This window comes from Elaeis guineensis, chromosome 3 (assembly GCF_000442705.2).
Source record: "Elaeis guineensis isolate ETL-2024a chromosome 3, EG11, whole genome shotgun sequence".
NCBI lineage: Eukaryota > Viridiplantae > Streptophyta > Magnoliopsida > Arecales > Arecaceae > Elaeis > Elaeis guineensis.
Window position 1 is genome coordinate 124613808 of NC_025995.2, and position 72089 is coordinate 124685896.

Genomic DNA, 72089 nt, shown 5'->3' on the forward strand with positions numbered 1-72089 from the left:
GCGGTCTGAAAGTCGACATCATTCGAGGACTTCTGTCCGCCCACCTGCAGCTGGGCGAGCCGACGGTCGATTTTTTCGAACCTGCGTTCGTAGTCGTCGGCTCGTCGGTGCTGAGAGACCCCGGGGGTGGAGTCTCCCGATGAATCCGAGAGGGAGTCGGACGGTGCTCACGGTCGCTTCTCCTTCCTTGCTCGTTTTAGCTGGGAGGGAGACGGCCGTCGAGACCGATGGGTATCAAGCCGCGGCCGCCTCTCCTCCTCTCGGTGGGAGTGCTGTGACAGTTGCTCCTGAGGAGGAGACGGAGACCGACGCAGGCGCCGGCGGCTGCTCCTGGAGGGCATTGGGTGTGCCGTCGGTTGTTCCACCGGCGAGTGCGGCAACCGAGTTGGTTGTTGTTGAAGGCTCTTGACCGCGTCCGTCAGCACGGTCATCTGCCGCACGATCGCCGCGATATGCACCTCCGTGGTCACCATGGGATGCGAAGAGCTAGGTTCCGCCATGGAGGGTGGGGGAGAGGCCTCTTCCCGACAGGAAGACCGTCTCGCCGATCCGGTGGCCCTCGACCGCTGAGCCCTGATTTTTGTCATCTCGAAAGGATGTTTCGAGTTCTGCGGAGGTCGTAATCCCTGTCTCCCCCTATCTGGCGTGCCAAAATCTGTTGCGGCCAATCCTCTCGTCGCCTGGTCGCCGAGAGCGAGCGCCTGCAAAAGAAGTCCGCACTAATCGGAGGTGACTCCGGCGGAGACCCTCCGACGGTCAAGTCAGGGAGGAGACTAGGCAACAGTAGAAAAGAATCAAAGAGCTCAGCGAGAGAGAAAGAGCTAGAGAGGAGGAGATCGGGGGTTGCGAAAAGAACCTCTCCCAGTACTGTTGCCTTCTCCGTTTTATAGTAGGGCGCGGCATGGCGCCGTCATTAATGGCGCAGACAATAGGAGAATTGTCAAATTGTCGAAGACTGTCAAAGTCGCCGTGGGGCTGTCGTATCACCGTGGGGCTGTTAAATCACTAGGGTTGATCCATGCCTTAGGTGGGATAATGCCCCAGGACGGCTATGCCGCACGCCGCTGTCAGGACGGACAGTCTCCAGCAGTCGTACGGCATTTTAAGGAGTCGACCGACTGTATGTCGGTGCTTGGTTGAGGAATGTCGGGCGAAAACCCAGGAACCCTCCGACGGATAGTCGGGAGTGTTGCGAGAGTCGGATATCGGGCTCCACAGTTTGATCAGTCGGGAGGGGAGAGGGTCTGCTCGACCGACATATATTCGGTCAGGCAGCATCAGTAGTCGTCGATCGGCAGAGTCGGATGCCGGTCAGGCAAGCTCGATGGTGAGTCGGTGTGAGAGGGATCGATCGGTGCATCCCAACACATATGACTTTAATAAGGGACGTGCCTATTCTTAGCCATTCATCCTCAAAATCAAAATATTGTGCGGAATTGGGCGTTCCCAGCTAGGTGCTCTTCAGGCCTGGCCAGACCAACCGACCACATATATTTTATATTTGACTTATGAAACTATAAAAGATAATATTGAATTCTAACATGTCAACGGAAACAAGCTCGTGGGATTTTTACGCCACCATGGGTACAAGGCCTGGCTTTGGAGGAAGCAACCTCTCCCAACGCATGGGAAGACACGTGTATCATAAAATGATAAAACCTGCGACAACGCTATCGCATGTGGCGTCTGTTAAAGAGGATGTGAGTGCCGAGTAGCTTCCAAGGCGTAGCATTGGATACTTATCGCGAGGCAGAGTCTGCCGGCTAACGGGGTTAAACAGAGCTCGTGAGGGAAAAATAATAATAATAATTAGCTTATAACCCATACGATATATGAAATATCAAAATCAACTGCTTCTCATTAGCCAGAGTCAGTATTTTTTTTATTGAATCAGCCAAACATATTATCAAATATTTGCATTATATTACAATAATATAAAATTTTCTTAACTGATTTAGACACATATTATTAAACACTTGCACTACAACAATATAAATCAGTCCCGATCGTGCTCTTCATCTCGTTCGCACCATCCTCCACAGCACCTCTTCCTCTTCCCCATCTTTGACCATTTTTGATGGATACTATCTAAGGTTGGCAGCAATGATGGAGACGATACGGGTTGGGAAGCTATGGATAGAATGAAGAAATAATGGAAGGCAAAGACTGGAAGATTCGAAAAAAAAAATGTAAAGAAAAGAAAAAAATACTGTCTTGTAGACACATGACAGACAATGTCTTGAAAAAAAATAAACATATGATGGACAGAGGCTGATGCCTCCATTTTAATATATATGATATAGATATCGATAATTCAAAATTTCAAAACTTTCGATTTGATTGTAAAATGTGAATAAAATAATTAAAATACATGACTAACCATTGTTACCCATTTTTTGATCTAAATTTTGTCTAATTTTTTTAATTTCATTGAATAATGAGGTGATATTTTATCGGATGATTCAAAATTTATGTAGTATAATATTTTCAATCAATAATTTTTCTAATAGATGACTGTGTAAGTGCTAAAAAATATTTACAATATGGCATCATCTTCAAATATGATATGTCTCGAGTTATGCACATAAGTAGAAATGGTAAAATATGATCCAACCCATCAATTCGATCCATGTTCAACCCATCTTAAGCATGTTTGGGTTTGGGCTAAACATGTTCGTGTCGGAAACTAGTCGACCTGTTTAATACGTTATTATAAGGATCATATTTAGTTTCTAATCTTCTAACTTATTTAACTCATTTATTATATAGATTTGGTAGGATCAAATATCCATTAGCATCTGTGCTATTTAAACCGAAGCACTCTGCCCACTGCCTATTTAAAATTTAAAAATCAAAAGTTAAGAGCCATCACCCACGATCCATTAGAATCCCAATCTGCATGTATTCTTTCATATGGCCTTACCTACCATGCATGTCCTCTCCTCTCCTATTCACTATCCCTCTCTCTAAAACCCCAACTCCCACCTCTTTACCATGTCCTCCACCTTTACCACAACCTCCACCCCGACGGCTAATGCCCTTGCTGCCAAGCTCGCCATATTCCTTGATTTGGGTCTCTTCTCATCTCTTATATGTTGGCTCCTCTCTAAAATCCTAGCTCTTGCCTCCTAACCATGTCCTCCACCTCTATTGTGACCTTCACCTCGACAACTGATGCCCTTGTCACCAAGCTCGCCACCCTCCTCCACTTTTTGTCTCCTCCCCCCACCTCGAGATCTGTGCCATGTCTGCCATCCTCCTCACCTGCGGCTCCACCCCTCCTTACCCCTCACAATTTCTCCTTGTTGTCTTATCTTTGGCCTCATCTCTTCCTAATCTCCCAAGTGATTCTTCTTTCCCCTATTTCTCCTGTGTCCTCTCCTCCATTTTTAGGGTTTCATGGTCGATCATTTTTCTCCATCAAATCTATGGTGAGGAAGTGGAGATCGAATGCAATGTGCCTCGACGAGGTGGATTCGACACCTTCTGTAGCATAAGCAACTCGCTTTCCTAGCTGTATACCCATGTCATGATCCAACAAAAAGTCTCCTTTGAGGCTAGCGATGGTTTGCCTCTCCCCACTGCTTCCCACAGATCGATTAATCATTTTTTTTTAGGTTCTTCCTTTGATGGATTGATAACTTTTTTTTCCTCTAATCGATTTGATTGAAGGGTTGGTAGATAAAACTTATGCCGGCTCTCCTTGAATGGAATCATTATCAAGTTTCTTCTTTCTTAATTTGTTTTAAATATTTTTTATTTGCTTCAATCACTTGTTCATGATTTGTCTTTGACAGGGTGCAATTTTTTTAATAATAATTATTATATTATAATAATTTATTATTATAATAATTATTATTATTATTGTTTAATATTTATTTATTAAATTGGTTAAAAAGTCGAATTGGATTATCTATTTATTAAATAGGATAGATTAAGATTTCAAATCTAACCTATTTAATAAATAAGTCAAGTTTAGATTGAAAAATTTTTAATCTGATCCGATTCGATCCGATCCAATTGCCACCCTTTGGACATATCGACAAAAATATTGGATCCCTGCTTGTAATGGCTCAAGCCCTTTTGGAGTTGATGGTTTGTGCCTGGTGGTTCCAGCTATGATTGGACCTCAAGAGAAAAGGCTGTGTGGTATGGTCGCACCTTGCAATCGAGCAAGTGAAGTCAGCAGTATTCAGAGAAAAATGTGTCCATAAGATCATTAGAGGAATTGGCCCTTTAGGTGAAGGATATCATGAATTTGAATTAAAGTGCTCATGGCCTAAGCATCTTAAACGATTTTGAAGATACCGTAGTTCTTAAAATTATAAAGTAAGCACATAAAATTATCATATGATTAATTAACATTGTGTGATTTACTCGTTAATCTCTTTAAACCGGCACTCATGAAACTTGCCACTTTTTGATATAATGATGAAAGATAAGGTGCAGCACAATGTATGAAGCTTCCATCACTAGTGGGTCTGAAAAGATCAGATGTATATAATTTTAAATGTAGCTAATTTTATAAATATCAATATTTTATTTAAAAAAAATTGTAAGAATTTTATATGATAGCTAAAGCATTTCTCAATCGGTGAATTAATCGGTAGTCTAACAATCTCGGCAAGCTTGGTTTCAGAAGTTTGTTTGATTGCGAAAACTTATGTCTTCAATAGGCAAGGCCGACAGGTACAGCATTTATGGCCCAGGTGACCTAACGAAGACGGTTCCTCCCAACTTTTTTCTAGCGCTTTCCGTTCTTTGAATTTCGGCAACCGTTTAATTTAGAATTCCTACTAAACAAAACTCGCTTTAGTTCCCAAATCAAATTTTCCTGTAGAGTCGTAAAGTGATGTATACAAAATGCATTACCATCCACGCATCGCTTTCCGTTCGACGTACACCAGGCATCCTTAAAGTGATACGTCTCTAAATTGTCATAATCCCACTTGACCGCTCCTATGTTGAATAAATGATCATTGGACTTGATAGATGGTTGCGTTCCGATAGTTATCTTCTCAGGCTTAGAAGATTAAATGCTTTGCTTTTTCAATATTATCAACGCACCTAGTTAAAGAAGAAACGTAGTGCTACTACCCTAGCAACAAATCCAACTACCCCCCCCCCCCCCCCCAAAAAAAAAAACTTGTTTGAGATTGTAGTAAACAAAGAAGACATTCAAACATGGCTGTCCAAATGTATCGATCCCGAACCATTTGAATCATCTTATACTTTGTGTTTATAGCCCCTCCAGGACTAGGTGACCTTAGTTATGTGTGCCATCCTCTTGTCGGACGAACCCAGCCCCTCTCCTTAGCTATCGAAACCGGCTGCTGACTTGCAAAGCAAGGATAATTTTTCTTCCACTCAAACCTACAGGCAACGGTGGAGTCTAAGAGGAACCAGAGGGGGCACTGCCTCTAAAAAATTTTAAAATATTTATTATCTATATATATATATATATATATATATATATATATATATATATATATATGATGATCCTTTCAATATTTTAATCTTACACACATTACAAAGTTATTAATTTAAAAAAAATTATATAATTAATTTATATATTAATTTTTATTAAAAATAATAATTTTTTTAAAAAAATAGTTATTTATTTATTTTTTAATCCTTTATTTATTCTTCAATCTTTAATATGGAAGAGATTATTAAAATTTTACACAATCAAAATCATTTTGCAGATGACATAAGCTAATATTTTTTACTTATTTTTATTTATACATAAATTTAATATTTATTGATATTTTATAATATTTTAATTTTATATATATTTTTATTATTTATTATAAATATTTTATTTAAAAAATTATTAATAAATTATTATTTTATCCTCTCAATATTTGATGTTAGGCTCCGCCACTGCCTACAAGACCATTAAACAATACAAAAACTAAAACATGGATAAATCGAGATGGACCAGCAAGCAACAGATCGGGGTGATAATTTATGATTCAATTTGTCAATTTAATGTCGCTTTAAGCATGTTTGGATTTAGCATAGATAAATTTTGATCATAAATGGATCAATTTATTTAGATTTGCTTATTAAATAAGTAGGATTTAGATTTAACGCTTTGATCTATTTAATCTATTTTGATATTTTTAATAATTAGATCGAATCATAATCTGATCTATTTAATTTGTTTAAGATCTGTTTAATCTATTTCAAATATGTTTAACATATTTCTATTTTATTTAATTTGACTTACATAATATATTTAATTAATTTAATTATATTTAATTCATTAAAACTCTATTTAATATATTAGTTCATGATAAATAAATTATCAAATTATTTATTTATTAAAAATATTAAAATTAAATTTTTAATATATTTAATAAATAAAATAAATTTTAATCGATAAATTTTTGATCTGTTTAGAGATCAATCCGTGCCAAATCCGAACTCAACCCTCCACGATTGCCATCCTTAGTGCAAAGTTATTAAACTCGGCCCGACCCGGCCTATCGGATTGAAAATCCGGTGATCCGACCATGGGATCGGGTCGATTATATCATTGAATCGGCTGTGTTTAAAACCCACTTAAATTCGTGCGAATCGGCCGGTTGGACTACCACCTGCTGGATCCGGCAAAACCAATTGAGGCAGAACCCGTTGAAATTTACTGTTCATCTTCTGATCTTCGTCCCTTGGGCTTTGACTTCTCAAGTTCAAGCCCCATCGACATCTTCCCCATCCTTGGTGACCAAGTCAGTAGCAGCGGTAGCGAAGGACGAGGACCGAGAAAATGGTAGTGGCGGCCTGATGGGGACTGGGCACAAACCGACGAGGACGATCAGAGCCTCCGACGAGTAACAGCGGCGCTAACTCTCTCTTTTTTTTTTTAAATCTCTGGTGAATAGGCTTAAGATCGGCTCCTCCGCTTCCTCCTCTTCCATCCACGACCTCCTCCCTCCGCTTCCTTTTCTCCACTCAACCCCCTCCCCCTCCGCCTCCTTCTCTGCTGTCCGGGATCTCCCTCTGCTTCCTCCTCCGCTCAGCCCCCCTCCTGCGCCTCCTCCTCCTCCTCCACCATTCGAGACATCCTCCCTCCGTCTCTTCCTCCTCCACTAGACCCCTTTTGCCTCTTTCTTCGCCGTTCGAGATATCCTCTCTCTGCTTCCTCCTCCGCTCGACTCCCTCCCCTGTCCGCCTCCTCCTCCTCCATATGGGATGCCCTCCTTCTATCTCTTCCATCTCTGCTCGGCCCCCTCCCCTCTCCGTCTCCTCCTTCATCGAGGCATTGGGATTGGATGTTGAAACTTGGAAGCCATTAATGGCATAGATTTTGATCCGTCGGTTTAACCGTTGATCCAATAGTTGGATCGTTGATTCACTGATCTGATATTTTATCTGGATCAAAATTCAGATCGGATTTAATAATTTTGCCTTAGTGGCAGATCTGCAGCCTACACTAATGGCGAAAATTCACCTCCGAAATGGTTGGATTCCTCTCATCACAAGCCTTCCCAATGTCCGCTTTGGTATCTATAAGCCTTTGTCGGTACAAAGTGGAAAAGGGTTTTCAGCCATCGAACATGATTGGAAACCACCAGCAACAGTGGATAATTTTGCAGATAGAAAACAAGCTCCATGTGTGCGAGATTGGTTTTATTTGATTTCAACTTTTGGCCTTTAATATTATGCCTCTTTTTCATCGCAGTCTTGTCGTTCCTTTGCCATGATTAAGTTGTACCGTCCACCTTTTCTCCATTACTTATCCTGTGGCCTATGGAAACCCGGCCTTCTCTGCATCTCGCTTCCCTTTTGCAACGTATGATTTCGAAAGCTTTTGGCCCATGATATCCCTTAGTAGAGAACACTCATTAATATATTATAATCCTTACTCCTTTTCTACGGGAAAAAATTTAGTCATGCAAATTCATATTATAAATAAACTAATAAATGCTTGAATCCTTCGAAGGAAGCTACCTTAGTATGCTAGTTGGTATATCTCCAAATGTGTGGATTACCTGACAACAATATTGAATGCATTCCCGATTATTAGGGTACATCCATAATTTGTTACAACTTGCTATACTACTATCAAGTCCTCAACCCTTCAATGGATGCTCATTAACTGTTAACAACCCATAATTCTTGATAGCTTCCTTTGATCTCTTCTACAATTGTTCTAATTGTCTTATCATTTTTATTTTTCTCTCCATACACCACATTTCTTCATGTTCAAATGAAATTTAAAAATAAATCAGGTGCCATTAAAGAGCAAAAAAAAAAAAATTATAATAATTTGCCAAAACATGGGATGAATGAATAGAGCCAAAGCTAAATTATGAGTTCACATGCAGAAATTTATAAGAACATACCAATCAAAGAAATAATGCTTCCTGTATAGTAAATATAAATTACTCCAATCTACAGCTAATATTACTTTAACAGTGACACATCAATCATCCCATATATCTCTCATATTTGATCTTGCCTATCACCAAGCAAATTTATAACAATGTTGGAGATATATCTTTGACAAAATTTACATGTTGATTGAGATCATAGATTGCACTTTATCAGATACCTCTAATATACTATATATAAAAATTCTATCACTACTAGTATGGTCAATATAAATATTTTTTAAAATATATAATTTTTATTATTATTGAAAAATAATATTGAAAAATAATTTAAATATATAATTTACCATATCTGCCGAGATTTTGATATGTGCATCAGAAATGCCAGCAGATATCTCAAAAATCTCGACCTTTTCAATTTTTTTCACTTGCCGCATCAACCAGATTTTGATTCATCCCAATCCCGGCAACTCACAGAGATACATCCAGTCTATTCATTAATTACAATGCCGTCTTATCGAAAAAAGAAAAGAGAAAATATGCATCTCAATAGCGTATCCTAACTTAATATTATTTTTTTTCCAAAAAAAGACAAGAAGGTTATCGCCGTCATTTCTTGACGCCATTCCCTTATCCCCGAGCAAAGAGAAGACCCCAGGGCCCTCTCCCTTCTTTATAAGAGGACCCTCAACCCCTCCATTCCAGAGAAAGAAAAGAAAGTAGAAAAGAGAAAGGAAGCCAACCCAAATCCTTCTCTTCCATCCTCCACTATCCTCTATAGTCTCTTCTTGTTCTGCCAAGCACCTCGAGTTTCCGTGAGAATTGACGGAAAATTTAGGACCCATCACTCAATTCTTGGCAGCCTCCGTCAACTCCTCTCTTCCTGAAGGAGATATTTATATAGAGAGTGAGATGGGTATGAATGGCCGGTGCCCCTTGATCTCTTCTCATAACGGCTCCGTTATGATGATCACCAGCTTCTTCCGACACAAGTACTAGATTACAGGCGGCGAAGATTTCTCGGGGTGGAGGAATCATGCCCGTCCGATTGCATCAAGAACACAGGGGAAGAGGTGGTGTTGTGTAAGCTTTCTTGAAGGTTGTAAGGAAAAAAGGCTTCTCCTTTTTCTTCGGGTAAAAGAAAAGAGCGGGAGAAGAGGGAGAGAGGAAAAGGTGGGAGATGGCGGGAAGGTCTTATGAGAGTTCGAAGATGTCGGTTTTGCTCCCGAACAATTGGATTTCCTCCGAGGCTATTGAGGCCCTGCTCTCTTCGGGACCTTCTCATGGAGAATTCCCCGGTAACATCTCTCTCTCTCTCACCGTCCCTCTTATACCCTGTTTTTAATGTTAGAAGGTTTCTTTCGCTTTCTTTGATTTTTGGGTCCAAGTTTGTGGTCGTAAAAATTGTTGATCCAATAGAGAAAACAGACTCGAAGGCCTGAATTTGTTGATCTGCCTCTTCCAGTTCCAATGCTGCTTAGCATATTCCAACAATTATTAATCTTCAATTATTCACTACAACTGAGATATAATTCTTGATATAATTGAAAGTTTGTCATGTTGATCTAAATTCGGTTGGTGATTGAAGCACTACAATAGATTGGTTCTCTGGCACAACTTTTTCGGTGATTAGTCTCTTTTTCGCGTGGCTGTCTCTGCTCCCTTTTATTCAAAAAGAATTCCATTTATTGTTTTTTCCTCCCTCATTATGTTATGATTTCAAAGTCTGAACAGTGATCTAATTTAGCACCATTTCCTTATACCATTTATCCTACTGATGCTTATGGACACCTAATATTCTCCTTTTCCTTTTCTTTCCGAGTTTTTTCCCTTCTAAATTTGACTTACTTTACCTCTGCCTTTGCCCTGCTTTCACATCTTTGCACACTACCTTTTCCAGAAAGTTCAGTACATGCTGGTGAAAGATTTTGGGATCATATTGTTGCCATAGAATTAACATTTTTCTTGGAGAAGAAAGGAAAAAAAAAAAATCATTTAACAAGATCATTATCAGTTCGAACAAAAGTTCCTTGTATATGGTGAAAGAAGTTGCGAGTAACCAAGCTATTTGCTTTATAAAATTTAACATCCGAAAGTTATGATATGTTGCATCGATATAAGCCTCTTGTTTTTTTTTTTTTTTTTTGCCCTCAGAAATCTGATATCGTATAAAAATCTTTCGCCATTCAGTTCATTACATCTATATATTTTTTGATGATGCTATATGTATAGTTGGATAGTTATTGTCATTCTTATTTATAGTGACACTTTGATATGCAATGAATTCTAAAACATTTCTCCCTCAGGTTCAGGGTCTGTGATGAATTTTGAAGATGTCCATGGGCAGAGGCCTGAATGGCCCTTTTGCAGACCATTTGAGTTGGAAGAAACTGGTGATGAGGACTTGGACGAGGGTGTTCACCGTCCAGAAAAGAAAAGGAGGCTTACAGCCGATCAAGTTCAGTTCCTTGAGAGGAGTTTTGAGCTTGAAAACAAGCTTGAGCCAGAGAGGAAAGTTCAGCTTGCCAGGGACCTCGGGCTGCAGCCCCGACAGGTTGCAATATGGTTTCAAAATCGCCGTGCTCGGTGGAAGACAAAGCAACTGGAGAAGGACTACGAGGCCCTGAGATCTAGTTATGATGCACTCAAGACTGATTATGATAACCTGCTCGACGAGAAGGAGAAACTTCAAGCCGAGGTAATCCATTCAGAACTTTCACAAAGAATTTGGTTCTTTAAACACTGCTTCTGGTCTGCCAACCACACCTATTCCTTAATTACTTCTTCAAACTTTGAATATATTGCATTTGTTTCTTTAAGTTATCTGCTGCTGTTGAAGCACTAAAAATATAAGAGGTCAGATGAAATATAGTGTAGGAGTATAACATGGGACTATTGACTATCTTATTTTCATCTATCACTTTCATTCTGATCTATAATAGTTCCTGATCTGTTTATATATGGACAGGTTGGTTAACATTTTGCAACTGTCTCGGATGGCATATTGCATATCTTGGATGTTTCAACAAACTAATCTAATTCTGTCTTGCAGTCATTCTACGCATTACTTGTGATGCCTGCATAATGTTTTAGGTCTAGAAAGGTGTAAATCCTGACGCTTCTAGCTAAATCACTAGTTTTTTTTTTCCTCTTGTTTTTTTCTCTCGTCATATTGCGGATTGCTACTAACGAAAGCAGTAGATGGACATGTCATGTATACTATATGTTCATTGCTACTGAAAGGAAAGTTTGACACAGCATCCTGCCTCATTTCATCTGTTCAATGGGCTGATTTTTTTTTGTGAATTTAGTATTCTAAATTATGGAACCATTGCCCTCATCAACTGGAGCTTCATCTTGACAGGTTCTTTCTCTCACAAACAAGGTCTTCCTCAAAGACAAGGATATCGGCAGCTCGGAGCCATTTGAATGCACCAAATTTCCTCACCAACCGCAGAATATGGTCTCGGATCCTATGGGTGAGATGAAAAGAGTAGATGGCCAGGTCACAGTATGCAAGCAAGAGGACCTCAGCTCGGTCAACAGCACCGTGTTAGACTCCGGGAGCCCTCCCTACATTGATGAAGTAGATCATCGCTCCACACTGATGGAGCCTGTGGATTCTTCCAATGCTTTTGAACCTGATCACTCCGATCTCTCACATACCGAAGAGGTTGATGAGGTCCAAGGTTGTGGCTTCCTGAGGCTTGAAGACAATTTGAATAATTACAGGTTCCCTGCGGAGGACCAGTCCTATTGGCTCTGGCCTTGACTTATACGATGTTCGATGTGCACCTATTTTATTGTGTTTTCTCTGTCTTGCGTGATATTAATTTGGTGGTGAATAATTAGGAATAAAGCCATTTTAGTGGCAACCAACGTCTAGAAGGTTTGTGAAGCCTTTCGTCTTTGTATTGAGTTTGTTCTTATATAATAAAGTTGTATAGTTTTCGTGTAAAATTCGTGGCAATGGAAAGGTACTTGGTCAATGTCTTGGGAATAGATAGGTGGCCCTCTCTTTGGAGATGGTTGTCTGAATGCTCGAGTGGTTTTTGTCCATTTGCGTGACTCGGATGCACTACACTGATGACTGAGAAATTTCAAGGCTTATTACGGAAGAAATTATATCCAGCTCAGCGGTATATCATGCTAGTAAAATACCGCTCCATCTACGTGAAGCCGGTGGGATTTTAGATCTCATGGATTTGTATCAGATCGGCCTCATAAAAAGGATCTCCTCCATCGATCGGATAAACATGATCAGCTCTCTCAAAATACTTAATCTCAAAAGTGATCTTATTAGATCGGTGATCTCGGAGAAATCTAGTGGGAGGCTGAGATCCTCCAATGCCCGAACAAGATTGAGAAATTTGATACCGGTCCGACCATAAGAGACGGTGACAAAGGCGGTGACATCAACAAAAAAGCAGGGCGGGGGTGGTTGTATGCTAGCCTATTCCACGATGAGGTAGATGTAGGCCAGAAGACTAGCCATGAAGTGGGGACAAGGGTTATGCTCCTCCTCATGCTTCACCAACGGTTCCATTCATGGACAATGAGGTTTGTGCTCCTCCTCTCGATCATACATGACATTTAGGTCAGTCCACTCAATCTCCTCTCTAATTAGGACCTTGTATTATCTGCCAGAAAGCCTAGATCCTTCATCACCATTCGTGTAAAATCTAACAACTATTTTCCCTCTCCATCGGCTCGTGTTAAGGTGCAGCAATTTTTCAATCTCCACTGAGACGGGATGGCGCATTCTGCTAAATTCACTCGAAGGGATAAGATGGTTCAAATCGAGATAAAAGAGTGGCACCAAGGAAATCGAGGTAGAGACGGGAGAAATTATTGATTAAAAGTATTCTGTTACATGGATTTTAGACCATCCAATAAAATGTGGCCATATCGTTCAGTGATTCAAAACTTAAAACTTTTTTATTTAATTAAAAAAATATGAATAATAAATAAAATATGATTTTTGCTGATTTTTTTAATCTTATCGAATGATGTGGTCATATTTTATTAGAATAATTCTAGCCTATAAAATCCTCAACAACGGTCCGCTTCTCTTGCTCTTTTTTTTTTCTCTCTCTCTAATACTGATTACTGAGGTGGCTAGAATGTCCGTCTAATGGAATATTATTTGCACAGTATACTGCTGAGCTGGTATCACTGAGCTGGAGTGTTCTTTTGTCCATTTGAAGAACTTTCATGATGAACCAAGAGTTTCGAGGCCTGTTACAGGGACAGATGGGGGAGAAAGCACGGTCCTTTCCCATGCTACCCTGAGGATGCGTTTTTTTGCATCGACGTGATATGGCAGAGGCCTTTCAGTGAGAACGAGAGACTAGGACGTGGTGGGAGTACTCCTGAGAATGTAAGGCGGGTAATGTTTGCGCTGCCGAGCGGTCCATCTCAATTGAAATCTTGAGAGGGATGGATCATGAACTGCGCGTGATATATAATACCATGTTGTTTAATTTATCGGTGAGAGATGCTTGCGGAGTTCGTGCTCTGTCCCAACTTGCATCGTTCTATTGGACGATAACAATTGCGAGTTTTCATTAATTGTAAACTAGAATTTTGCTTATGCTATGCATGTTATACCTGGAAAAATTCAACGTTGAAGAGAATCAAAAATAATAATAATAATAATAATACATGATTTAATTTTTTAATTTATTAAAAATATTAAGATAATAAAATTAAAACTTCTTTATAGTACTGTTTATCCAAGTATGCGTGATGGTCGCTGTACGATGAAGCAGTCATCTTCTCATTCTTTTTTGTAGTATGAATATTATTTTTAATAATATGTTATGTATTTTAGACACCAAAAATATGATGGTGAAGTCCATAACTTCAATGCATACCATTGATGTGTTTCAACATTAGTGTATGCTGTGAATTGAAAAGACATGTGATGTACATCTATCTAAAAGCTAATTAATTTATAGTCTTCCATCTTGATTCGCATGTATGATTTTAAAAGATGTTGACTGGGTTATTGAATAACTCATGATGTGTTTATGAAAAATGTTATCCAACCATCAATCTTTAAAAAAAATAATTCTTAAAATATGCAGAACAATAATAATAATAAAAAATGCAAACTATGATCCATAAATTTTAGTTCATCTCTTGAAAAATGTGACCATTATTTTGCTATTGTCACGTTGATAAACTGTCCAATTTGAACACCACTCTTCAACCTGCACCAACTCCTGGTTGTGCCAACCATGAACTTACACAAGACGATTAGGAGGCGGCAGTTCTGTCAAAGACATGGCAGATGAGGCGTGTTTGACCCACAAGATAGCATTAACTAATAATAATAATAATAATAACCTTTAGATGAATTGAATTAAGTAGGGAATTTGGAACAGTTTTTGCTTGGCACCAGTCTAATGATTGGGTCCATGCTTCGCCGTATGCCACGTATTTTGTTGCCTACGTCTCGGTTCGAGAGGGGACGAGGAGTGACGCGTCCCCATGATGCGACCTGTCCGTGTACGCGTCGACTTCTGATGGTATATTTATAACCAAGCTCGCCACGCAAGCACCTCCAACACCGCCACGGAACCAACCACCAGGCGGGACCCACGTGGCTGCCAGCTCCGCGCAAGTGGCCTCGACACGTCCTCTCACTCGACGGCAAGGTGGGTCCCATACTTCTTGGCGTCTTCCGGGCCGTCCATTTCCGCGGCGGCAGCGGGATAAAGAAACGGGGGGTGGTCCCAAATTGGAGCCCAGATGGCACGGTTTCCGCACTTTCTAAGGGCGAACCCAACCCTGACCGACCCGGCCCGACCCTCCTTTGGACAGTTGGCATGGTTGGCGTATCAGCGTCCACGCAAGCACCTTTTATGTCACACGCGTCTATCTGTGATACGACAACATTCAGCACGTGAAACACCACGGATAGGTACTGTGGGTACGTCATCCACGATTTTGTTAACATCTTATATTACTTAAATATGTTCAATTAACTTAAACTAACAATAAGCGGGGAAAATGTGCATCCAATGAACGTCTTTGGAGCGTCGGCACAAACTGTGAAACGAACGAGGTTTTATTTATTTTTTTATATCTTGCGTATGACAAGCAGAGGGGTGGCGTGGTTGCTGATCTCATTCATGCGTTTTACCCCGGGGAGTAGATCCTCCGGTAAGCCGCAATGGTAGGTGGGGCGGACACCCAAGAGAAGACTATGGATCTTTGGTTGCATACCTTGCGTGCAACGTTAACGGTCTTCTCGGTATTTTTTTTTTTTTTTTTGATTGATTGAAAATATAATTTTATCCACAGAAACTTATGCGTACATGTCTGTCAGTATAAGTGAAAACAGAAAGCCAACAACAAGTTGTAACTTATACAAGCCTAAAAACTGTGGAGATATATATTGACAATATCCTATCCTGACAACACATACATTTTGTGAAGTATATAAAAGTGTACGATGAAAAAGAATGATTGAGTTATGTGCCCAAAAAATTGAGCAAAAATCAATTGAAGGTTTGCTACTTGTATTGTATTGTATCTTTCTATAGCTATGAATTAGCAACAAAGACGGCGAAGAAAATAACATCAGTAGGGTATAGGCACTATGAACAAAAGCCTGTTCTATAATGAGAGATAATGCCCAAGGCGGACATGAAGAAAGAAGGTCGCTGTCACTAACTGCATCCTCCTAGTAAAGAAATATTAGATATTTGAAATTATGAAACCAAAGATAGCTTGTAAAGCATTGCAAATTCTGGCCATTTGATGAATCCTGCATCCATATAGAAGATCCAATGTAAGAAAGAAATATTTATATTAGCAACTGGATGAACTTTCTGTTAATTCTGCAAGACAACAAAGAACCCATGTTAATAAAATATTTTTTTTTTCTTTTTTCTGATACTTTTTTGCTACTATTTTTTTTTTCTTTTTTTTTTTCTTTCCTTTTTGATTCTGCTTTTTTGATTCTTCATTTTCAATCTCGGACTCTTTTTTTCTTTTATTTTTCCAAGGATATGATATATATGGCCAATGTCTGAAACATTGAAAACAGTACACCCATACATAGACCAATTCAGACAATGGAAGAAGATGCCTAAAATGAATCATCATATTGTGAAATTCCATAGAAGTATAGAGTTCCGACGACCACGAACAGAAATACGAATTAATATATGCATTAAGTGAAGCAGCAGCAAGGCATGCACTCCAGGGAAGAGCCATTGTCATTTTGAACCAAAGATAGGTTCCAAAACCATGGAGACTCACCCTATGGGCCAATTTATGTATCTATGCCCAAAATACTTGTATGCTGGCAGCCGTATGTACAATATAAAATTTCACTACTATGTTCCATGCGCAAAGAAGGTGACCAAGTATTGAAGATTCTGACATATGTGCTGGAACATAGAGCATAAAGATGATTCAATTGAAGAAAAATATGACTACATTTATAAATGTAGTGATTTCCTCTTAATGCTGCAGAACAAAAGATATCTAATGTTAGTAAAATAAATTCTTTCCTCTTTTTTTGATTTTTTTCTGCTATTTTTTTTGTTTTTTGCTGTTTTTCCTTTCTTTTTGTTTTTGCTTTTTTGCCTTTTTATTTTCGATCTCTTTTCTTTTTTGTTTTGTTTTTTCAGTAATATGATACATTTGCCAGATGACTAGGATGCATGAAACAGTAGACTGACACAGTGAACCATTTCAGGCAAAACAAGAAAATGCCTTAATCGAAGCTATAAGTCATGGGAGCCAAAGGAAGTGTAGTATGCCTTCAACCACCAAGAGAGTCAGGAATTAAAATGTTTGATCAGTGAAGCACAATAGTAGGACCTCTGATGCCCTTTTGGAAAGATGACATTGATGAACCTTTCGCTGTTTAATGTAATGCTAACCACCGCAGTTGATCAGGTAATTTTAGAAACTGTGTCAAGATTTACAGAAGCAATTATATATGATAAATGCACTTCCGACAGCAGATAATCTCCCTTATGCAGCATTCAAAAACATTGGAGCCTAGTGAAAGTGATATGTGAGCACATGAGGCACATATCCTCTTCTTTCAATAGGCTGACCAAAGAATTCTTAACCACCATCAATAAGCAGTGATACAGATGCACAGCATTAGTATTTTTGCTTTTTTCTCTCTTTTTCTTCTAGTCCTTAGATATTTATTGAATATCATATAAAATTCCCTCTGAACGTTCAACTTTCACCACAACAATGCAATTGGTGATTTGAAGATGTGGCTCCCCAAGACTTTGGTGATATTCCTGCACAAATAAGATATTAGCATCAGAAAACTGTACAAACCGACCTTAAAAGCAATACAACACAAAGCAATGAGACTGATGTTCCCTAGAGGAAGTAATTTGTATAGGATTGTATGTATGGCCTCCATGTCCTTCGCTCTTTCATCCCCTTCGTTGATATAGAACTCCATATCTGTCTGCATTAAAAAGATATAAACAATATGAGTCAATCTCATTGAGACTATTTCATTGAAAATCATCCGATCTGGCCTTAGTAGCTGAATAATTTGCCACTTGATTTTCCTCCTTATATATGTGAGCCAGTTGAAACTCTTGCAATTGGAACCGCCAAATGAAAATACCCCATAAAAAAGAGAATTTTTTAGCCAATTGATTTTTCAATACTTCAATCCACTGAATAATAGTACATGAATCACCTTCTAAAATAATATGAGTTGCATTAAATTTAGTAACAACAATAGACATATCTAAACAAGCAACTATCATTTCAGCAAAAGGCACAGAAATATTAAATAATTTTTTTCACTAGTCTGCAAGATATAAGCTGCATAGTCTCTAAGAACATAAGCTAACGAAGCCTGTTTTTATACAAGAGAGCCAACAAAATTGATTTTAATAAACCCATAGGGAGGGGATAGCCAAGAGACTGATAGAGATGTATTGCTCTTGGCAGCAAAAAATTGAATGCTACCCCAGTGCCTATCCGGGTACAAACTAGGACCACTGATATAACTCATGGCTCTACGTAGAACTTGCATAAGCATAAAAATAGTATGACTAAAAATGCACTCATTTCTTACCTGCCATATTATCCAAGTAACACAAACCACAAAAGTTTTCTCCTCCTTACTAACATTGGCATTTTGCATAAAATCAAACAAGCTTGTCAAAGAAATGAACTCTGAAGGTATTAATTGCATATGAGAAATATACCTCCAACAGCGATATGCAATAGGACATGCGGTGAAAAAAGATTACAATCTTCAATAATATCCAAACAAATATCACAAAACTCATTATTAGAAGAAATTATTTTACAATGAGCAAGATACTGTTTAGTTGGTAGACGAACCTATAGTAATTACCACCAAAAGTACTTAACACGAGATGGGAGTGGCTTGAAAAGATGGCCATATTCATGCAAAGTCGGTTGCTAGTCCATAAAAGACATATCTTTAAGGGAAATATGAGGAAGCTTTGATAGTCCCCAAACTAAAATGTCCTCCTTTGTTGATATCGGAAGAGGTATTGCAAGCACCAGGTGCAAAAGATCATTAGATAGGAGCTGAGATAAATTTTTAGTTAACCACTGATGAGAGTTGTCAATATATTTAGAAAGATTTTTTTGATAAATATCAGAGTCCATATTAACAAATGTTGGCCACCATTGTAAAGGACAAATAGAAATCCAAGGATCAGTATAAATATTAATATTATGTCCAGATCCTATCATGTACTGAAAATAGAATTGCACATTAATCCCTTCCATACAAATTTTCTTCCAGATGGCTGAGCTAGATTTCGGTGGGGAGTATCTTATCCAGGAGCCAGAAAAATGATATTTACCTTTAATTAATCTTACCCATAATGAGTCAGAATGTAAGATAAGGAAAGCTGCCAACCTCCTAATGCATTGCTTTTTACGATAAATTAAAGATGTGACACTAAGACCTCCATTTACTTTTAGTAAACAAATTTTATCCCAAGTAATATGATGAAATCCTCTAGTATCCATTGAATGTCCCCATAAAAAAGCCCTAAATTTCTTTTTCATTTGATTTAAAATTATAAGCGGAAGATGCACAGCACTTAAAATATAAGTTGGAAAAACTAATAACACAAATCGAATAAGCGTAGCTCTACCAGCAAAGGATAACGTGCGCCATTTCCAAGCACCAATTTTTGATGAAATTTTATTTATAAAATATTTATACTGAGTAATTCTTAAGATGTTTGGAGACAAAGGGATGCCAAGATAAGTCCAAGATAGAGGATGAAAAGAAAAATGCAAAAGATATAAGATGGACTCTTTCACAGCAGAGGAAACAGAAGATGAGAAACAAATAGAAGATTTATTATGATTAACTCATTGACCAGAATATTGACAATAGGTATCAATGATAGAAGCAAGAACAATAGCATTTCTAGTCGTGGCCCAGGCATAGAGCAAGTAATCATCCGCATAAAAAATATGAGAAAAATAAGGTCCCCCTCTAGGACGATAAATATATAACAATTTATTCTAAACAACCGTGGTTAAAAGATTAAAAAAAATTTAAGCCACAAAGATGAAAAGATAAGGGGAAAGAGAGCAACCTTGTCTAATACCATGAATGTCGGTAAACCAGTGTGTAGGTGATCTATTAATGAGCAGAGCAAATTGAGAAAATTGAATGCAAACTTTGATCCAAGTAATAAAAATTTGATGAAAACTACACATGTGCATAATATGAAACAAAAAACTATAATTTACTCTATCATATGCCTTCTCCATATCAAGTTTCATCATCATTAGTCCATGTGATCTGGATGCCCTAGCTAAAGAATGCATTAACTCTTGAGCAATGAGAATATTGATGAAAATGTTTCTACCTGAAACAAAAGCACGTTGCTCCTCAGATATCAAGGAAGGAAGAACAGACTTAAGATGAGTGACCAAAATTTTTGCCAAGATTTTATATATAGTATTACATAAACTAATTGGCCTATAATCGTTAGGTGTTTGAGGAATAGATTTTTTTGACAAAAGAATAATGAAAGTTTGATTCCATGTAGATGACAACATACCTATGTCAAAGAAATGTTTGACTGTTAATATTATATTATTTTTAATTATTGATCACAAATGCTGGAAGAATAATGCAAGAAATTCATCTGATCCTAGAGCTTTATCAGATTGCATATTATGGATAGCATCTTCAATCTCTGTATCTGACACTCGTTTAGTTAGATCCATGTTTTACACAAAAGAAATTAAAAGAGTTAGCAATAGATAATCTAACTGCGATACATTTTCATCTTGTTGCCAATGGTGCATGAAATGATCAAGTAACAAACTATGAATGTTCTCTTGTTTAGTTAAACAATTAGCATGAGGATCCACTATTTTCATTATTCTGTTTTTCCTCCTTCACATAATAGTGGATATATGAAAATATCGAGTATTTGCATCATATTCTTGCAACCAGGTTTGCCTAGACTTTTGCCTCCAAAGAAGTTCTTGATGATTCAAATTTGCATTATACTCCACCAGCAACTTTAGCAATCGGTTATGAAGTAATGGAGAAAGCCCCCCCAAATTTACTTCTATTATTTGCAAATCATAAATTTATGAATACAGAAGCTTACCTTTTCGAAACAAGTTACCTAACCTAGTTTTCCAATTTTTAATGGCCATACGAACATTTTGGAGAAGTGTATTGAGGCGATCGTCCGAAGTGATGTTTTCATCATGCTGCCAAATTTGCTGTACAATGTTAGTCAGAGAATTATAAGATAACCAAAACTTTTCAAATCTAAATGGAATAGGGCTTCTCCAGATATGATTAGACACCACAATAGATAGAGGACAATGATCAGAAGCAAACCTAGCCAGATGGATAACAAGAGATTCAGTATACAAATTCAATCAGCTTGAAGAAACAAAAGCTCTATCTATCATCTCTCAGATCTTGGTTATACCCAGATGATTATTACACCAAGTAAACTTTGGACCCGTGAATGCTAAATCAATAAGGCCAGTTTGATGTAAACAAGCTCTAAATTTTCTAATTTCACGGTCAACCCTAAAATATCTACCTCCCCTGTTATCCTTCGGGTTTAGAATACAGTTAAATTCATCAGCCAATAAAAATGAAAATCCCATAGACACCACTAACTGGATCTGATTCCATAAGCTCCGACGCTCAATATAAGAAGTACTAGCATAAACTAACACTAATATCTTGTTGGGTTTATTGGGAACAAAAATGGCACCAAAAACAATCTGCCTTTCAACATGCATAAAAATTTTTTTTCCTAAAGACTTATGCCAAACTACCACAATGCCTCCTGACAAACTGACAGCTGGAATCACATAAACACCCCATTGGTGATTCAAAAATCTACTTATTCTATAAAAAGCATTACTCTATAATTGGGTTTCAAGAAAACAAATAATATCATATTTTTTCGTTCTTAAGAGCATTTTTGTATGATTTGTAAAGGATGACTTTGCAGCTCCTCTGCAATTTTACACAATCATCTTCATTGTTAAGGATTAGAAGGAGAGCCCTATTTAAACCCTCCAACCCTGTCCCCATAGAACCAGTAACATCCAAAATTTTCTTATCTTCTCTTGATGGAGATGCATCCCGATGGAGAAGAAGAGTGAGTTGAAGCTATTGAACCACCACCCCATGTGTGTGGTTATTCAACTCAGCTACCTGTTTATCAGATTTATGCTCAACCACATTAGTGTTAGCTATCACAGATTTGTTCAAATTAGTATCCATCGGTTTCCACACTTTGATAGTCTCAAATTTTTGTTTAGGATGAGAAATGGATGGAGTCCCTGTTTCGGAGTCCAGCGGAGATGTCGGAACTTTGATTAAGATTTTAGCTTACAATGGGGAGCTAGTACTAGGAAAAGATGGAGAGGACTTTGGCTTAATAAGAGATCACTTTTTTTTTATCTTTTTTATCACCGTCACCTATGGACGGAGCTACAAAAACCATATGCTACACATCCTTCATAGGTTGATGTGTACTAGTCTCTTCAAAACTTTGATTCATCAACGGAGCAAATTTGGATGGAGTTAAGGATATGTCATTAGTGTCTTCTTGGCATTTTAAGTACATTTAGTTTGCCATCAGAATCAAAATCCGAATTCAAATCAGGATCAAAATGAGTTAGATTAAAAATCACAATAAATTTACTAAAAATATTTGAAATGAACAACTTTTTTGTTCCTTTCATTTACGATCGAAATCAAAATTATAATATTATGAGTACTAGAAGAAAGTCTGAATTAGATCATTCCTACTATCTTTCATGAATGAAAATGAAATTCCTTCCATTCAAAAGATTGGAATGAGAATCAATTATTTCGATTTCTAAAATCCAACTTCTTCTAACCAAACATATCCTTAGATTCATTTTCTAAAATCCAAGGGTCTGCCGCGACACTGGGGCTGTTGCTTTTTATGCATATTCACGAAGGAAATAACTTAAGAACTATGAAAGAACTAGAGGGAGAAACTGGTAATCCCTTGTAACTTGTCACACCATAATGGAAACAGGAAAGGTCAGTTTCGCATTTGTTTCTCACAAAACAGAAAGCAGATTAATTCTATCATCTTGGACACTGTTCACTACATAACATTCACAGCTGATGTGCTAGATTTTCATTATCGGACTCAACCACATGTTGGCCAATTCTAATTGACTCATATGGGATTTTGCTATTACATGAATGCCTGTTGGCTCCACGATAAGCTTGAGTCGTACACTCAGTTATGACCCGTCACAGATGCAATACATTCCACTTCGACATTCATGTTTTTGCTATCAGGTTCATGATTTCTAATTGTACCAAGGCTGTTGTAGATTGCAAAAACCAATGGACAAAAGTCTTGATGCATTTTTGTGGCATCTGTGATTTGGAAAATTATATTACTTTTTCCAACCCCTCGATGGAGCCAACATGAATATTTCCTACGAAGCACATGAACTATTCAAACATCGGATCAGGAAGATATTTCCTCTATTTTATTTATTTATTTATTTTTGATAGAAAGAATATATGCCTTCTATGGAGGCTTAACTTCAGTTGCTCGCTATCAAATTCAGAACCCAGTTCAAGCGATCGATATTGCAAACTTTTTGGAAGGAGCATGACTTTGAAGCCAACATTAGATAAATTAGACTTTAAACTGCATGCAATATATCACCACCACTTATTTTTATGGACCCCATTCATCATCTATGTATCTCGATTTCTCGCCATAGAAATGAAAGACTGTGATTATTGATGTGTACAACATGACCTCACTTTGACTCACTCAAAAAGCAAGAAAGCTAAGGTCCGCCTGGGTACGTGATTGAATACTCAATACTGTTGCTGTCAAGATGTACACATGTACATCGAAAAACTTCACGACGTATGCAATCCATTCTTCTATCCAAAGTTGTTCTCAGCCATGAAGCAAAGTGGATGGCAATTGAACCTTTTTCAAGATAAAACTGCAACCTAGGACACGCACGCAGATGAAGTCAATGGCAAATTGCAATGAGAAGGGGATGAGATTTATCGGCGGCATTTACATGGCCACACCAAATGCTGATGATTTCAGCCTGGGAATGGATCGATCTGGTGAATTTATCATGAATTGAACCAGTCTCCTATGACATGTGAGAAGGGTATATTTTCATCATATATGATTTAAAGAAGATATAGAAGGTATAATTTAAATACTATCAAGGAAGCTTGCTAAGCCCCATGGGTAGAGTCCTTAAATAATTAGCTTAAGTTAAGCACATGAGTGGTTTGGAAGTCGAATCAAGCTTGATTCAGAGGTAAACAAATCAATCTCCAACTAGCAAGTTTGAATCGAGCTCATCGAACCGATCAATCAGGCTCGTACTCAGCCCGATTCAAAATTAAACTCGAAGTAATGATAAACAAATGGAGCTTCAACTCGAGGCTTGATTTTGAAACGAACTTGTTGATTGCATCCAAGCTACGCCAAGTTCCACCTGACTGTACCCGTAATCGTGGGCTTTGGTAGTTGGGCCCTCTCAGATGAGGACTCCCTATGCCAAGCCTAGTATGAAGAGTCGAAAACCGAAGAAATATTGCAATTTCTTCATTGCAGGAGTTATAACTATGCCATGGATTAGCCCGCTTCAGAAAAAAAGATGGTTGGAATCAAGAGTGACAATATGAAACGTTCTGGCACGGAAAGGTAGCAGAACCTGGAAAGAAATCATGTATTTAATTCAATAATGACTGCTGCTCGATAACAGTCTTAATTTATAGAACAAAGTGCTAAGAGGAAAGGAGCTTGTGGGGGCTGAAAGGAAAGAGCTTTATCTTGCCAGGGATAACGTCTGCGAGCATGCTTTAAGAAGGTTTACTTGCATATTTTTGCCGTATCTGTGGTGACAAGTGTACGTTAGATAAAGATAAAAACCCCGTCGGACACTTTTAAATAATCATACCATTTGCTGCAGAGTTAATGGGAGTCAACGGAAAATGGATTACATGGATAGGATTCCACAAAAACCCAATCTTCTAATCCAAGCCCAGTGGTAGTGGTCCAAATGGGGACCTTAATCTGAAAGACTGTCGTTCATGGAACCAAATCCAGGACTTTAAGTCCGTCCAAATATATTGCTCAACCAAAGGCTTTCACGAATTAGAAAAACTCTGCCCACAGCCTGGCCCATAGTGCCCTTTTAGGAGAAATGTGTATAACTAAGCAAGGGATTAGCTGAATCTAATAAAAACTATTAGAAATCAGCATCTCACTTCATGTTTATCGCCAACAAGTTAAAAGAGCCCCTGATGGCAGCCATGCGATGCAAGGGGTGTAGGCCTACATCTTTCATTGGCAAAGGGGAGAACGATGTTGAATCAAAACGAGCACTGTTATACACGGAGTATGTTCTAGTGTTCATGCCTACCATCTTGCACCATCCATATATGTCACGCCCCCAACTCGAGATTGTGAATCGATGGTCATGGCAACCGCCGCATACTCATAGAAAACTCTTCCCATAAGCATGCAAGGCATCTTATCATGTTATCTTAAAACAACAGCGGAATAATTAGTCAATAATTTAAATCCAAAATATAACGACCTAATTTTTTTCCTTTAATGTCTCAATAAATTCAATAATGATTCATAGGTCTTACATCAAATTCAATAAGACTTTCAATCTAAAATAAAAGTATAGGGATTCTACTTCTGATCACTCTTCCATTCATATCTTGTATCATCTTAATTCCTCAACATCTGTAAAAACAATAAAAATAGGAGGTAATGAGCTAGACAGCCCAGTAAGCAATAATCACTTTTCAATAGATTTCATCAGGCATTTAAGTAAATCATTATTTATAGAAAATAAGTATACAGAGTTCATCAATTTCAATTATGCAACATAATTCATACCAAATTCATTTCTTTTTCAAAAATTTAAGTTTCTTTCTAAATTTCAATTTCTTTCATTCTTAAATTCTTTTCGTCAACCATGAGCTATGACCACATTTTTTCTGTGGCAGGATCATAATACCGCATATCTACTTGCAGTGAGCTGCGAATTATCTGGCAGCAAAGTCCTTCGGAACCGCTGGTCTCTCTGGCGGTTTGTCGCTGGTCTCTCTGGCGACATGTCGCTGGTCTCGCTGGCGACATAAATCCTCAGGACAATCAATTGTCAACGTATATGCCCCCATTGGCAGGGTCCTTTACATAGTCAGGTTGTCAATTCATAGTGTTTCTTATATCATAATTCTTCATAAATCATATTTTATATTCTAATTTCGATAATAAAACATATAATCATGTAGTATCGAAATCAATCAATATAATGCATCATGAAATCAATATGTTCAATCATGCTTCATCATAATATTTCAAATAAGATATTTTCATAATAAAATACCATTCATCCAATTCATGCATCGTTTCACAAATCATGTCAGAAGAATACATTATAATTTGCCGATAAATCTAAAAAAAGTGAAACATTACTTACCTCGAACGCATTCCAATAAATCCACATAATTCTATAAATTTTCTTCCAAAAATTTTATTCGTAGATCATATCGCGATATCCCATGATCAAACATCCACAATCCTATACAGAATCAATTTCAATAATTAGAAAGAATACGAATACCATATTTCAACGGTTTAGATTGGGTCCAATCATCTAATTTCATCTAATCAAAATCTAATTAGGACCTAAACGATCCAAAGTTTGACTATCAGATCAAATCAGATTCGAAGTGATAGGACCGAGATTTCTTCATCGATTTCATAAAATCAAGTGGAGAGAGAAAATCAGAGGAGAGAGAATTCATGAGGTACAATTCAAATTGATCAGGTGACACAATCCAACATTACAATTGGTCCAATATCTCAATTGGTGAAATCAACATGATCAAATCAAATCATGGCTAGATCGGAATCATGGATGATCAAATCTAAAGATTCATGGTCTGATTAAGGTGGGTGCCAGTACGCTGTCTGACAATCATAGATCAGGGTTCTTCATTAAAATCAGATCAAACTTATTAAAAGAAATTTCTTCATTCACTAGCCTTTTTTTTTTTAGAAAGAGAATCAATCTAGAGAGAAAATATTTTAGAGAGAGAAAATTCTAGAGAGAGAAAACTCATCTTGAATTCTTCAGACAATATGATTCAACAAATTCTGATCGATCAGATCAAATCATGCTAAAATTATCATGTGGATAATTCAATAAGATCATGAAAAATAAAATCTAAAAATACCTGATCTGATCAAAGTGGATGTCGGTGTATCGTCCGACGATCACAGATCAAAAATCCATTACGAGAATCATTTAAATTCATCATCATTCTTCTCAAAATTCTAAAAATCTTAGGAGAGAGAAATAATCTAGAGAGAGGATTCTAGAGAGAGAAAGTCCAATTCTAGAGAGAGAAAATACTAGTTCAGACTGAAGAGAGAGAGGGAAGAGAGAGAAACTCTCTTTCTCATATTTTATTATTTATATCATTATTTATTAATTAATTTAATAATTTTTTTTCTTTTTTTTTCTCTCTCTCTTTTTTTTTTCTTTTTCTTCACGGAAGAGAGAGGAGAAAATCCTATTTATTATTATTATATCATTATCATTTTATTTTTCTTCTTTCTTTTTTTTTTTTTCTTTTTCTTTTCTTTTTCTTCTTTTTCTTTTCTTTTTCTTTTCTTTTCCTCCTCCTCCTTCTTCTTTTCTTCTTCTCCCGTGGGTTCCTTTGGGCCAAAACAGGGGACCCTGAGGTCCCTCCGTTGGTTGGCCGACCGGCGGCGCAGCCGGCGTGGGGTGGCCGTCGGCAAGAGGAGGGTGACTCGCCGATAAGAAGAGGGCCAAGATCGATAGTCGGCGGCGACCACCGGCATCGGAAATCAAAGAAAAACGAGCAAAATATAGAGGTTCTTCCGCAACAAAATCCGACGACTCCGGTCACCGGCGAGCGTGCACATCGGCACGGGAAGGAAGAGGGAGAAGAGAGGAAGGGGAGGAGGCTTACCTCCGTCGCCAGCGAAGCTTTTCCGGTGAGAAATTGGACGGCACAGGGACGGTCTTCCGCGGGATTTTTCCGGCGATTGCCGCCGTTTGAGTTTAGGATTTTCGATGGAAAGGAGAGAGGAGGGATCTCCTCCTTAAATAGGGCCGGAGAGAACTTGTTTCCGACTCCGATTAGGAGCCGGCGAGAGGAGGAAGAAGACTCCCTTCGGGAGTCTTCTCCCCTGTTTTTCTATTTATTTTTTTTTTTTTGTTAGTTTGGGCTTTGGCTGGGATATCACAGTATACCTCAGCTTTAAATATTACAAAAATATAAATTGAAGGAGTATATTTTGATCCATATCATCGGTTGCTATGAATGATTGAAGTCTTTTTTCATGCAACAAAGATTTTATCATCAAGTGGAAAGTAGAGTGCTACCTTAATCCGATCTGGTTCTTACACTAAAATTAGGGAAGACCTAGTCTATGTATTTGAATTCAAAACAGAATCAAACCATTGATGATAGACATTTTGTTGTCGAATATTTGCAATAAATGCAAACTAGGGGATATATTATTCAATTTGAATCAGGAGGCCTATCATCTATACAGTGCAATTTAATAAGGTATCTATTAATTATATTCTAATCCAATCCATTCTTTCATAAAGATAATAAATAAGTGAAATCCAATCCTTGTATATAGTAGGCACGGCTTAGCATATGCTAAAGTTGCAGAACGAAGATTAGTACATACATTATTCAATTGGAATGAGAAGCCTGAGCATCCATACAAAACCTTTTAATAATTTTACATACTTATACATATAATTTAATTGATTTCTGAAGAAAGATAATTCCAAGCCTTGTATATAATAAGTATGAAGGTTACTGAATGCTTAATGACGGATATTTAATTTACCTAACAATTCAAAAAGGTACCAAAATAATGTTTTTGAAAAGAAAAATCCAATTACCTACCAAGGTGATGGAGCTCTCTTGACTTGGAGCCCACGGACATAACCCGCCCTTCTTTGGTTAAGTCCTTGCTGCAATTTAGCATAAGCGGCCCCTTCGTCAGCGTGACGCGATCTGTTGGATAGGGATAGAAGTGGGGCGAAAGCAGCGAGTTCAAGGGTAAAAGCCGATCAGATCGAGGGTCTTCTCCCGTCGACTCGTTTCTTTGCTTCTTCGATCCTGGGCATTTTATAAGCTGAGAAGGAAATATCGAACAAAATAGGTCATCTCCCTTCCCAAATCTTGTTGGCTTTCCCTCCTTTTTCCTTCCCATCCTTTCTGGTATTCAGAAAGAGTTTAAATTCCTCGCTTTCTACGTGCTTTTAGACCGAATCGCCCTCCTGCTTTCTCCGAATCGGCACCCAAATCCTTTGGTTCTGGATTGGGACAGTGCTGGGGTTTTGGCCAATTAGTCTCAGATCATGTTCGGTTCTTCCGATTGATGTGTTTTTAGACGATTTGGTCCAGAGGGTTTTATTGTTCCTGGGTTTTTGGTTTGGATACTTGGCGTTCTTGATGAATCTTTGTTTGGTTTCTCCATTGGATGGATCTTTTTGCGTTGAATTCGATGAGACGCCCATCTTTTTGCGTTGATGGATCTGAGGGCTTTTGATCTCTGCGGGACTGGGTTTCTTGGGTCCGGGAGTAGATTCTTGTGATTGAGGGATTTGGAGGAGACATGTTCTGGAGGGCGAGGGAAAGGGTCAGTGGACAGCAGAACGGCGGCCCTCCTTGCGGCCAGGTCCGGGTCCTCGTCGTTGGAGATTCTGGTAATCGATCGATTTGCTATTCTTTTTGCTCGTTGAATTTTGAAATTTCCTTTCTTTACCTTTCTTTTGTTACTGAAAGACTGGATCTTTAGTCCTTCCGACTAGATAGCTGGAAATAATTTACCAGTGTTGGTTCTTGAATTGTTTAGATGATCGACTGATCTTACACCGACTGATTGTTTTTTAGATTTTTTTTTTTTTTGATTCTGTGTTCCGTTTAATGTTTATCATGCGAGATCAGCACAAATGAATATGCTTTTTTGTTGCAAATTTATCTAACTTTAATGAGATGACTGATTTTCAGAGTTTAATTTGCAGCTGATCTCTAGCTGATTACATTTAATGCCCATCCTTGCATTAAAAAAACCATAATCATGTTTTATTTTATTTTCAAGCGTGTGTATGTGGAGGGGGGGGGGGATGGATGTCGGCATTCTGAAAGGGGCATTCCATGTTCGAAGGTGAATCAGTGGTTTCGCAAAATGGTTTTTCTCCTCAAGTGTTGCACAGAATCTCCAGCTAAAATATGAGATATTAAGTGTTTTTGTTTGCAACCAATCAAGTTTACTATTAGCAGTAAAAGGAACATAAAAACATGAGAAATCAGCAAGTTTAGATATTTTTTTCTTCATCCGCTTAGTGTTTCGTGCAGAAGTGCATGAGTAGCAAGAGTTTGCATCTAGTATGAATTACCTAAAAAATTATGTCTAGCCAAATAAACAATGTATTTTATCTTTTATAGTATATGCTTATTCTAATTAGTTTTAGCACAATTTTTTCCATGCAATGCATGCATGCATGCATATCTATGTTGTTTGTATGTATGTATTCTTATGTACATGTATGTCTGTTCCATGCATGCTTGCATGCTCACCTATTGCAGTATTGTTTAAAGGTTTTTTTTTTTTTATAATTAAATAAAATCACCTATCAGGTGTTGGAAAGACATCACTCGTGCATCTAATTGTAAAGGATTCTTCGATTGCTAGACCACCTCAAACAATAGGGTGTACAGTGAGTGTGAAGGTAAGGTTGTTACATTTTTTCTTTTCAAATGGGAATATGCTTTCACTTAATGCTTCCTCACAAATTCACATATTATATTATCCAGCATATTACTTATGGAAGTGCTGGCAGCTCTTCTAACAGCATAAAAGGTGATTCAGAAAGGGACTTCTTTGTTGAGCTTTGGGATGTCTCAGGACATGAACGGTATAAAGATTGCCGATCTCTTTTTTATGCACAAATCAATGGTAAGTTTTATATTACATCAAAACTTTCATGTTTTAGATTGTTTTACTTGTCATTGCTATATATAGGGTGCCAGGTGTCCACGACATCATATGTTCGTATTATTTTTCTTCTTTTTATATATGGTAAGGAACATAATATCTGTTGAGGAGGACATTACTAAATTTTATTTCTGATTGTGAAATCATAATGGCTTGTAGGAGAATAATTGTCCATGAATGTTGTATTGATATCAATGGATTCTGCTTTCTTGATATTGATGTGTTTTTGTAGGAAAAACGGGTATCAAATTCTTCACATGAATATGAAAATTTGTACCTTTTCACCACTGCATGTGAGAAAAATACAGCTAAATGCAAAACATTGTCATCTGCTATGAGGGAGATCACTCAAAGTCATTTTCAAGTGTGGGAAGTTCCAAGTCAGGCAACTTGAATATGTGCTGTAAAATGAAATAAAGACTTGAGGAATGGAATAAACCATAAAAAGTTATTGTTTATACATATCTAAGAGACATTGTTGCTTGTGATGGCTGAATTGGTTTTTGGCAGCCATAGTATTGGGACAAATGGGCGTGAGGTTATGAAGGCTGTGACGATATTTTTGCGTATGACAGTATCTTTAAGATCACCATTATACTACTGTTCATTCATGATTTAGGCTTGGAATTTCTTTCTTTTCTTTTTAGAAAATAGTGTTGGATTTTGCTTAATCAGTCTGTACATGTTTGTCATGATTTTTTTGGAGGAACCACATGAGATATTTGAGGGTTGCTGGATAAAAAGAAAAGATGATGCCCTTAGGCTTGACATGACTATCTAAAAACTTTTGGTCTTTTGGAGTTTATTAGTTATGGTTACTTAATAAAAGGGAAGTGTTATGATGAGATCACATTTATAGCGAGAGAGAGAGAGAGAGAGAGAGAGAGAGAGAGGAATCTTTTAAGTTTTTGATGGGATTGGATATTGAGAGAGGGATAGGTGTGCACTTGCATGGATCATTATTGGAGTGGGATGAACCTGCTTTTCTTTGCCATTAGCCATGCAACATGAGCGAGCACATGATTGGAACTATAATAACACTAGTCTCCAAAGTGTTGAAACAATTTCAATTTGTTCTCTTTTTTCCCTTAGATGATTAAAACTCTAAAGCCTTCCTCTTATATGAATTATTATAGAGTGTGCAATTATTCATTAATTATTGACAGATTTTATGATATATTGAAAAATTATCCATGGCTAATTTAAGGAACCTTTTATAATATACAAATTGAATGTTTTTGAACTCTTTTTGCACTTTTTGCAGATCTTCATTTTTTGGGAATTTCACATCTTTATGTTTAGCTAAATTGTTCCCAAATTTCAAACCTATGATCGTATGAAAATGGCATGGCCTTATAGACATGGTATGGTATGCTACTGTACTCAGCCAACATGCGACTGGTGCGGGGGTAGCTGTGGTGCATGAATCCTTGGTCAGTAAAGTAATCAGGGGGTTAGTTTGGAAACGGATCTAGAATAGTGGGTTGTTGGCCTCTGTCCTTCTTTGCTTGGTTTCTATATTTGCATCTTTTTTTTTCCTGTCTTTTCGACAATTTCTTTGGAAATTATTCCTTTTGCTTGTCCCTTGCCATGGATCACTTTGCCTCTTGCCACAAATTGATGTCCCCTTCATTAATATTATTGGTTGCACCGTTATGCGGATTTTCCATATGCATATGGGTGGTATTTGATTTATTCTGGTTATATTTTTTGTAATCATCATCTTGTGCATGTACCACAGGCTTGCAGCCAGTAATCTGATTATCTCCAGATTTATTCAGCTGTGATATTGTTTTTGATTTTCAAAATTTGATCTTGATCCGGGGATAATGAAATTATTATCGTAATCTGAATATATTCCATTTTAGCATAATATGGCAATTGTTTGTATTAAGATTGTCCACTTTGCACCGGTTTGTTCATGTGACATGAGAAGTGCTTCTTTCTCACAGTTATTAGATGATTAGAATCTATGCTTTGATAGAAATAATATGTGGGGGCTCTTAAGAATTGTGTCCTTGTGGTTTCATTGGTCTTGAATTTTGTTTATATTCTGACATTCTAAAATGGGATAAGGAACCAGTTTTTGTAAATAAGTTTTCTTATCCCCCTTGAGTCATGAGCATAGAGAGAATGCATGTTACCCATATCTGACGATGTATGACTTTATTGTGTAAAGTGGAAAATGCTGGAAATATCACTTTCTATCTATGATAATAGTGAGGAAATGATCATTGCATGTAACAGTTTTTTTTTTTGGTTTATTTATTTATTTTGAGAACAAAAGTATCATTTAGATCAGTTTGTTTATTGAGAATTAACATGCTGCAGTCATTTTCCTATTTTGACACTCATCCATAGGCGTTATATTTGTTCATGATCTCTCCCAAAGGAGGACAAAGACAAGCTTGCATCGGTGGGCAGCAGAAATTGCAGCAACTGGGACATTTTCAGCTCCACTTGGATCTGGAGGGCCTGGAGGTCTTCCTGTTCCTTACCTGGTTATCAGTAACAAAGCTGATATTGCTGCCAAGGAGGGCATCAGGGGAAGCAGTGGAAACCTTGTTGATGCTGCTCGCCAGTGGGTTGAAAAGCAGGGCCTACTTCCATCTACCGAAGAACTTCCTTTAACAGAGAGCTTCCCAGGCAGTTCAGGCCTTATCACAGTAAGAACTATACATACATATATACGTACATGCATTCATACATACATTCATACATTCATACATATGTACTTATATGTGGGTGTGGAAGTGTGTGTATGTATAACGTTCAGGGTATAATTTCAGATCTTCTACAGTTATGTTGAGCTATATCATAATGCCCCATTTTTACGACTCTTTCTACCGATATCTAAGTCACTTGTTGCATGCAAACATTCATGATAATAATCATGCGTGCTGATTTATTGGTGCTTTTTAAATATATTAGATCTGTCTCCTTTTATAGCTTATCGGAAATTCTTCATGCGTACGTGAATAATTCCTTATCTGTTTTAAATGCATTTTGCATGTTGTTAAGATCGGGATCGAGTAGTAAACCAAAGAAGGGGCTAGCTTGGATTTGACCGATAGTAGATCATAATTTTTTTTTCATTTCTTATAGGACCTTTTAACTACAAAAGAAATGTGGAATTGAAATATGAGTCAACTATAAAGTAAATGAACGAAGAAAGCCATACATCGACAACTCCAGTTTTCACCAGTGTAGGCCATGTATAGCACGTTTAACGTGACAAACGTTTTATTTGGTTATTCAAGAAGTTTATTCATTATCCAGCAATTTAATTATCCTTTTAGCTGGAATATTTTGGGAAGGACAAATTTTAAACATATTGCTGTAAAGAAAAGGACAAATATGTGGTTTCTTGTCACCAGCCATCCTGATGCTCTGATACCAATTGTTGAAGCAACGCGCACCGGATAGGATCGATCTGGGCTTGTGATCTAATATCTAATTTCTTTGAGACAATTCACCAAACACATTGCAGGCATAAATAAACAAAAACAAAGAGACAAGATTTACGTGGTTCGGCACAACAGGCCTACATCCACGGGGAGGAGGAGCAATCCACTATAATCCGTCCCGAAAAATAGGTACAATATAAGGTATAAAATACCTTTTTTCGAATCCCACAAGAAGGCAACAATATATCGAATAGAAGGCAACCAAGATCCAAACGGATCAACCAATCTCAGCCTCGGCAATAGATCAAAATAATAAACAATACCTGATGAAGATACCTTCCTCAAAACCTCGGCAAAAAATCAAGACAATACCTCCTTACCAGCCGTAGCAGCACAAAGTATCTGTGAAACCGAGAAGAAGAAGATAGGTAGATCACCACCCGACGGCCAACAGAAAGAAGCCAGAAAACACCTGCACACGAGGCACAGCCGATGGATCGGCCAGAGAACAGAACCCGTGCACAAGGCACAGCCGAGAGATCGGCCAGGGAACAGGCCAGCACCGAAGAACAAGGAAGAGAGATCGGTCCAGAGAACAGAGCACGCGCACACGAGAAGACAGGCCAGAGAACAGATCCCGCGCACAAGGCACAGGTGAGAGGTCGACTCACAGGTGAGAGGTCGACTCAAGAGCAAAGCCTGCGGACACGAGAAAGCAAAGAAAAAACCTCCCGCAAGAAGCCCTAGAATATCTCCGCGCGCTCTTGCCTCTCTTCACCGAGAAAAGGATGCCAGGGGCCTCTTTATAAAGGAAAAAAACCTTCTCAAATAAGAGTTTCAATCGGTGTAGTATTCCTTGATTTCATGGGAAACGGAAAAGGAAATCAGATTTGGAGCCAAATATAACAATCCTCCTCCTTGCGACAAATATTGTACCTTTATATCATAAAAAAGATTTATAGCCTCCTCCTCACCACAAGCCCCGCAGGGCATTACCAAATATTGATTCCAATCAAGTTCAGGAAATTCCTGAACTTAATTGCAGGGATTGGTTTAGTGAACATGTCAGCTGGATTATGGGCAGTGTATATTTTCTGAAGTCTGACATCACCTTTCTCTACTAGGTCTCTGATGAAGTGATATCTGACATCTACATGTTTTGTTCGTTCATGATACATCTGGTCTCTGGCAAGGTGCAGAGCTCTCTGACTGTCACAATGAATGTCTAAACAATCCTGTTTGAGACCCAAATCCTGTACTAACCCTTTTAACCAAATAGCTTCCTTTGCTGCCTCTGTCAATGCCATATATTCTGCTTCAGTGGTAGATAAAGCAACTGTAGACTGCAAAGTAGCCTTCCAACTGACTGCACATCCAGAAAGAGTAAACACATATCCTGTCAAAGATCTTCTCCTGTCCAAGTCACAAGCATAATCTGAATCACAAAATCCTGTAACTGTGCAATTACTCTGTGTAGAAAATATCAATCCCAATTTAGAAGTGCCTTTCAGATATCTAAGTATCCATTTCACGGCTGACCAGTGAGCCTTTCCAGGTTTATCCATATATCTGCTCACTACGCTTACTGCCTGTGAAATATCAGGTCGAGTGCAGACCATCGCGTACATGATGCTGCCAACTGCGCTCGCATATGGCACTCTAGACATATATCTCTCCTCATCCTCAGTCTGAGGAGAGTCTCTGGCAGAAAGTCTAAAATGACTGGCAAAGGGGGTAGTGACAGGCTTGACTGTAGACATACCAAATCTGTCCAAGACTTTTTCAATATAACTATGCTGAGTAAGGAAAAATCTACCTGACTGCCTGTCACGAATAATCTCCATCCCAAGTATCTTCTTTGCCGGTCCAAGGTCCTTCATATCAAATGCAGTACTGAGCTCGGCTTTCAGTTTCTGGATGATTGTCATGTCTTTGGCTGCAATTAGCATAGCATCCACATATAATAACAAATAACAAAAGGATCCATCTGAAAGCTGCTGGTGATACACACAACTGTCATATGGAGATCTACTGTATCCATGGTCAACCATAAATCTGTCAAATTTGCGGTACCACTGTCTTGGAGACTGCTTGAGACCATATAATGATCTCTTGAGTAGGCATACATGATCTTCTTTATTTGGAACCTCAAAACCAGGTGGTTGTTGCATATAGATCTGTTCCTCTAAATCGCCGTGAAGAAAGGCTGTCTTAACATCTAGTTGTTCCAGCTCCAGATTTTGAGAAACAACAAAAGCAAGTAACATCCGGATAGACGAGTGTTTGACTACAGGAGAAAATACCTCCTTGTAATCAATACCCTCTCGTTGACTGTATCCCTTTGCTACCAACCTGGCCTTATATCTTAAGTCTTGGGGAGTGGCTCCTTCTTTTCTTTTGAAGATCCATTTGCAGCCAATTGCCTTTTCACCTTTTGGTAATTTGATTAACTCCCAAGTCTGATTCTTTTCTAGAGACTGAAGTTCTTCAACCATAGCCATGGTCCATTCATCAGCTCGTGAACTACTAATGGCCTCCTGAAATGTGGTCGGCTCATCACCAATGGTGTCTGCAACACTCAGAGCATAATAGACTAACTCAGCACAAGCAGAATCCTCAAAACCATACCTTTGAGGTGCTCTGATCTGACGCTTTGGTCTGTGAGTGGCAATACTCTCAATCTGATCCTGATCTTGTAATGTCACCTCCTCCTGAGTCTGAATCTGTGCATCTGTCTGTTGTTGTTGGGTTTTAACAATCTGTAGATCAATGTCTACAACCTTCCTATCCTGCTGACCCCGATCCTGATCACTTTGAGAAGAATTAGGCTGTAGCTGCTTTGAATCAATGGCTGTCTCATGGAATGTCACATCTCTGCTGACAAGAAATCCTTGAGATCCAGGTTCTGTGCACCATAATCTGTAGCCTTTTACCACATATGCATATCCAATAAATATGCACTTTTTTAGCCCGAGGGTTCAACTTCCCATCTTTTACATATGCATAAGCAGGACACCCAAAGATTCTAAGTTCCGAATAGTCTGCAGGTCTTCCTGTCCACATCTCTTCGGGAGTCTTCATACTTAATGCTGATGCTGGAGATCGGTTTATAACATAGCAGGCTGTGTGAGCGGCCTCTGCCCAAAAATCTCTACTTAACCCTGAACTAGATAGCATAGATCTGACTCTCTCTAATAGTGTCCGGTTCATGCGTTCTGCCACACCATTCTGTTGAGGTGTACCCACTGTTGTTCTATGTCTGAGAATGCCTTCTGTCTTGCAAAAGTCATCAAATTCTGTAGAACAAAATTCTAAACCATTATCAGTCCGAAAAGTTTTCACCTTCCTTTCAGTTTGCCTCTCGACCATAGACTTCCACCATTTGAATGTTTCAAATACATCACTCTTATTTTTAATGGTGTATATCCAGACTTTTAGGGAGTAATCATCAATAAAAGTGAGTATATATCTTGATCCACCTTTGGATATAATTGGGGCAGGTCCCCACAGGTCAGAATGAATATAGTCTAATATACCAGTTGTCCTGTGCATGCCTGTAGTGAAGCTGACTTTGTGTTGTTTTCCAAATATGCAGTGCTCACAGAATCCAAGTGCACCAATCTTCTGACCTCTCAGCAGACCACGTCTGCTCAGCTCCTGTAGACCTCTGTCTGAAATGTGTCCTAGTCTCTGGTGCCATAAGTGTGTCAACTGCTCAAGAGAAGATTGTACTGTTGATGCCTGACCAACAACAGTACTGCCATCCAAGTAATAAAGGGTTCCACTTAATTTACCTTTTAATAAAGTTAATACCCCTTTATTGATAGTAATAGATCCTCTACCCCATCTGCCCTCATATCCTGCTCTGTCAAAGGCATGTATTGAGAGAAGGTTCTTTTTTAATTTAGGAACATATCTAACATCATCCAATATCATCATGGTATTTGAATTTGATTTAATTTGAATTGTTCCAATACCTTCTATATTACAGATACCATCATCTCCAAGAAGAACAGTATCACCTTCACAAGATCTAAAGGAAGAGAACCATTCCTTGTGAGGTGTCATGTGGAAAGATGCTCCAGAGTCCACTATCCAGGTGTCAGTATGACTAACACTGCAGGCAGCTGTGAATACTGCATCATCTGATATACTGCTATGACTTCCTGAAGAAACTGCAATTGATGCTGTATCAGAGATTGTTCCTTTATCCTTTTGTTCCTTTTCTCTTTTAGATTGTAGAAGTCTACACTCAGATTTCCAGTGACCTGGCTTTTTGCAGTATGACTATCCGATGGATCGGTCAGAGAACAGAACCCGTGCACAAGGCACAGCCGATGGATAGTCATACTGCAAAAAGCCAGGTCACTGGAAATCTGAGTGTAGACTTCTACAATCTAAAAGAGAAAAGGAACAAAAGGATAAAGGAACAATCTCTGATACAGCATCAATTGCAGTTTCTTCAGGAAGTCATAGCAGTATATCAGATGATGCAGTATTCACAGCTGCCTGCAGTGTTAGTCATACTGACACCTGGATAGTGGACTCTGGAGCATCTTTCCACATGACACCTCACAAGGAATGGTTCTCTTCCTTTAGATCTTGTGAAGGTGGTACTGTTCTTCTTGGAGATGATGGTATCTGTAATATAGAAGGTATTGGAACAATTCAAATTAAATCAAATTCAAATACCATGATGATATTGGATGATGTTAGATATGTTCCTAAATTAAAAAAGAACCTTCTCTCAATACATGCCTTTGACAGAGCAGGATATGAGGGCAGATGGGGTAGAGGATCTATTACTATCAATAAAGGGGTATTAACTTTATTAAAAGGTAAATTAAGTGGAACCCTTTATTACTTGGATGGCAGTACTGTTGTTGGTCAGGCATCAACAGTACAATCTTCTCTTGAGCAGTTGACACACTTATGGCACCAGAGACTAGGACACATTTCAGACAGAGGTCTACAGGAGCTGAGCAGACGTGGTCTGCTGAGAGGTCAGAAGATTGGTGCACTTGGATTCTGTGAGCACTGCATATTTGGAAAACAACACAAAGTCAGCTTCACTACAGGCATGCACAGGACAACTGGTATATTAGACTATATTCATTCTGACCTATGGGGACCTGCCCCAATTATATCCAAAGGTGGATCAAGATATATACTCACTTTTATTGATGATTACTCCCTAAAAGTCTGGATATACACCATTAAAAATAAGAGTGATGTATTTGAAACATTCAAATGGTGGAAGTCTATGGTCGAGAGGCAAACTGAAAGGAAGGTGAAAACTTTTCGGACTGATAATGGTTTAGAATTTTGTTCTACAGAATTTGATGACTTTTGCAAGACAGAAGGCATTCTCAGACATAGAACAACAGTGGGTACACCTCAACAGAATGGTGTGGCAGAACGCATGAACCGGACACTATTAGAGAGAGTCAGATCTATGCTATCTAGTTCAGGGTTAAGTAGAGATTTTTGGGCAGAGGCCGCTCACACAGCCTGCTATGTTATAAACCGATCTCCAGCATCAGCATTAAGTATGAAGACTCCCGAAGAGATGTGGACAGGAAGACCTGCAGACTATTCGGAACTTAGAATCTTTGGGTGTCCTGCTTATGCATATGTAAAAGATGGGAAGTTGAACCCTCGGGCTAAAAAAGTGCATATTTATTGGATATGCATATGTGGTAAAAGGCTACAGATTATGGTGCACAGAACCTGGATCTCAAGGATTTCTTGTCAGCAGAGATGTGACATTCCATGAGACAGCCATTGATTCAAAGCAGCTACAGCCTAATTCTTCTCAAAGTGATCAGGATCGGGGTCAGCAGGATAGGAAGGTTGTAGACATTGATCTACAGATTGTTAAAACCCAACAACAACAGACAGATGCACAGATTCAGACTCAGGAGGAGGTGACATTACAAGATCAGGATCAGATTGAGAGTATTGCCACTCACAGACCAAAGCGTCAGATCAGAGCACCTCAAAGGTATGGTTTTGAGGATTCTGCTTGTGCTGAGTTAGTCTATTATGCTCTGAGTGTTGCAGACACCATTGGTGATGAGCCGACCACATTTCAGGAGGCCATTAGTAGTTCACGAGCTGATGAATGGACCATGGCTATGGTTGAAGAACTTCAGTCTCTAGAAAAGAATCAGACTTGGGAGTTAATCAAATTACCAAAAAGTGAAAAGGCAATTGGCTGCAAATGGATCTTCAAAAGAAAAGAAGGAGCCACTCCCCAAGACTTAAGATATAAGGCCAGGTTGGTAGCAAAGGGATACAGTCAATGAGAGGGTATTGATTACAAGGAGGTATTTTCTCCTGTAGTCAAACACTCGTCTATCCGGGTGTTACTTGCTTTTGTTGTTTCTCAAAATCTGGAGCTGGAACAACTAGATGTTAAGACAGCCTTTCTTCACGGCGATTTAGAGGAACAGATCTATATGCTACAACCACCTGGTTTTGAGGTTCCAAATAAAGAAGATCATGTATGCCTACTCAAGAGATCATTATATGGTCTCAAGCAGTCTCCAAGACAGTGGTACCGCAAATTTGACAGATTTATGGTTGACCATGGATACAGTAGATCTCCATATGACAGTTGTGTGTATCACCAGCAGCTTTCAGATGGGTCCTTTTGTTATTTGTTATTATATGTGGATGCTATGCTAATTGCAGCCAAAGACATGACAATCATCCAGAAACTGAAAGCCGAGCTCAGTACTGCATTTGATATGAAGGACCTTGGACCGGCAAAGAAGATACTTGGGATGGAGATTATTCGTGACAGGCAGTCAGGTAGATTTTTCCTTACTCAGCATAGTTATATTGAAAAAGTCTTGGACAGATTTGGTATGTCTACAGTCAAGCCTGTCACTACCCCCTTTGCCAGTCATTTTAGACTTTCTGCCAGAGACTCTCCTCAGACTGAGGATGAGGAGAGATATATGTCTAGAGTGCCATATGCGAGCGCAGTTGGCAGCATCATGTACGCGATGGTCTGCACTCGACCTGATATTTCACAGGCAGTAAGCGTAGTGAGCAGATATATGGATAAACCTGGAAAGGCTCACTGGTCAGCCGTGAAATGGATACTTAGATATCTGAAAGGCACTTCTAAATTGGGATTGATATTTTCTACACAGAGTAATTACACAGTTACAGGATTTTGTGATTCAGATTATGCTTGTGACTTGGACAGGAGAAGATCTTTGACAGGATATGTGTTTACTCTTTCTGGATGTGCAGTCAGTTGGAAGGCTACTTTGCAGTCTACAGTTGCTTTATCTACCACTGAAGCAGAATATATGGCATTGACAGAGGCAGCAAAGGAAGCTATTTGGTTAAAAGGGTTAGTACAGGATTTGGGTCTCAAACAGGATTGTTTAGACATTCATTGTGACAGTCAGAGAGCTCTGCACCTTGCCAGAGACCAGATGTATCATGAACGAACAAAACATGTAGATGTCAGATATCACTTCATCAGAGACCTAGTAGAGAAAGGTGATGTCAGACTTCAGAAAATATACACTGCCCATAATCCAGCTGACATGTTCACTAAACCAATCCCTGCAATTAAGTTCAGGAATTTCCTGAACTTGATTGGAATCAATATTTGGTAATGCCCTGCGGGGCTTGTGGTGAGGAGGAGGCTATAAATCTTTTTTATGATATAAAGGTACAATATTTGTCGCAAGGAGGAGGATTGTTATATTTGGCTCCAAATCTGATTTCCTTTTCCGTTTCCCATGAAATCAAGGAATACTACACCGATTGAAACTCTTATTTGAGAAGGTTTTTTTCCTTTATAAAGAGGCCCCTGGCATCCTTTTCTCGGTGAAGAGAGGCAAGAGCGCGCGGAGATATTCTAGGGCTTCTTGCGGGAGGTTTTTTCTTTGCTTTCTCGTGTCCGCAGGCTTTGCTCTTGAGTCGACCTCTCACCTGTGAGTCGACCTCTCACCTGTGCCTTGTGCGCGGGATCTGTTCTCTGGCCTGTGTCTTCTCGTGTGCGCGTGCTCTGTTCTCTGGACCGATCTCTCTTCCTTGTTCTTCGGTGCTGGCCTGTTCCCTGGCCGATCTCTCGGCTGTGCCTTGTGCACGGGTTCTGTTCTCTGGCCGATCCATCGGCTGTGCCTCGTGTGCAGGTGTTTTCTGGCTTCTTTCTGTTGGCCGTCGGGTGGTGATCTACCTATCTTCTTCTTCTCGGTTTCACAGATACTTTGTGCTGCTACGGCTGGTAAGGAGGTATTGTCTTGATTTTTTGCCGAGGTTTTGAGGAAGGTATCTTCATCAGGTATTGTTTATTATTTTGATCTATTGCCGAGGCTGAGATTGGTTGATCCGTTTGGATCTTGGTTGCCTTCTATTCGATATATTGTTGCCTTCTTGTGGGATTCGAAAAAAGGTATTTTATACCTTATATTGTACCTATTTTTCGGGACGGATTATAGTGGATTGCTCCTCCCCGTGGATGTAGGCCTGTTGTGCCGAACCACGTAAATCTTGTCTCTTTGTCTTTGTTTATTTATGCCTGCAATGTGTTTGGTGAATTGTCTCAAAGAAATTAGATATTAGATCACAAGCCCAGATCGATCCTATCCGGTGCGCGTTGCTTCAACATTAACTCTATAGACTCCAATAGTAGGTTTGCTAATTTTACTTCTTAATACTTACTAATTTAAAAACCACAGTCGCTTGATTTATAGAAAATGAGCCTACCCATGATCTAATATGCAGTTAGCATAATCAAGCTAGAATATATGATCCGAAAGAATGTGTAGTCAATATATGTATCTAAATCTTGTGATCCTACACTAAGCCTGATTGTAGGAAGGGATCTGTTGAAGGAAGAGAATATTTTTTATCTTTCTTTTAGCCTCTCAAAGGGCCTTTATAGGCTACTAGATACAATGTACTTGGATACATTATTAGATACAATGTACTTGGACGCATACTAAATATGGTGAGAACTTAATATATAGTTATAACTTAAATAGATATTTCAGGGATAAGTTGTTTCAGAGGAACAAGAGGAATAATATTAGCTAAACTAGTACTCTAATTCTAACAGGATCGAGATCATATAGGGCCATTTTGATCCAGTTGGTAAGATCGAGGTCGTGAACTGTAAGATTTGAACAACAATGGTATCTTGTATAAGGTACAGCCTGAGTGAATATATGTATGTGCAATGTATCAAGATATTCTGCTATTTATCGAAAAGCACCTATGCATACTCTGAAATCTATCATACTTCTAATAAATGAATTATAAAAATGGAGTTGCCTTTGTTTGCAGTTGTTTTAAGCAGTTGCTATAGTTGGACTAATCTGTTGCCTTTTTGTTGGTCTTGTTTGGCTTCTGCACCTGTTTATGTAGTGATTTTTTTTTTTTTTGAGTGGCTTCTCTTCCTGATTGTGGGTAGTTCGTGTACAGAATGCAGACATTCTGTCTACTGCTTTTTCCCCTGTTGTTACCTTCTTTCTGTACCATATCTATATGCTGGAATACCATGGTATTCAATAACTTAGTGCTTTCCGCTGCTTGTCCACTTGAGTTGCACATCATTGACAGTTCAGCTAAATGGTTTGTTTTGTGATATGCCTCATGATGAATTCAGTTGGATTAGATCCAAATCTTGAAACCAATTTCAGAGGGATTGGATTTGGCTACACATTACTGTGATCAAATTCTAAATGCCCTTTAGATTTGGTTTTTGAAGAAACATTTTATAGCTTAATGATACTCAAAAGTCAAACCTTTCAACAAACTTAGTGCCTGTCCTCACATCAGATGCCCCTTGATTTGGAAGATGTTAGCTATTTAACTAAATGCTATTTTTCAGAATGTCTCTTAATGAATTGTGTTGGATTTGGCCCAACTTTTGAACTTGATATCATTTCATTGTTGAACTTGGCTATCCATAGCGTGTTCCTAAATTGACCCAGTCACAAAGCTAAAATGGATCAAAATGGGTTACTTTACGACCTGACCAGACCAAAAACAACGAGGCATAACCTACTGCAACCTAAAAATGATAGGCATATGATTATTTGTAGTATTGAAGAACTGCTATTTAGCCTTTGCTAAATAAATTGGCTATGTAGTTTTGTATTATTACACTGAGCAAGAGATGATAAACATTAGCTAGATATAGTGATTGGCGTTGATACAATATCTGCTATAATGTTACTTTCATCATATAGACAGTAAATTTTCCTGTGCCCTAGTGATGACATAGGCACATACTCAACCCAATTGATCCCAACCTGTGCTCAACCCAACCAAAACCAAACATATTGGGTCGGATTTGAATCTAGTTAGACCAAAGGTAGCCTGATAACATTGCTGTACTTGCTGACTTGAATCTAACCCAGCTGCAGTTAGTAAATGTGATGAATCTGCCTGATTGGAAACTGGTTTTAGCAAATCTTCAACCCAAGTTGACCCATCTGCAGATTCATAGACTTGCAAGTGTCATTGAAGTGGGTGGATTTGCAAAAACAAAGTTTGGTTGTGCCGAGCTACCTGTGCAATCAACCCAGATTTACCCATCTGCAGATATATCGCAAATCAACAAAACAAAAGGTTTTATTGATTGTGTTGCAAAATGTATGAAAATGTTTGGGCTGATTAGGGTTGGTGCGTTCAGGAGCCTTCTATGTGCGCTCTGCTGGGAGTGGGTACTGTGATTTGGAGGCTATTAGTGAATCTGTTCGCACAACAGCTAACCAAGTATTGTCTTCAACAACCTCCCATAGATCATAGATGTTCAAAAATTCAATTATCTAGCACCTTTCATAGAACCCACATTATCATGTGTGTAATTATATTGCAAATCTTATTGGTTCTTCATACATATAGATTTTTCCTTTGCCTTTTTATTTACTATTCCATATTATGTCATATCTTAAGTCTTTTATCTTGTCATGCATATTTTCACTATTCAGTGTGTACTCCAGCAATCAAATCTTGTCTAGATCCTTGTAGGAGCTAGATCCTCTTGGAGACTGATTTGAGTGATTACTTGATTTGCAGCATGCAGCATGGGACATTCGATACTTAAGTCTACTTTCTAACCATGAAATATATGTTGTTTTGATTTTTTTTTTTTTTTTTTTGTTTTCTGGGTTAAAAACATTGCTTAGTACTTTTTTACTTTATAGGTTTTAAAATCATTCATTTATATTAGCTTTTTCTAAAATTTCTATTTACTATTTGCAGGCTGCCAAAGAAGCTAGATATGACAAAGAAGCTTTGATTAAGTTTTTTCGCATGGTGTGTATCAATGCTATTGTTTCATAATGTGGAAGTTTTACCAATGTTATTTATTTGGTTGTAATCTAAGTTTAAATGTTAGTGACATGCATTTGTTCAGTTGATCAGGAGAAGATATTTTTCTGATGGACTACCTGCACCAAATCATTGGTCTGTAGCTGCCCTGCAGAACTCCATCCAGCGGTTGGATGAGATTTCAAGTGATGATGATCAATTTCAAAAGAATTTAAGGTATGCACTTTTTACATTTTATTTTATCATCTTACCTTCGCTGATCCTTTTCTTTTTCCTAATTCTTGTCTGTGCACTAATTACCTAGTGGTACTTTATTTTGCATTCTTTCATTACATCAGTCATCCTTATTTTTTCCTTAGATTTTTTTGAAGTTGTATCTCAATCTGTCTTGATCCGTAACATGGAGGTTTAGAATCAGGTGGTCATAGCAGTGACCTTCCTGCTTTCAAATAATAAAATAAAGCTCTCTGAAACACAAGTAGGCCTCTGGAAATTGTGTCAACCTACTGAATGTTTGTGTTAATGGGCAAATTGTAATACGAGGTGTAAGAGCATAATCTATGCTACAATATCCATAAGGTTTAAGGTGAAGCAAGTAGATTGTAGTTCCAAAACAAAAGTGCACTAAATATCAATTTGGTAATTACAGAACTGAAATAAATATCAATTTGGTGAGTACAGAGAAATGAATAAATAAATGACTGTATAAGAAATACAAGTTGGAAAATCCCTCTACTGGATCCTTAGGTGATCAGGATTTAAAATTTTCACATGCGCATGTGGCAGGCCCCTTTATGGGCAAACTTTTTATTTGTGCTGTGGAATTTAGCAAGAAGAGTACTTCAAGCATGGTCGTAAGTTTTGTTCATGCTAAACCTAAACAGGAACTTTTCAATTTTTCCCATAATCGTTCCAAACATGAGTTCATGGTGATTTGAGCAAAAGTAACTTACAGGGCCATAGTTATGTATATATAGGCTGCCTTTTTATGCTTGCCCATTTATATAATTTTAAAAGCATTTTAAAAGTAGCGAACTTAGATCTTGTAAGTTTTAGGAAGATTTGAAGTGTTTTAGATGCATGTTTTTAATTCAAAGCTTTATAGATTTTGAAGGTTTTTTGGAGATTTTTTAGGGAAAAGAGATAAGATGTTAAGTAGACTGGCCCTCCCAGGTAGTGATTTTGAGATAAAGAGTGTCCTGATGCATGAGGCTCCTATTGTTGTGGGATTTGGGGAGGATCAAATGTATGCAGCCTTGCTCCTGAGTGTGGAGAATTTGTTTCCATATTTCAAACCCATAACACTTAAGTCACAATAAGCAACCTTACCGTTGCGCCAAGGCTAGCCCTAAATTGTGATTTGTGAGGTGTGAGATAAAAGCTCTTAAGGTGTAGAAGTTGTAAGACCTATTAAGTTCTGTTTTGTTTCCTAATTTTCCCCTATATTTCATGTAGATAGATCATAATGTATTTTCTATCAAGCTCCTATATATTATGCAGATAAGACATCTTTAGGCACAAACATTTTGGAATTACCATCAATTTTTCCAACTTTAATAGAAAATCTTGCAATTCTTTATGTGCTTATTGAATTATCATTAGTTTTACTTTCGTTAGATTGCTATCTATGGATTATTTTCGCATATTTCTATATTATTATCCACAATTGGGGGATATATTGCAAGCAAATGATGTGAAACATTGTTTTAACATTTTTGAAAATTAAGTAATGCATATACTCGATAATACTGTCTGATATATTTTTCTTGGCTTTTTTTCTTTAACGTTATATTTTAAATACTTCAACCTTTTTTTTGAATTTTTAATATTTTTATATATTTTTCATTGAACCTTTAAAACTCAACATTACTGCTGAAATTGCTGCAAGTCCCAATGATTTAAGTACTTCCCTGTATTGGTAACAGTCTTGTGCTTCTTATGGCCCTTGGTATGGTATTTACTGAACCATATGATGCATAATGGGTATAGATTATGTCAATACCTCTGTAATATCTGTTCTACATTTCTTTTGATAGTTATTTACAAGTTGATAATGGTGAAGACAGCACGAGGATGAGGCCCTTCTTTCCTGATTTGTGTCATTTTCTTCATGGAGCACGCATTGCTTGTTATATGTATATATGGCATGATGCAATAAATAGGCATACACTTAAGTAGATATGAAATTCTACTGTTTGACTTTGATAAGATGCAATAAAATGGATAATATGATGTTAAAAAATCCCATGTAGTAAGGCTTGAATTTGTGCTTGGGAGTGTTTGTTTTTTCTATCAGAGAACCACGGAGATCACTTATAATATCTTGGAAGGTCTTCTACTCTTTTCTCATGGGTTCTGCACACACTTACATGCCTCTCTACATGCTTCCGTGCACCCTTATTCTGTTTTGCACAAAGTTATGTGGAAGTGTGTACAGGGCCAGGACTTAAGCAAGGGGTAGGAATAAAATCTTTAGTCAGTAGGGTTTAAGCACAACATGGCATGGCTTAGACAATCATATTTACATGTCCTATATATCCGGATCTTGATATGCAGCAGTTATTACTATAAAGCATGTGCCTCAGTAACGATGAAAGTGCTGTGGGGCAGCCTGATCTCATGTGATTTACCACATGGTTATTCCTGTTTGATATTTAAATTTCTTATTGTTACTTTTTCTGGTTGAAATCTTCGATCATAATGCTTTGTGTTTCTCGCAGTTTAAGTAGCGAGAGCTACAAGTACAATGCGCTTCCCCCTCTCCCTGCTCAAAGAAACCTAACACCACCTCCCACACTCTATCCGCAGCAGCCAATGTCTACATCCGAGAATTACAGCTTCCAGAGATTTTCAGCATCAAGTTTGCCTGATATTGGCAGCACCAGATCAAAGCGAGCTGATATCAATGTTTGATTAAAATCTCAGACCACAACTGTTTTCAATTCAAAAGGAGACGTGCTGCATAGTGTGCAAAATTGCAAATGCCAGAAAGCAATTTTAGCAGCTGCTGAAGATGTGGTGGGACTCTTACTGTGGCATTTCATGATATTGCTTGTGATGTGCTCTCTAGTTCGGAGTTGCTCTGCACGATCTCTGTGAATTTCACCATGGCCTTAGCTATGCTGCTTGTAGTTTTGATCATCAGATCTATCTTATGGACATTGCCAGTGATTCGTTTACAAATGTTCTTGCAAAAAGTGAAATGCTTGTAAGAAGACAATAAACATAGTGTTAATTCACATACTGTTAATTTATATAAAAGAGGAGAAACTAACTTAAATCGTGTTCTATCAGTTGTTGTCACCTTGTGTTTCCAGAACCAACATACAAATAAAGCAAAAATATTGTTTTTGTGATTGTTCCACAAAAGGTTTCATGGGAATGGTAAGTGCTAAATCTACGTTCGCTTCAATGCAGGATGATATACTCCACTTTCCTTTGACCTGTCGATGGAGATTGACATTTTCCCTGTGGCCACCATCTTAAAACACTCTTAAGTAGCTCCAAAAGATAGGAGTTGCTCGGAAAAAGAGATCTTTTCATGCTAACCCGAAGTAAAGATACCCTCTCCTTCAATCGTCAACTCTTCTTCGTCAGGTCGTAGTCTTCGTCAGGTCGTAGTATGTTTGTTTGCTTTCCTACAGTGATCCGACCACCATGCCGTCCTCTATTTCCCTCTTTGCCATAATAATTTATGCATGGGTCATAGGGTTTCTACTCCGATATCTGCTGCTGCTAACATATCCACTAATCCGAAACCAAGCCTCACAAAGGAGTTTTTTTTTTTTTTTTTGAAACAAAAAAGCATGGGGATGGCCTAGTTCTCTTCGATCACTTTGGATGACACGCAGGAGGATGCCAGCGAGCGAGTTCGGGAGGTCGGGAATCTGCTGTGCTTGCACTTTGCTGCTGCAGTATATAATCTTGCAGTTTCCTTGGCAAGTAACTCAATATCATTGAGTGCCTCATTCCACACTTGCATTACGAAAATTAATCCAATCACTTCCATCTCAACAAAGCATAATCATCATCACACCTTTTTACAAGAATATCACAGCGTTGTTTACCTCTGATAGTATCTGTAAATGGTATCATATACCAATAATAATTTCGCACAAGAATGATATGAGAGTAGTGTAACTGACACAGCATAGATTAGATCGCTAATTACAAGAAAAATAACATCATAAGCTAGTGCAACATATTTTTCTTCAGGACGTCCTTGGTCTCTTCCTCAGGCGAGTGAAAAGAACAAGCATACAAGCAAGAAGCCAAGGCGGGAAGAGTCCGGTCGCCAACCTTGATGCTTTGGCCGTCTCCGGGAGTTCTTTTATCAAGATGACAATCAGAAGGGTTGGAACAGCTATACCAATCAGGATCTTGATAACGGGTTTTAATAACGAGTCCTGGATCCCCAAAAAAAAATATTAATCGAGAAAAAAGAGATCTAGAAAATCCAATCCTCAAAAAGCAAGAAGACAAGAAATTACTTCAAAATTCTCTCTCTCTCTCTCTCTCTCTCTCAGAAGAAGAAGAAGAAGTTAATTCAAAATTGTTCTAAAACAGAATGCTGGGCCTTTCAAGAAATACTACAAACATATACTATGCATCATTTTAAGAGATTGCGAAACGAGAAACTGTAGGGAAGAACTCACTTTTGGCTCTCCGTCGATGAAGACTACGGTTCCGTCTCGGTAGGGGTGGAGAGATGTCCCATCTGGGCTGAAACGGATCGGGAAACCCCTCTCCGAGGGGGGCTTGAAGGCGAAGACCGATTTGAGCCTGTACCTGGCGAGGATCGATCGGACCTCGAGGCGGTCCTGATCCCGCCCTCCGAGGCTCGACCGGAAGATATCGATCGGCCCTCTTCCTCGCCGGAAGAGGTGGACCTCCACCCACGGGGTGCCAGCTGGCCTACGAGGTCTAGGGTTAGGGTCTCCTGCCGGCCCTTCGGCGCCGCCTTCTCGGCCGCTCTCCCTCCTCGCCATTTTATTAAAGCTTATTCTTTAAGGAAGCGATATTTGATATCAAATGATACCAGTGCTTTTATCCTCCTTCCCCTTTTGTCTGCCCTTTTGTTTATAAAAAATTATTATAAATAAAAAAGGCCGAATGTTAAAAAAAAAAGGAGGACATTTTTAATCTATCATCAAATATATAAATGATAAATAATAATAATATTCTTGGAATTTTAAAGTGATTCTTAATATTCCTACCTTTATCCCTTCACCTGATTTCTACTAGCCTTCGCGGTTCTTGTTCTCGAGGGGAAAAAATAATTGTGGAGAGATTAGTTACAACCAAGGATATGATGTCTCAAACTAAGTTCTTTGATGCCAAGTAAGTTTCTACACACAAGTAGAGATTATAATGTAACTAGCGAAACCCCATATGTTACAAAGAGACAAGATTACATGGCGCCTTTTCACAGCAGCATAACACTATAAAGGAATGCTTTATGCCATCAAGCATGCTGCTGGTTTGGTTCCCATTTAGGTATCAACAATTTCTGGAATAGAAATTGATAAAGGCAAATCTGTGCTGGTTCACCATTTATACAATGGCATAATGTCATATGAGCCAGCAAACAGTTCAATGGACATACACAATCTAGAACGGAATCCACATTGTCCTTTGGATCAACACCGACATTACATATACAATCAACATTGTCCTAATGTACAGCAGAGGAAATATGAACCACTCATGACAACTTATCAGACAATTCTGCTCTTTTTGCAACCTTAATGAAGACATCTTCCGTGGTTGTATCAGCTAAACCCCATGCCTGTACAGTGACTTTGCTCTTGAAGTTCCCAACAGCTGAGAAGACAGCAGCAATTCTGACTTCCTGCTTTGGCAATTCGAATTTCTGCGTCACTGATATCTGATAAATCCTCTTCGCATTAGGAGTCATTGTAAATACTAAATTCTCCACTTCTTGTTCGTCGTCCGGAGATGTTGTCATTGTAAAGACATAAGACTCTCCATATCTGGCCTTCAACTGTAACAAAAACACATAATAAAATTTTTGCGCTGTTTAACTATTCATTTTTGTTTTGAGCAAAAAGCTTTTAGAACATAATTTTCTTGGCTCTTGACATTATCTTGTTAGTCATTATATATAATGCGCCTAATATGATTCACATAGAATAGTATGGAAAAAAGAAAATGAAGTCAATAGTTAATCCCTGAGCTCTTTTAGGATTGCATGAGCTATGTCTTATTCCGTTGACAAGCATTTCATTTGATGGGTTTTGCTGCCCCTTATTCAGATGCCTGTTATTTGTTAGGTGATGAAGAAATGTAACATGCTACTAGATGTTCTTCCTGAAGTTGATCACACATATGGCAAGGTTGGTGCAAACATTTGGGTGGAAGAATCACGATCTACTTCCTGTGTTTTGTCACTTTGTTGAGTCACATTCATCTTCACGGTCCTCTGTTCACAAACTTTGTTTTGGGAACTTCAATTCCTAGAAAAAGTAGTTTTTCCTTTGGGTAGCATCGGTGAAGAGCTTATTGATGATGGCCATCCACAAAGCTGGAAAATACTGCACTCGTTATGCAGTGCTTCCTCTGCTGCTATGCGATGGACTAGTCAATGCCAAGTTCCATTATCTTTCTTCATTTGTGATGTAGTTAGTTAACGTTCAATGGTGGCTTGTGTTTTTCAAGGCAGCTTTGGCACATATAGATCACATTCAACAAGGTGCTCCGAAAGTGTTATAAGGTTGTGATCAGATGAGTATGCTAGACAAGAAGCTAGCTTCTCAACAATTTAAGGTTTTTGCCAACCACTTTGTTTTCTGTTATGAACAAAATAAACATCCTTTTTTGGCTCAGAGTGACAAGTCTTGCACAAAGAGAAGTAGAAAACCCTAGCAGGCAACTCAAACAATACTCTGGGCGGCTAGAATCAACTGTCATTTGGTGTATCAAGAATTATTCTTAGGTGTACCAGCAGTACTATTTCTGAGATGAAGGTTCAAATTATTCATGTAAGATAGGCTATTAATGAATATGTGAAAGGCTAGCCTAGAGGGGCTGGAGCATTTGGAGCTTTTCAATTAAAGAGAATTTCTTGATTGACTTGCTCACAATATTTTTGGTGGTGTGCAATATTATCATTATTTCATGATGAAACAATTTTTTCACTTACCAATGGAAAGAAACACGGATCATTCATTATCAGCTGTCCCCCAAGTATATTTGGAGGCCATTGTTCACATCTAATAAAACTGATAAGTAATTTTAGAGACATAATAGTACTTCAATGAACCATGTCAAATTACCTCTCTTGGGTTTCCTATGCACTGAAGACTGCCATCTACAAAGATTCCCAATCGATCACATAGAAACTCAGCCTCTTCCATCGAATGTGCTAAAAAATTAGTAAAAAAAGACAGCTTAGAAAATGTATGTTCAACAGCTGATCTAATAGCGGCACCAGCCACTATGATCAGATGTGGTAGAACAAGGAAACATTCTTGAATAAAGACAGCTAAATTAACAGAAAAATAATAAATCAAATGTTCAAACTAGCAGAAACAATGGGGATACTGGTTAAGCAGTGATTATTACTGGTAAGAATAGTTGCTCTGTTCTGCTTTGCATGCTTCAAAACATTCACAATTTTTTTCTTGAAGCAGGATCTAGACCAGTGCTGGGCTCATCCATGAAGACAACCTAGCACATTCACCACATACACACCAATAAAGATGAAGCAGAATATTGATTAACAAGGAGACATGTAGGTTATGAGCATACTTTAGGATCTCCTATTGAGATGGCAACACTAAGCCTACTTTTCATACCACCACCGTATTTCTTGACTTGTTTATCAGCAACACGACCGTGAAACAAATTTACACTTTTTAAAGATTTTTCAACAGTCTACAATATCATAGAAAATGAACGCACATGATCATTTCAGAGGCAACTGATTTTTTTATGGATGCGAAATTTTATTTCATTCTTTTCATTTTGTAAAATGCAAAAGGTCATAAAGGACACAAGCTGGTGTGCTTCCTATACATTGCTTAATACAAAGCATACTCTTACACATTGCATAGGAGCAAAATGCAAAGATTTGAGAACCAATTATAGCGAGATCAGCCAATATTTACCTGCAACCTTATGAAGCTTGTCGTAGATAAATATGATAATGCTGACATTCAATAAGATTTCACTTGGTATGCAATAAATTGATGGTCAGACAGCAGGAACTTAGCAGAAATAGTTAAGAAACTCCAAATCAGTAAATTGACACTATGGAGAACACTATAGAGCATATGGTCTTAGAGGATAGTCAATACTAAACAAAGCACAATGCAGCTCTGTAGGTACCATTTGTTAGAACTTGAAGGCCAAAAAATAGACATCGTTAATTATTCTTATCATCTACACATAATGTGTTGTAGCTGAGGAAATCTCTTGATAGAACAACAACAAGGTGGATGAAGTAGAGATGTGCTTCATGGTATTCTTTATTACCAATAAGGAAACTCCAAATCAGTAAATTAACACTATGGAGAACACCATAGAGCATATGGTCTTAGAGGATAGTCAATACTAAACAAAGCACAATGCAGCTCTGTAGGTACCATTTGTTAGAACTTGAAGGCCAAAAAACAGACTTAGTTAATTATTCTTATCATCCACACAATATGTTGTAGCTGAGGAAATCTCTGGATAGAACAACAACAAGGTGGATGAAGTAGAGATGTGCTTCATGGTATTCTTTTATTACCATATACTAGAAGGATCAAGGGAAATATTTATCTTTTTCCAATAATTGGAACCTGAAAAGAGCCAAATTAAATGGAAATAGCAAGCAAAGAAGACATCCAGTGAGAGCAGAACCCTATACGTGCGCTTCACAATGTGCTAGTCCTCTGATGAATAGCATATGAAAGCTACAATACACACATGCTACATTAATCAAACAATATGATAGGTGCCAAAAAAACTCACAAGCATTAAAGCAGAACCTTTAAGGTTCTTCAATCGACCATAGAACAATAGATGCTCCCTACCTGTCAACATTTCCCAGAGCATGCTGCATTAATTAGAAAAAAGAAAAAAAGAATCAGAAGACAAGTTTCATCAGTTATATCATAGTAGATCATATGAGTTTCATTTTATCAGTATAACACTTATCATGTGGAAGTAGAACATTTCTTACTCATTCTGTGGGCACACTCTCATACAGCTGTATATTTTGTCCATATCATTCTGTATGCTGAATCCTCGGACAAATGCATTTCAGATGTGGGTGCTATAAGACCAATCATCTGCAAGTTGCATTTAATTAATCCAGACTGCACAGAGCTATAGTCAATAAGATACTCTTATGGAACATATGACTGTAGTATCTATTTTAGAAAGCCATTCCATCTCATTAAAAATAAGAAAGCAATTATGTTAATATATTAATATCCAAGCAAATCCAAAATTACTCTAATCACTTTTTCTTTCTAAAAGGGCAACCCATCGTATGAGGCTCCCGCCACTAAGGGATCTATGGAGGGTCAAATATATGCAACCTTATCATGACAAAATGCGAAAAGGCTATTTCCATGTTTCAAACCTGTGACGCCTAGATCACGATGGAGCAACCTTACCATTGCACCAAAGCTTACCCTCTAGTCACTTTTCTTTCTAAAAAGGAAAAAATAAAAAAGAAAAAAAAAATCCTCTTGGTCAATTGAAAAGTCTGTAAGTACTTAGCATGATGAGGATAAGAATAGGAATCCCAGTATCTAAATATATAACATGCATAAATAATATATATAGGCCACTGTATATATAACATTGATCTGAGATCAGCAAAGTTTTATTAGTAGGGAAAAAAGAGAACATCAGAACTAATCTTTTGATTCCCCTGTTTGTACTGGTGAAAAGAAATGCAGTTTAAAAATCTGATTGCCAAACTGTAAAGTTGGAATGCTTGCTACAAACCAAATTGATGAAGGTTGTCTTTACAGCACCATTAGGGCCAAGCAGACCAAAGCATTCTCCATGTGGCAAGGCAAGAGATAAACCTTGAACTGCAAACTTATCCTGGTTTCCATCCTTTCCAGGATAAACCTTCTTTAGGTTATCACAGATGATGGCATAACTTGCATCAGGTTCAAGAAGTAGCTGTTCAACCATTTTCCTCTGACATAAAGTAAAATAAATTTTGCAAAAAAAAAAAAAAAAAAAAGGAAGTTATGCTTTGAGAGAACAGAAGTGACTACATAAGTTTGATGGGAAGAAACACTTAAAAACCTCAACTATTATACCGTTCATGTGCTGGTCAAAGCCAGCCAGCATGTTAAGCTTATTTTTCCAAACTTGACACACAATGGCATGAAAAGATAAGCAGGTCCATGAAAAAGATTTCAAACTAGCAACTTGCAGTCAAAGAAAATATACTTAATTCAGTTCTTCTCTTTTTATTTTAATATATAGATCAATTTTTAAATCTTTATACTTGCGCATTGACATAGTTTGGAGCACAATAACCAGAACCTGTACTTGAGCATTATTACCTTAGTTAGAGGAAACAAAATCGAAGACTGGCTTTACCAAACTGTATCATTACTGTCCATAACCAATGTTTGGTTTATGAACAAGAAACCATATAAGTATGGCCTGTATAACCTGCTGGCAAACCAAGGGTACTTGTCGATGAACTTCATGTGTTCTGGTGCAAACTGTTTTGGATCAATTGAGGGAAAATTTATTGCTTTAAGCCTCAGTGAGCGCCTGGCTAAGCCTTAAGGTACTTGATGCCAAAATCACTTCGAGAGCAATATGTGAATGCTTTGCGTTCTAACATCCAAAGAAGAAGAAAAGGAAATAGAAGAAAAAGAAGAGGAGAAAAAGTATAACAAAGAAAAAGGAAATGGATTCTTTAGAAAAGTTATAAGTTTCTTTACTACTAGAATCAATAAAGAACTTATCTTATAATAAAGTAGATGAATATTCATAACGATCAAAACTTCATATGCTGAATACATCAAGCTATACTTGCTAAATTTTTCTTTCAGAGATTCTTATTTTTCTTCTTCAAGTATTCTGACTTTGTTGTTAATTGTAAATTGAATTCCTAATTTTACCTATACCATAGAATCAGCTCTCCTCTGACACACGATCATACCAGCCATGACCAGCACGGTGGTCAGTAGAGGATATAAATCTTTGATGAAATTCATGGGAAAATATGCATCCATTCTACCAGCCACAAGATGATAAGAAATCAACGAAAGACCTCTTTTTTTTTTTTTTTTAATTGAAAGATTCCAATAAGCAAGCGAAAGGGCAAAATGCATCGGTGACACAAAGTCATCAACCCTGAGTAAAGAAGAAGCAGTAACTGAGACTCAAAGTGAAAAAAAACTTGATCCAAACCCAATTATTAGAACCAAAAAAAAATGAAAACAAGAACTCATCTCCAAACATCACAAAAAAAGGTATAAAATAAATGGGTGAACTCCAAGAATTCACAAAACTTTTAACCAATGCACCCCTGCACTAAGCACAGGAAGATCAATAATCACAGGACCTGAAACCCCACCAGTGAAACATATAAAAACAAAAAAAAAAGAAACAAAAAAAAAAAACAAAGGAAAAGAAACCAAGAAAACTGTTGCATCTAGAATCCGTCCTGGGCCGGAGGCGCTGGAGTGAGGCGATGTCCAGTGCGTCAGCGACGATCAGACCTGCAAGAAAAGTCCCCGCTGGAGTTGGCTCTGGCGGGGACCCTCTGGACCCTCTGACGTTCAAGTCAGATTTTCCGCAACAGGTGGGAAAGAGCAAGCATTTATGAGAAAGAAAGGAGGCATACCTTCTTCTCTTTTTTTTTTGGATCCTCGGATTACCTTTTAAAGGTGAGGTTGGAGCCTTGTGAAGAAAAGAGAGGCCGTAAAAGACCTTATTACCCTTCATTATATCTCTGAACGGTGCCATGCCTAGCCTTTTGACTTTTTTGAGTTGGTGAGTATTGTCACCTCATAGTACATGGGGCTGCCACTGTTGAAGACAAGAGCCGCCTGATAAAGGCCACCTGCCTTACTTAATGGATGATATGACTGGGCTGCAGGAGGGCCTCTCAGGGTCATCATGACTTTCATTGCTCGGCCTGATAGTTATCTGGAGGGTTCGACTGGTGGCAACTGAACGAAAGATTAGGAGGAATAGGCCTTAGGGGCTGGCAGCGAGATTGACGTAAATACTAAAGTCGGGGCCGATGGCCGAAGTCCAAATGGCCGATGTAACATTTAACTTAGATAATAATAATCTGCTGCCATATGTCTAAGTGATGTTGAGGTTGGATTTATGATGAGGTCAGCCTCCCGATGAAGTCGGCTTTCTAATGACCTCGGCTTTCTAATGAGGTTGGCCTTCTAATGAGGTCGGCCTTTTGACGAGCTCCTCAGAAGAAGAAAGGTAGTTGGCCAAGCGATGAAGATCTACCCGAACAACTTGTCCCCCAACTCTCGAGTCCGATTCTGCACTTTTGATCGGGCAAAGGGAGTTAGTCACCGTGTGGATCCGAGTTGCTTCTTTGACGATCAGCCACTTTGTTGTTTCGTAGAACGAGTCGTCATTTTTAAAATATAGTCATCAAATCGGAGCATAATCATAGATCAGTCTATCGTAGATCGTTTTATTGAATCGAAACTTAGTTGATCAGAGAAAGCTTTATTTCGGATCAATTGATCCTTGGTCAATCGAGAATAAGCTAACCATAACTTTGTTCACCTGAGTCTGCATGCAAACCGTAGCTTATACGCTTGTAGTTGCCGGAGCTTGCAGCTCCGTTAATTAGGTGTCAGTCGAATAACATTTCGTCGGGTACTAACCAATGATGTAATTATTTGGCTAGATGTCAAGCGACCAAGTTGCTTGATAAATTTCTGAGTATTTGAATTGCTCAGCATAGAGTTGTAGAATATGAGGAGTTTGGACTCCTTGCAGATTTTTTTCGAAGAAAATGATGTCGTCGTTTGGAGGTGACCTCGGACGTCGTCGAGGTTTTTGTCTGCACTGCACCTCGGATCTCATTGAGGTGACCTTGGATCTCATCGAGGCTTTTGTCTGCACTACACTTTGGATCTCATCAAGGTGACCTCGGATCTTCATCAAGGCTTTTGTCTGCACTGCACCTTGGATCTCATCAAGATGACCTCGAATCTCGTCGAGACTTTTATCTGTACCGCACCTCGGATCTCATCGAGGTAACCTCAGATCTTGTTGAGGCTTTTATCTGCACCGCATCTCTGATCTCATCGAGGTGACCTCGGATCTCATTGAGGCTTTTGTCTACACTACATCTTGGATCTCGTCAAGGTGACCTCGGATCTTCATCGAGGCTTTTGTCTATGCTACACTTTGGATCTCATCAAGGTAACCTTGGATCTTCGTCGAGGCTTTTGTCTGCACTGCACCTTGGATCTCATCCAGGTGACCTCAGCTCTCGTCGAGGCTTTTATCTACACCACACCTCAGATCTTGTCGAGGTGACCTCGGATCTCATCGAGGCTTTTGTCTGCACTACACCTCGGATCTCATCTAGATGACCTCGGATATCGTCGAGGGTTTTTGCCGTTGCACCTCGGATCTTGTCGACGTGACCTCGGATCTGGTCGAGAATTTTTGCTATTGCACCTCGGATCTTGTTGAGATGACCTTGGATCTAGTCGAAAATTTTTACTGTTGCACCTCAGATCTTGTCGAGGTGACCTCGAATCTTACCGAGGGTTTTTACTGCAGCTTAGGTACTCAAAGACCTGTTGCTCAAGAAGAAAATAAGATAGCGAATGGGGCTTGAGAGCCTCTTACCATAAGAGCTGTGAATTTTGTTTGAGAGACCTTGAACTCTACTTCATCTTGGCCATATTTTTGCTTTAGGTTGGCCTCATTTTTGGCTTTGGTTTGGGCTCAATTTGGCTTCGGATCATTCCGATGGATCGGCCTCATTTTAACTTCGGATCGGCCTTGATCTGAGCACTCAAGGGCCTACGGTCCTACTGATGCGTAGTCGTTGATAGCACCAAAAATAACTCTACTCACTACGTAGGTAGGATGAGTCGAGATCGTATCCTCAGGGACCTTGGACTAAGTTGAGATTGCAAGATAAAAGAAAGAAACGTTGTTTTTGATTTAGAAAATAAATTATCTTAAAATTGAGGTAATTAGAAAATAAAGAGCTCGGGAGTTTTGAATTACTTTGCACTAGCAGAGTTGTATCTCTCTTTTTTGTTTTTAATTAAATGGATGCGATTAATCTTAGAAAAAATACATGTCTTTCCTCGGCACGCTCCGTACCCGTAGATCACGGCGCGTCTCCGAAAAGTACTAGGTAAACAACTCTTCTTTCTTCGGCACGCCCCGTACCCGTAGATCACGGTGCATCTCCGGAAAGTAAAAGTTGTTCCTAATATTAATCTAACAATAAAGCATAAATAAAAGCATATAAAGGAGAGCAAATAAAGAACTCATGACAATTTAAATAAAAAGCATAATCTTTATTGCATATAAAGAAATACAGGAAAGTTTAGAACAATAAACCATCTCTGTGTCGTTACAAAATTTTTTCTCCACTCCCGAGACTGCTAGCCTAGCTGCTCATGAAGTAGTCCCTTTCTATTCCTCTATGCAAGGCTCTAGAAGAATTTCTGGGCTTCCCCCTTCAATGGGAGTACAAAAGTCTTTTTATAGGTGTTAGGAGGGAGGAGTTTTACATGATTTTTCGATGTGGGACTAAAAAAAATACAAATCTTTCAAAATATTTCTAAATATTAATTCTTTCCTTTAATAAGCATTTGTTTGACCGCCATCAAAAATTCCTTGTGAACCCATCTGCCGTGCGCCTGCCCGCGCGATGCTGCACCTGTGCCCGCGTCTGTCCCGCATCCTGCCCGCGTCCACGCGCGTGTCCCGCGTCCTTTCTTCTTTTGAATTCACGTATTTCTTCTTTTGAATTCACGTAACGCACGCCCAGATCCTTTCTTCTTTTGTTTTGAATTCATGCGCCCAGAACCTTTGAATTCACGTGAAATATTTTTATATTCCAAAAAGAAATAAAAGTTTCTTCACAATGACATCTATATCCTTTTGGATTCCTTGCATAGTATCTTCATTTTCTATAATACCATATGCATCCTTCTTTTATTTTAATTTTATTTTAAATCCAAATTTTTTCAAACTTGAGTCTTTTTGATCTATGAATTGGACTCTTTGTATCGGTGATCATCTTTCCTGTAAAACACAAAAAGAAATATCAAATTCTTAATAAATAAAATAAATTAAATATAATTTTCTGCTTTAAATGACTTAAATTATGTGTTTATCATACCCCCTAACTTGAATTTTGCTCGTCCTCGAGTAAAATAGATATATCAGCATTGTATACCGACTCGGTCTTGAATCAAAAATTAGGTTAGGCATCCCAAAAGGTAGATGATACTTGGTCAGATCATTAAAGAGATATTTCATTGGATTATCAATTTGACCCAATTAGTGGTTGAGTATTAACTAAAGAAATTTCAGAGCTTTTCTTTCACCAATTCTCCACTTTACTCTTTAAATCCTCTAACTTAATGGGAAAGAGGTTTATTATCTTCTCGCAATTTAGTCCCTTTAATATATATATATATATATATATATATATATATAATAATTATTATTATTATTATTATTTTTTTAAAATATATAACATTGCCTACCTTTTTACGCGAACCACAACACTTAGGCGAAAGGGCCCGGTTACTCAGTAGGAAACCAATATTTTTTTTTTATTTTTTATTATTATTATTTTTTTTTTAAGGAGAATTTTTGCATACCTCGATCTTTCCACCCAATTTCTCATGAAGCAGATTCTTTATTGAGATCAGTAAGAAGAGGGTTTGTAGAATCACTCCTAAAATTTGATCTAGTTTAAACCCTACCATTCATTGGGTTTTCTTAATAATTTATTCCTCAGTATCTCTAAAATTATCTTGACCGTTAATCATTCATTTATTAGGATGCCTAATAAAATTTGAATCCACAAAACTAATTATTTCTGACCATACTCGAGGATTTGATTAATTTCCTTTCCCCCCTCAACTTAATCTACATTGTCCTCAATGGAGTAGGAAAGCAAAGAAAATAAAAGGAGAGAGTGCACCTGGGATAATTTTGCTTCGAAAGTTGAAGATAGCTTCATTGATTAATAGGTTCTTGTTCTAAATTCCTGCAACTGCGGTAAAGTAAAAATATGAAATCGTTGGGTTGCCTCCCAACAAGCGCTAAGTTTTACGTCTTCAGCCAGATTGAATTGAGTATTATGACAGTTTTGGATCCACTAAATCAACAGATTCAATTAATTTTTCATCACTAATTCCATCTATGTAAGGTTTCAATCGCTGACCATTCACTTTAAAAGTGTTCCCCTGTTTAGGATTTTTGAGTTCTATAGCTCCATGAGGAAATACCTGAGTTACAATGAAAGGTCTGTCCCAACGTGAGCGAAGTTTTTCAGAAAACAGACGCAATCTAGAATTGAAGAGCCAAACTTTTTGATTGGGCTCGAATATTTTTCGTGTAATAAATTTATCATGGTATGCTTTAGTTCGCGCCTTATAAATTTTGACACTCTCATACGCTTCATTGCGTAGCTCTTCAAGTTCATTTAATTGGAGTCTCCTATTGGAACCTGCATTTTTCATATCAAAGTTAAATTGCCGTATGGCCCAAAATGCACGATGTTCCAATTCCACCGGCAAATGACAAGCTTTTCCGAATACAAGTCGATAGGGAGACATTCCTATGGGTGTTTTAAAAGCAGTACGGTAAGCCCATAATGCGTCGTCTAAGCGAAGAGACCAATCCTTTCTATCGGGCCTAACCGTCTTTTCTAGGATATGTTTAATCTCCCTATTTGACACCTCTACCTGACCATTAGTTTGGGGGTGATATAGTGTGGCCACTTTGTATGAAATATTATATTTTTTCATAAGTGCTTCAAAATGTTTATTCGTAAAATGAGTCCCCCCATCACTAATGATCACCCTTGGGAAGCCAAATCGACTAATGATGTTTCGTTGGATAAAACTAATTATAATTTTATTATCATTAGTCCGTGTAGCTATTGCCTCCACCCATTTTGATACGTAATCAACTGCCACCAGAATATATTCAAATCCAAATGAGGCTGGAAAAGGTCCCATGAAATCAATCCCCCAAACATCGAAGATTTCTACTACTAAAATGGGGGTCAGCGGCATCATATCCTTCTTGGATAAATTTTCTGTTTGCTGACATCGCAGACAACTTCGGCCAAATTCATGTGCATCCTTGAAAAGCGTTGGCCAATAAAACCCACTTTGCAGTACTTTTGCTGCAATTTTTCTTCCACTAAAATGTCCCCCACATGCCGAAGAATGGCAAAAAGTGAGAATGCTTTGGAATTCACTCTCGGGGACACAACGACGAATAACTTGGTCAGGACAGTATTTGAATAGTTCAGGTTCTTCCCAGAAATAATGTTTAATTTTCGAGAAAAATCGATCCTTTTCTTGTTTTGTCCAGTGAGAAGGTACTTGTCCTGTTGACAAGTAATTGACAATATGGGCAAACCATGGAGGACGGCTAGAAGAGATTGCGAAAAGTTGTTCGTCAGAAAATTTTTCTTTGACCTCATCTATGCCTATCGTGTGTTCAACTAAGATCCTGGAGATGTGATCAGCTACCACATTCTCAGAACCCTTCTTATCTCGGATTTCCAGATCAAATTCTTGTAAAAAAAGGATCCATCTGATCAAACGTGGTTTAGTATCTTTCTTTGAGAGGAGATGTTTCAGAGCCGCATGATCAGAGTAAACTAGAACCTTAGACCCTAACAGATATGAGCGAAATTTTTCAAGGGCGAACACTACTGCTAGTAGCTCTTTTTCTGTTGTGGTGTAGTTTAATTGGGCATCAGAAAGAGTCTTGCTAGCATAATAGATCACATGTGGCTCCTTATTGATTTTTTGGCCTAAGACGGCATCTATTGCAAAGTCAGAGGCATCACACATAATCTCAAATGGAATGGACCAGTCAGGGGGTTTTATTATGGATGCTGTTGTCAGGGCTGTTCGTAATGTGTTGAACACTTTCAAACAGTCTTCATCAAAGACAAATGGTGTATCCTTGGCCAACAGATTGCACAAGGGTCTTGAAATCTTGCTAAAGTCTTTGATGAAGCGTCTATAAAATCCGGCATGACCTAAGAAAGATCGTATTTGTCGGACCGAAGTAGAGGGTGGTAGTTTTGAAATGACCTCAACTTTGGCTTTATCTACCTCGATCCCTTTTTCAGAAATAATATGTCCTAATACAATTCCTTTCCGCACCATGAAATGGCTCTTTTCCCAACTTAGGACAAGATTTGTCTCCATACACCGTTTAAGAACTTTGGAAAGATTATGAAGACAATCCTCAAAGGTGGTTCCAAACACAAAAAAATCATCCATAAAAACTTCAAGACAAATTTGTCCACCATATCCGAAAAAATGGCCAGTATGCACCGTTGAAATGTAGCGGGTGCATTGCAAAGCCCAAATGGCATACGCCGAAAAGCGAAGGTGCCATAGGGGCAGGTGAAGGTAGTCTTTTCTTGATCATCCGGAAATACAGGTACTTGATTGTACCCTGAATAACCATCAAGAAAATAATAGAAACTTTGTCCTGCTAATCGTTCTAGGATTTAATCGATGAAGGGCAATGAAAAATGATCCTTCCTAGTAACGGCATTCAGTTTTCTATAATCTATGCATACTCGCCATCCAGATGATATGCGAGTTGGAAGTAGTTCACCTTCTTCGTTCTCCACCACAGTAATACCAGATTTCTTAAGTACTACTTGAGTGGGACTGACCTATTTACTATCGGATATGGGGTAAATGATTCCAGCATCCAACCACTTTACCACCTCTTTTTTTACTACTTCACGCATGTTTGGGTTCAATCTCCTCTGCATATCTCGATGGGGTTTGGCATGTTCCTCAAAATGAATATGGTGCATGTAAATAGAGGGGTCAATTCTTTTTAAATCGGCAATGGACCAACCGATAGCCTCTTTGTGTTCCTTCAGAATACCAACCAATTGTGCTTCCTGATTAGGGGTCAAGTCTGATGCAATGATTGCCGGGAGGGTGTCATTGAGTCCTAGAAATACATACTTGAGTGTAGCAGGAAGAGGTTTCAATTCTAACGTAGGTGGTGATTCTAGAGATGGGACTATTGGTGTACTGGCTAATGTGGGCAATGGCTCATACTTGATTGTCCATGGAGGAGTGATTTTATCGTGTGGTGTATCTAACAAGATGTTAACTTCTTTCATATATTCTTCAAAGTCACACACTCCAAAGTGAGCCAAGCAAGTATCTAAGGGGTCTGGTGCTAGAATTATGGGTGTTGCATCTTCTATAATATCTTCTAGTGTATCTACTTCGAAGCAACTATCCATTGATGGTCCTTGGGAAGCACCAAACACATTCAGTCTTAGTTTCTTATTCCCAAACGATACGTCCATGACTCCTGTCCTACAATTAATGCATGCATTTGCCGTAGCTAGGAAGGGTCGTCCTAAGATAATGGAAATTTGTCTGGGGTTGCCACTTAATTCCATATCGAGAACCAGAAAATCAACTGGAAAGTAAAACTCATCTACCTTGACCAAGACATCCTCAAGCATTCCACGTGGTTCCTTAATTGATCTGTCGGCTAACTGCAGTGTGACTAATGTGGGTTTCAGTTCTCCAAATCCAAAAAGTTCATACACCGAACTAGGTAAAAGATTCACACTTGCCCCTAAATCCAGAAGAGCTTTTTCAATGTGATAATCTCCTATAACACAGGAAATGATGGGGGCTCCTGGGTCCTTAAGCTTTGGAGGAGTGGCATGCTGGAAGACAGAACTAGCCTGTTCAGTGAGACGTACTTTCTTTGAGATTTGTGATCTAGATTTACGTTTTTGGGTGCACAAATCCTTCAAAAATTTGGCATAAGCAGGAACCTGTTTGATTGCGTCTAGAAGGGGAAGATTGATTTGGACTTGCTTAAACAATTCCAACATCTCATCAAGTTTTCCTCCCTTCTTATCTGCAGGAATAGGGGCTTTCAGGGCATCCGAAAATGGGACTTTAGGCAAGTAAGATGATTCTGGTGCAGTTGGTTCCTTCTCTATTTTCAGGTCCTCTTTGTTCTTGGGTGATTTGGATTCGGTTAGAGATTTAGGGTCGGTCTCATTGGTTTTACTAGTGTGTTCAATGACCTTCCCACTTCTCAGAGTCATGATTGATTTGGCATGTTCAGAAAAAGCTTCTGGGGTATTAGAACTCTCAATCACAAATTGCCCTCTTGGGTTGCTCTCGGGTTGGCTAGATAATTTTCCTCCTTCCCTCCTACTGAATGCAGTTGCTAGTTGACCTATTTGGGTCTCTAGCTTAGCAATGGATTGTGTGTGGGAGTTAAGGGTCTGAGTGTTGACTTCTAATCGTTCTAGTACTTTCAGGATTTTTTCCTCAAAAGCTGAGCTGTGACCAGTATTAGACGGTTGAGGAACATTTTGAAATTGATGGTATGGTCCATGCCTATATGTTGGGTCTTGATATTGAGGTCGAGGTGTGGCAGGACCAACCACTGGTTGTGGTCTCCAGAAAAAATTTGGATGGTTTCTCCAGCCCGGGTTATAAGTGTTCGAATATGGATCGTTTCCTGGTCTGCGAGCTTGTTGGACTTGCTGAACCTGCTCGTGCACAAACTCAGAAAATTGAGGTGCGGCTGGGCATTCACTAACAAAATGGTTCGGACTTGCACACAATACACAAACTTCTTGGATTGGGTTAGGTGGAATTGGGGATTGTCCAATATTTAGAAGATGATCTAATTTTTGGGACAGTTCATCTACCTTTTGATAGATATCTATGGCATTTCCTACTTCATATATTCCACCTCTTTTTGGGTTTAACATGAGTTTATCTCTAATAGAGGCAGACATATGATGTAATGAATTTTCACTTAAAATTTCAAACAGTTGCCATGCCTCATCCTCACTTTTCAGCATAAATGTCCCATCGCATGATGCATCGACCATTTGTCGATGTCTTTCGGAGAGCCAATCATAAAAACATTGGATTAACTGCCACTTGGGTACAGCATGGTGGGGATATTTTCTAATAAGGTCTTTTAATCTCTCCCATGTTTCATGAAACATTTCTCCATCTAATTGGGAAAAACTAGTTATGGCTTTCCTTATTTGATTAGTTTTTCCTATGGAAAAATATTTCTTGAGAAACTCTCCTTGCAGCTGGTCCCAGGTTGATATAGTCATGGAATCCAAAGTATGTAGCCAGTATTTGGCTTTGTCCTTAAGTGAAAAAGGGAATAATTTCAACCTAAGAGCATCATCGGAGAAGTTGTGAATTTTGACAGTTGAGCATATCTCAAGAAATTTTTCAAGATGTTTATAAGGGTCCTCATTACTAAGTCCATAAAATGAAGGTAACATTTGGATTATACTGGACTTAATTTCATATTGAGTGGCCTCCACAGGGAGTACTTGAATACAAGGAGAGTAGGTATATGTAGAAGGAGTAAAGTACTCCTTCAATTGCTTGGGTGGATCATTCTCCTGATTTCGGTCCATATTTTTACGTCTGTTGGCTCTAAAGGTTCTTTCTATTTCTGGATCAAAAGGTTGGATTTCTGGTCGTAACGATCTACGGCCAAGCATACACCTTACAATTATACTGTAGAGCAAACACAGAAAATTTTTCTTTTTATAATATATATTTTTATAATAAAGTGAGAAAAGGATGAAGAAAATCTAAAGAGAAGAACCTAAGAATCTTAAATCTATAAAAAGGGAGAAATTAGTTAATGTTTAGATGTTAATTGCAATCAACTTAAACAATCATAGACTCTCTATCCTAAGGTTAACTTAGATCTAGACAGCTCCTAACTTTCAAGACCGCCTTTGAGCACTCCAAGCTCAAGACTGACTAACTGACTCGGCCAGGTAAGCGTAAGATGTGGGAGGTTCCCTGCTCGTTGCTTTCCTTAGACACCAACTAAGTTGGCCAGGTCAGTCAACGGAACCAATTGAAAACCACTTTCTTTAACCACTTGCCTTAGACACCGAGCAATTAACCAATCCGCACTCGGTTAACTCTAGAGCTTTCTTATCCTATTGAGCTCGAAATTCCTAGGGCTGACGTCTAGTTGATTTTAAATTAAGGTCTAGGTTATGCAAATGCAAGGGAGTGATTTGTGGGCCAAAGAAGGGTGATCAAATCCCCACCTTATCTGGTTAATTGGTTATTGCCCTTAAGATTAATTATGGAGATGCAATGCAAATAAACAAGGTGTCCAATCAAGTTAGAAATTTTTATATTTGAGGTTACGCTATTTTAGTTAAGTGTTATGAAATGTCAGTGGCTTTTTTTTTAATTTATAGTTTTATCTTTTTATATATTTTTTTTATTTTTTTTAGTTTTGTAAGAAAATAAATTTAAGTGATTAAGTCTAAAAAGCAATAAATCACTAGGCTATAAAAAGTAGTAAATTATTCTAAGCAGAAAAATTCCTAAGTAGTAAATTAGTTATGCAAGGTAATTATGTAATTATGCAAATAAGATTATCTAGCTAGAAAGCACTGAAAAAAAATTTTAAAACGAGAAATAAAAACTGAAAAGTATTTTTAAAAAAAAAAATTTTTTTTTTCAATTTTTTAATTCAACCGTGCCAAGGTCTCCGACAACGGCGCCAAAATTTGATGCGTAGTCGTTGATAGCACCAAAAATAACTCTACTCACTATGTAGGTAGGATGAGTCGAGATCGTATCCTCAGGGACCTTGGACTAAGTTGAGATTGCAAGATAAAAGAAAGAAACGTTATTTTTGATTTAGAAAATAAATTATCTTAAAATTGAGGTAATTAGAAAATAAAGAGCTCGGGAGTTTTGAATTACTTTGCACTAGCAGAGTTGTATCTCTCTTTTTTGTTTTTAATTAAATGGATGCGATTAATCTTAGGAAAAATACCTGTCTTTCCTCGGCACGCTCCGTACCCGTAGATCACGGCGCGTCTCTGGAAAGTACTAGGTAAACAACTCTTCTTTCCTCGGTACGCCCCGTACCCGTAGATCACGGTGCGTCTCCGGAAAGTAAAAATTGTTCCTAATATTAATCTAACAATAAAGCATAAATAAAAGCATATAAAGGAGAGCAAATAAAAAACTCATGACAATTTAAATAAAAAGCATAATCTTTATTGCATATAAAGAAATACAGGAAAGTTTAGAACAATAAACCATCTCTGTGTCGTTACAAAATTTCTTCTCCACTCTCGAGACTGCTAGCCTAGTTGCTCATGAAGTAGTCCCTTTCTATTCCTCTATGCAAGGCTCTAGAAGAATTTCTGGGCTTCCCCCTTCAATGGAAGTACAAAAGTCTTTTTATAGGTATTAGGAGGGAGGAGTTTTACATGATTTTTCGATGTGGGACTAAAAAAAATACAAATCTTTCAAAATATTTCTAAATATTAATTCTTTCCTTTAATAAGCATTTGTTTAACCGCCATCAAAAATTTCTTGTGAACCCATCTGCCGTGCGCCTGCCCGCGCGATGCTGCACCTGTGCCCGCGTCTGTCCCACGTCCTGCCCGCGTCCACGGGCGTGTCCCGCATCCTTTCTTCTTTTGAATTCACGTATTTCTTCTTTTGAATTCACGTAACGCGCGCCCAGATCTTTTCTTCTTTTATTTTGAATTCATGCGCCCAGAACCTTTGAATTCACGTGAAACATTTTTATATTCCAAAAAGAAACAAAAGTTTCTTCACAATGACATCTATATCTTTTTGGATTTCTTGCATAGTATCTTCATTTTCTATAATACCATATGCATCCTTCTTTTATTTTAATTTTATTTTAAATCCAAATTTCTTCAAACTTGAGTCTTTTTGATCTATGAATTGGACTCTTTGTATCGGCGATCATCTTTCCTGTAAAACACAAAAAGAAACATCAAATTCTTAATAAATAAAATAAATTAAATATAATTTTCTGCTTTAAATGACTTAAATTATGTGTTTATCACCTACCAAATGGAAAGAAAGCAAGATGACGGGTGAGGGCTTAGGAGCCTCTTATCTCGAAAGTTTTATGCGGATCTTTTGAAGCTTGTTTTCTCCCTTGATCCGGATTACATGCCCTCTGTTGGTGCGGATTTCTATCTGGTGCCGAGGCGACTGGAGTGGGTGGCACATCGGATCGCCAGAGGTGGGACTGTCATGCGCCAACTATCGCTGAGCAGGCCATTGATTTTAGATCGTGGCGCTCAAGGAGCAATAGCTGGCCAATCGTGAGTTAGCCATGAGGCTGAAAGAATGCCTGATGAAGGATTAGCCGACCAAGGGTTGGCCACTCAGTGCCGTCATCAAAGGAGGAAGCCATGAATAGAGCGTTAGGGAGAGGCCACCCCTATCCACTTTAGCCGTACTATCCCAACTTGTCTTGTCAAAGATTTTCTGTCCCCTATTGAACATCCTCAAGAGCCTCACTTGGCCTTCCAACTTTGTTTTCTCTGGGAACCGGCAAAGAGGATTATGGGGACGCCTCTGGTAGCTCACATGGATTATAATCTCCGACCAAAACTACTGTCGGTGAGCGGTCTTTGGGTTAGAATGCCCTAAGGATACTCTTCGCGGCAGTACGACAATGGGTTGTGCATTCTTTTCCAAAAGTGGGTAAGGGCGCTTCCTCTAGCGTCAATCTGTTGCGTCTGGAATCCATCCTGAGCCAGAGGTATTGGAGCGAGTTGACGTTCGGTGTGTCGACAGTGGTCGGACCTGCAAGAAAAATTTCTATCAGAGTTGGCTCCAGCAAAGATCCTTTGATGCTCAAGTCAGATTTTCCGTAATAGGTGAAAAAGAGCCAGCATTTATGGAAAGAAGAGGAGGCGTACCTTCTTTTTTTTTTTTTTCGATCTTCGGATTATCTTTTACAGGTGAGGTTAAAACCTTGAGAAGAAGAGGGAGATTGTAAAAGACCTTTTTGCCCTCATTATATCTCTGAGCGGCGTCGTGCCTAACCTTTTGACTTTCTTGAGTTGGTGAGTATTGTCACCTCATGGCACATGGGGCCGCCATTGTTGAAGATAGGAACCACCTGATAAGGGCCGCCTGCCTTACTTAATGGATGATGTGACTGGACCACAGGGCGGCCTCTCAGGGTCATCATGACTCGGCTTGACAGTTGCCTAGATGATTCGGCTGGTGGCAACCGAACCAAGGATCAGAAGGAATAGGCCTTAGAGGCTGGCAGCGAGCTCGACACGAATACTAAGGTCGGGGCCGACGGCTGAAGTCCAAGTAGCCGATGTAACATTTAACTCAGATAATAATAATCTGCTCCCATATGTTCAGGTGATGTTGAGGTCGAATTTATGATGAGGTTGGCTTTCTGATGACTTCGACTTTTTGATGAGGTTGGCATTCTAATGAGGTCGGCCTTATGACGAGCTCCTCAGAGGAAGAAAAATAGTTGGCCAAGCGACGAAGATCTGCCCCAACACTTGGCCCCCATTTCAGATCTACCAACCATAAGATGATAAGAAATCAACGACAGACCTTTTTTTTTTTTTTTTAATTGAAGGATCCCAATAAGCATGCGAAAGGGCAAAGTGCATCGGTGACACAAAGTCAACCCTGAGTAAAGAAGAAGCAATAACTGAGACTCAAAGTGAAAAAAAACTTGATCAAAACCCAGTTATTAGAACAAAAAGAAAAAAAATGAAAACAAGAACTCATCTCCAAACATCCCAAAAGAGATATAAAATAAGTGGGTGAACTCCAAGAATTCACAAAACTTTTAACCAACGCACCACCGCACTAAGCACAGGAAGATCAATAATCGCAGGAACTGAAACCCCGCCAGTGAAACATATAAAAATTAAAAAAAAAAAAGAAACAAAAAAAATAAAGGGAAAGAAACCAAGAAAACCATAAAGACTTCCAACATTAAGAAGCTAAAACGTCACAGAAATCGATGGAAAAGGGAGGGAACAAAGGACACGAAGAGGACGGATTCGGAGCAACATACCTGTAAGACGAGGTTTTTTCTTAGGAAAGCGTTTGTTTGCGTGAGGAAGCTAGCAGGCCCGGAAGAACGGGAGAGAAGGAATCCATTTAATGGCTAGTTCTCCCCCTTTTAACTCACAGAACTACTACGCCAAATTAAAAAGAAATCTTGACGCAGAAGGGAAAAATATAGCCGTTGGGATCTCATCGATGAGGGAAGAAAAAGAAGGAAACCTTGATGTATTGCGTTTTCCCGGCAGGCGGTCTATCTTCGTTGAGGTCAAGTGCCCACTTCAATCAGCTGTTTAAGTCTAACGTAGTTACCGGAACGTCCAC

The 72089-nt window shown here is 38.4% G+C and overlaps 3 protein-coding genes, 1 long non-coding RNA gene and 1 other non-coding gene across 5 annotated transcripts; 3 read left to right on the top strand and 2 right to left on the bottom strand.

Moving 5' to 3' along the window:
- The first annotated feature begins 9032 nt into the window (after positions 1–9032).
- LOC105040317 (homeobox-leucine zipper protein HAT5) lies at positions 9033–12299 on the top strand. The gene is made up of 3 exons (XM_010916799.4): positions 9033–9637; positions 10646–11037; positions 11704–12299. The coding sequence occupies exons 1-3, from the start codon at positions 9520–9522 to the stop codon at positions 12109–12111; spliced, it is 918 nt and encodes a 305-aa protein (XP_010915101.1). The 5' UTR covers positions 9033–9519; the 3' UTR covers positions 12112–12299.
- A 16616-nt stretch (positions 12300–28915) lies between these two features.
- Positions 28916–48944, top strand: LOC140856686 (small GTPase LIP1-like). The gene is made up of 7 exons (XM_073254839.1): positions 28916–29645; positions 30580–30671; positions 30757–30898; positions 33299–33603; positions 45586–45639; positions 45740–45870; positions 48375–48944. The coding sequence occupies exons 1-7, from the start codon at positions 29555–29557 to the stop codon at positions 48565–48567; spliced, it is 1008 nt and encodes a 335-aa protein (XP_073110940.1). The 5' UTR covers positions 28916–29554; the 3' UTR covers positions 48568–48944.
- An 836-nt stretch (positions 48945–49780) lies between these two features.
- Positions 49781–50705, bottom strand: LOC140856689 (uncharacterized). Its single transcript, XM_073254844.1, has 2 exons — positions 50310–50705; positions 49781–50060 (listed from the first exon to the last, which is right to left on the bottom strand). The coding sequence occupies exons 1-2, from the start codon at positions 50640–50642 to the stop codon at positions 49866–49868; spliced, it is 528 nt and encodes a 175-aa protein (XP_073110945.1). The 5' UTR covers positions 50643–50705; the 3' UTR covers positions 49781–49865.
- Positions 50706–50875: 170 nt separating this feature from the next.
- On the bottom strand, positions 50876–55974 carry LOC105040314 (ABC transporter A family member 7). The gene is made up of 8 exons (XR_012139520.1): positions 55944–55974; positions 55618–55853; positions 54842–54950; positions 54631–54715; positions 53425–53550; positions 53239–53343; positions 52950–53038; positions 50876–51658 (listed from the first exon to the last, which is right to left on the bottom strand). It is a non-coding gene; the product is annotated as an ABC transporter A family member 7 (long non-coding RNA).
- Positions 55975–66828: 10854 nt separating this feature from the next.
- On the top strand, positions 66829–66934 carry LOC140856823 (small nucleolar RNA R71). Its single transcript, XR_012140423.1, has one exon. It is a non-coding gene; the product is annotated as a small nucleolar RNA R71 (small nucleolar RNA).
- Positions 66935–72089: the final 5155 nt, after the last annotated feature.

Bases quoted from the DNA above. Each gene is read 5' to 3' on its own strand.
- LOC105040317 (XM_010916799.4), top strand. From the start codon at position 9,520: ATGGCGGGAAGGTCTTATGAGAGTTCGAAGATGTCGGTTTTGCTCCCG. The intron at 9,638-10,645 runs GTAACATCTCTC...TTTCTCCCTCAG, and splicing joins TTCTCATGGAGAATTCCCCG to GTTCAGGGTCTGTGATGAAT. The intron at 11,038-11,703 runs GTAATCCATTCA...TCATCTTGACAG, and splicing joins AGGAGAAACTTCAAGCCGAG to GTTCTTTCTCTCACAAACAA.
- LOC140856686 (XM_073254839.1), top strand. From the start codon at position 29,555: ATGTTCTGGAGGGCGAGGGAAAGGGTCAGTGGACAGCAGAACGGCGGC. The intron at 30,672-30,756 runs GTAAGGTTGTTA...TATATTATCCAG, and splicing joins GGTGTACAGTGAGTGTGAAG to CATATTACTTATGGAAGTGC. The intron at 45,871-48,374 runs GTATGCACTTTT...TGTTTCTCGCAG, and splicing joins CAATTTCAAAAGAATTTAAG to TTTAAGTAGCGAGAGCTACA.
- LOC140856689 (XM_073254844.1), bottom strand. From the start codon at position 50,642: ATGGCGAGGAGGGAGAGCGGCCGAGAAGGCGGCGCCGAAGGGCCGGCA. The intron at 50,061-50,309 runs GTGAGTTCTTCC...TTGGGGATCCAG, and splicing joins TCATCGACGGAGAGCCAAAA to GACTCGTTATTAAAACCCGT.